A 72,089-nucleotide genomic window follows, 5' to 3' on the forward strand; every position below is an offset into this window, starting at 1 on the left:
AAGTTCTTTCTGATGGATCCTTGGTGTACCCGAAGTCCGACCTTTGCTTAAAGACCATGTCAACGCTATCTCGAAGCATGTATGAACACCGTTGTATGGGTAATGTCATGATATCTCTCTCCCCTTTTCTAAAGGGTTTTCTACGTCATATCTTGTCATGGATATCATACTTTGCTTGCTCTTGGGAAGGATATACCCTTGAAATATGTGTGTAAACACATTTTCCTTTCCATTGTTCTGTTTAATCTGGTAATCACATTTTCCTTTCCATTCTTTTGTTTAACCTTTCCAGTAAACTAACTTATCTCAGTAGAGATAATTTCCTGCTTAGGTAAGCACCTCAATGTACAACTCTGTCAGTAAAGACCCTTTTACTATTGTTGATGACATTCCGGTAACCGCCGATGGATGAGAACTTTGCCTAATGGTCCGCCTCGTTCCAACGAGCAGGAAAGTGGTTCTCTTCGTCCCTCGCCTTTGGTACCAACATTGTTGCCAACATAACTAACAGGTTATTCTCCGACATGCCTTTCTATCATGACCGCGCAAGATGTCACCGCTCCTTCTATTTTAACCCACATGGTGGGCCCATAACCCATAGTTCCACAGGATCGGAACCTGACTCTCCTGTATAACCTTTATTCCGAAGTATAATTTTCTCTTGGCTTTGTGTGTTGTCACAAGCCACCGTCCAAGAGATGATCTATTCCCGATGCTCTGGACCCCTTTCTCGCACTCTGTTCGGGTATCAATCCTTTGTCTATCTGTTTGATCCTTCTTGTTGCACCTTCATACATGCTCTCGAGGTCTTATTAAGTTTCAACTCGAGAGATACTTCTGCCACATTCCCTGAATTGTTCACCAGATAATTAACCCTATAAGGGTCAGTTCTCCTGAACTTACTTTTTACTTCTGCACTTAAATCTCAGGCCGAGATTTCTTGTAGTGGAGGAGATTTGTAACACCCCCAGTGTCATGCTACAGTAACCCTCTGTGATTAAACTAATCATTTTTCCAAACAGTGCTTCACCACCTTTGATCAATATCCCATTTGAAATTCCAGTCAATTCAAATTCAAGTGAAGTTTGAAGTTGCTCAAAAGTTGCTGGAAAAATTTTCATCATTTGTCAAAAAATCCATAACAATTATTTGTTAAGGAAGACAACATCACTTTTGTGCAAAGATGAGCATTAGCAATTATAACAGCACCAATTCAGCATTTTTAAATGCTATCCTATTTATGAAAAATACCAAATGAATTCTTCTGGTCTCCAAAATATTTGTGGCACTGTCTATAATCACCAGGGATTTAATGCGACACATCCCACATTTTTCTTAAGTGAAACAGTTGACCAAATAATTCCCTTTCTCTCTCTGTTAATAAATTAAGGCAGAATATAAAAATATAAAAAAGGCCTACCTGGCCTCTGGCCTAAGACCCAGCGCGGCCCAGCCCACCAGGTGCCCCTGTCTCCCTCCTCTGTTCACACGGGTGCCGTGGATGCCGTGCGGCCGCACATGGCCGGGATGGCCATGTGTCGGCCATCCGCTGCCATCCCGCGCGGATAAGGTCGCCAGCGACGCCCCTGCCAACCCTAGATCGCCTACTTCCCCTTCGCGCCCCCTCCCTAGTCCTCTCCGCCTCACCCCCCTCACGAGGTCCCTCCTCCCGTGCGCGCCCATGGCCGCGGCACCGTGCTGACCGCGGCCACCGCTGTCCCCGCCCCTCTCTGACGAGTCCCCAAGCGCCGTCGTGCCCGGCTACGTCTTCTCCGACAACGAACTAGAGCTCGCCGCCCCTACAGTGCCCACCCCATCGTCGTCTTCTTTCTCGGCTCACCGTCGTCTTCTTCAACTACGGTTCCCACTACAGCTCCTAAACCCACCGTCGGGCCCTCGTGCGCCCTCTCGGTGAGCTCGCCCTCCTCTTACCTCTCTCACGTATGCCGCCTCCCTCTCAAGCTTGCTCACCACGGCTGCCGAAGCTCGGCCCCACCGCCGAGCCCCTTGTCGTCGCTACTGATGTCGTCGAGCTCAACCGAGCCCCGTGTCACGCTCATGGCCTCGCGGCGGAGCCGCCCGTGCCCTTAGTTTGTCTTGCCACACCCCGCAACGTCGACTCCATCGAGCACCCGAAGCCGCCGCCGCTGCCGTCGACGAGGAGCTCACTTCCGGCCATCCCTGGGCGAGCCACCACAACCCCCTCGACGCGCCTCGACACGCTCGCCTGTTCGGCCCCTAACACGCAGCGAACATAGCCCCGTTGCGCAATCCCCATCCATGCCCGAACCCCGCCGGTGCCTCCACTCGTCGTCGGCGCAGTTTCGGCCAGCCGCGAGCCCAACCGACTTCACCACGCGACGCGGCGAGCTCTCCTCGTTCGAATGCGCCAAGTCCCGTGCCTAAAGACCCCCTGTGGCGTGATTCCGGCGAAGTCCGGCGAGCCCCGCCGCTGTTTTGGTCGCCGACGGCGAAACCCCGACGCCACTGACGTGGCGCAACCGGGCCCTACCCTTGGGTCACTGCCAGTGGGCCATGGGGGCCCCATTGACTGGGTTGACCCAGTCAACGTGCTGACTGGGCAGCCCAGTGGCACTGACATGCGGGCCGCTTTGCGAGTACTGACAGATGCATACTTAGTTTAGTTCTGATGTAAGTCTTGCGAGTACTTTGGATGAGTACCCACGGCCGCTTTGCTACCTCTTTTTCCCCCATACCTGATTGTTGCGACCAGATGGTGGAGCCCATGATCCAGACGACACCACCGACGACTCCTACTACCCCGAGGGTGCCTACTACTAAGTGGAGACTGCCGATGACCAGGAGTAGTTAGGAGGCTCCCAGGCAAGAGGCCTTGCCTCTTCGATCGTGTTGCTTTGTGCTAGCCTTCTTAAGGCAAACTTGTCTAACTTATGTCTGTACTCAGATATTGTTGCTTCCGCTGACTCTTGTGTATTCGAGCTTATGTATTCGAGCTCTCGAGGCCCCTGGCTTGTAATATAAAGCTTGTATTATTTTAATTTGTGTCTAGAGTTGTGTTGTGATATCTTCCCGTGAGTCCTTGATCTTGATCATACACATTTGCGTGTATGATTAGTGTATGATTGAATCGAGGGCGTCACAAGTTGGTATCAGAGCCGACTGCCTATAGGAATCCCCCTTCCAAATTCCTTGTCCGAAGTTGAGTCTAGTCACTGAAAAACTTTTACTAACATGGTTGTGTGCCTTACGGGCCCATGTTGCCATTTGGGTGGTATTAGGATCTTTTACTCCCCGTCTATAGTCTGGGACTCTAATCTCTCTTCTATTCGAGTTAAATGGTTTTACTAACTCGAACATTAGGATCTCGTGATCACATCCGCCCGGAGAGCCCCTTATTTCAGATGATCGCCTGCTGCATCAGAAGATTCCGAAGATACTCGACGATTTTCTCTCGAGACTTTGTGCCTATTGCCTTTGCAATTCCCTACCACCGAAATATCCTTATGGACAACTACACACACTTACCAATCTTACATTCTATCCCATTGATCTTGTTATTACAAGATGCCCTGAACTGCTCTCCTTTCCCGAGAATCCTTTGAGCTGACTGCCTTGCAGTTCCTTGTCATCTGAATACCCCTACGGATAACTTTGTGCACCTATCGAGTATCCGCTCATCCTTAGTTGATTCTTGTACTTCACAAAAGTCTTTGTAATACCATTCATTCTTGTGAAAATCCTCAACAACCTATTGTTCTTGAATTTCCTGCTTGCTTGCATTATGGTTAATACCATAAGTCTAGTAATCTTATTGTCAGCCTTCGTCATTATCATTTTGAGTCCGTTGATACAATATGTTGCGAATGCTCGCAACCCTCAATCAGGTCCTAGAATTCATCCTTCCGGTTCAGACGTCATTTTAACATGTCCTGAATCTCGATCAATCAAATCGCCATCGATTGTACCCCTAAGGCTATTCTACCTATCCATCCCTAATTAGAGCATTGCTTCTGATCCCTTGTCATGGAATTCATAATTCCTTTGCAATTGAGCTTTGAGTTAGTCAATTGTTTCTATAATCTGGTCTCCTTGCATTCTTTCTTCCTCTGGTTGGATATTGATGCTCACATCAGATCCCTTGTGGACCACCAGACCCCCCCCCTTTCGGATTTTATCCGACAACGTCCTTCATATTCGATAAGCTTGTAAGCCTTTCCTCGGATACATAATGCTTTTGGTAAATTGTATCCTCCGCTTTCTCAAGCATGCTCTACTACCAAGGACACATATTTGATTTTTCAACCAATTTATATGCACTGGAGCATTTGCTTGTATTTCAAATTTGAATTATGCACATAAAATGGCTAGAAAACCCACTTAATGTATAAAAATGTCCAAACGAACCCCGAAAAATTCCGAAAATTAACTCAACACTCCTGTTGTTCTATGTTGACACTAGAATTTTTTTGAAAGCAATAAGAGGCAATGGATATCATTTCGTCGCCAAAGGTGGCATGTTCCCTACCGAAACCACCAGGCTTGTTGAGAAGCTCTAGTTTGCGAGAAGCTTATACCCAAACCTGCCCCAAATGGGACAAAAAATTTACCATGGCATGTTGATGCCGCTCCATGATACCATGCCAAGTTTCATGAATTTCAGACGAGTTTTGGATTTACTAGAATTTAAAAACCAGATATCTCGATGTTTTGCCGGCAATCAACAGTGCCCTGGTGTTTGAAATTCATTCCCGTTTCTTGGATGGGACCTAAGCGTGCACCCAAGGACACATATTTGATTTTTCAACCAATTTATATGCATTGGAGCATGTGCATGTATTTCAAATTTGAATTATGCACATAAAATGCCTAGAAAACCCAGTTAATGTATAAAAATGTCCAAACAAACCCAGAAAAAATCCAAAACTTAACACACCACTCCTGTTGTTCTATGTTGATGCTAGAATTTTTTTGAAAGCAATAAGAGGCAACGGATATTGTTTCGTCCCCAAAGGTGTCGTGGTGTTCAAAATTCATTCCCATTTCTTGCATGGGACATAAGCATAAACCCATGGACATAAGCAGATAAAAGGTCTAGCAATTCAAACACCGTCCATTGCCGTTCTGACCCCATTATGTAATTCAAATCAAGATGGAAAATCAAGTAGATCCCACACAGTTTATTATCACCAACTGTGTGAGATGTAGTACAAAATATCCTGGAGCACCGTCGGTTTATAGTACGCCTATGGCTTACGCGAGAAGGTGCGTCGGCTACAGTCCACAATATTACTACCTCATAATCTTGAAAATATCTACCGTGTGGAAGGTTTTCATGTTTGATAGCACACGATTAGTATGTGCAGACTGTGTGCGATGTCTGATACTCCCGCTCTGCTTTAGTCCCTTGATTCAAATTTTCAGTAGCCCCGGCATTTTACTCCCGCCTTTGCATCCCTTGCAATCTCAAAAATATCTGCTCGCCCTTGATCCAAATTTTCAGTAGCCCTGCCTTGTTACTGCCGCCTAGTAAAATTTTCAGTTGCCACAGTATTTCCTCAAACACAACCTTGCCCCCCTCCAAACACACCACACACTCCCCAAAACCTCCACTCATACAGACACACACTGCAAGTGCATCTAGTGTCCCTTAGTGATTTTGGTGTATTGAAGACTTATAGGTTAAGGGACTAATGCGTTTGTGAGTGTACACAAGTCTATAAGTCTATGAGGAGTTTGATATTTACAGGAAAAGTCGACCCCTAAAAATGAATATCTTTGACTGAAGATTTTGGTATTTCTGAAGACTTTCATGAAGACTTTGAAAGTGAAGAAATTGGTGTGTCCGTGAAGACTTGATATTCATGCGAGGAATATGAAGCTTGAAGACTTTCGTTTTCATAGTTTTGTTTTTCTCTTTCTTGAGTCATAGGAAACACCGTACTGTTAAAGGGGGTCGAGGAAATACTAAGGAAAAATTTCCATGTGATGCTCAACTCAAAATCCTACATCTACCAATCCCTTCGAGTGAAGCCATTGGAAATCTCATACAGTTCAGTCAATTTCTTCAGTGACAGAGACGAAGTTCTTCTGGTCTCTGAGGAATTTGTCCTGACTGAGGAGTTAGGAATTCACCAGTGCGGATTGCCTACACAGTGAGGAACATGATAGCCCTGAGGATTTTACTACTCAAAATTCCGACCGTTGTTGTGCTATGCGCCAGCTGTCCCAAAATATCTATCCACCTAACGGTCATATCATTGAAGGGCATTTATGTCTTATCATGTCAGGCTGCTCCCTAGGCTATAAATAGCCGCCCCCTACAACCACTAGCTGGTTGGCTGCTCCGAGAGAAACTGACACTTGTCATTTGAGAGCAACCCATCCTCCAAGGACTTTGAGCGAAAATCATCAAGTGAGGAAAAACCAAAAACCAAAAACCCAAAACACAAACACCTACAAACCCCAAGTGATTGAGCATCACTGAAGAGATTGATCCTGAGTGGATCCGACGCTTGTTACCTTTGAAGACTGTGCTTCTTCCAGACGGTTAGGCGTCATGGTCTAGAGCATCCAAGAGGAATTGTGGATCGCCGAGTGACCAAGTTTGTGAAGGTTTGGAAGTCGCCTAAAGACTTACCACGAGTGATTGGACGAGGTCTGTGTGACCTTAGTTCAAGGAGAATACGGTGAGGACTGGGTGTCTTGGACTAAGTGTCCTTGACTGGGTGTCCGGGATTGTGTGTCCTCGAGTTTAAATACTCAGCCACTCCAACCAGACGTACAACTGAGACAGCAGTTGGAACTGGTCTACCAAATCATTGTCTTCATCAAGCTTACTGGTTCTATTTCCTTAACTCTTTCATTTCCTCATAACTGTGTTGTGTGCTTGTTCATATCTGTGTTTGAACACCTTGACTGGAGACTTTCTCAATTTCCTCAGTTCAATTTCTTCAGTCTGTTTGTCTTCATCCTGTGTTATCCTGTGATTACGCTTCCTGTACTCTGTGCCTGTCTTCATTTCATCATGATGACTATGCTTGTATTCTGTTATGTTTACTTTTGAGTACTTATTCCGCTGCTAGTAGTTCTTCGCTAAGGAATTTCCTCACCTGCAAATTCCTCAGTGAAGAATTTCATAAAAATCACCTATTCACCCCCCTAGTCGATATAACACACTTTCAATTGGTATCAGAGAAAGGTACTCCCTTGTTCTGTGTGATTTTGGTTTAACCGCCTAGAGTTTTAGTTATGTCGACCGCAGGTATGATGAAGGTGACATGCCCCATCTTTGACGGTCACGAGTATCCCAAGTGGAAGGCCATGATGAAGAAACGCCTCATGGTGATGAACAGCAAGTTGTGGACCGTCACTGAGATTGGCCTGACTGATCTGTGCAAGATGGCGGATGCTAATGACATTCGCAAGTATACTCTTATCAACCTCACGGCGAAGGATGTCATCTGCTCCAGTCTGTCACAAAATCAGTTCAGGAATACCATGCATCTCGATCATGCGAAGCTCATCTGGGACCGTCTCTCTGAGGTCTATGAAGGTCATCGAACCTGTCATGATCCTTGGTTTGAGGACTTCAAGGAATCTCTCAAAACGATGACATTCGAACCAGAATCATCATCTTCTGCATCATGCCTTATGGCAAAAGATGCTGAGGTAACTGAATGCAACCTATCCGAGTCCAGTGATGATGAATCTGGTGATGAATTTGGACCTAGCTATGTCAAACTTGCTTCCCTTGCTACTAAACAACAAAGAGCTTTAGAAAAAGCTCACTATATGCTAAACAAGAGCGATGATATGTTGGGTGAGGAAATGGATCAGTCAAAAGCTTTGGCTGAAAGTCTTCAGAGACTTGATACTAAGTATGACACCCTTCAAGATCAACATAACACTCTCTTGTCCGATCATGAGAAGCTTTCTTATGAATTTCTTCAAAGAAAGCAAGATCTTGAAAAGCTAAGAGTGAATTATGAAGATCTTCAGAAGGAGCGCGATTCATTACTTGCTCAACAAATCAGCGCTTCTCAGGAAGAATTTGTTCCACCATGCTTGAAGTGCATTGAACGTGAATCTGCTAATTCTTCACCTGAATGTTCAAATGCTGCTAATGTTTCAAATTCTTCACATGCCTCTGCTATCACTAATTCCTCATCTAAGGACATTGCTAGTATCACTGACGATGCAGGGCTGAATGAATTGTACACGACAGGAATGTACAAAAGCCTCAAAGGGCATCAGGCTCTTTGTGATGTGCTTAAAAAGCAGATCCTCAACAGGAACCCTAGGAAAGAGGGTATCGCCTTTGAGAGGAAACTCAATACTGATGGTACATATTGGAAGCCTGAGCAGTACCCCAAAACTACATGGGTTGCTGCAAAGGGACCTCCAGTTGATCCATCTAACTTATCTGGATTTGCATGTGAATCTCCTCATTCTGATGATGAGTCAATTGACTCCAACTATAAGCTATTCAAAAATCAGAATGGTGAAGTATTTGCTAGATATGTTGGCACTAACTGCAGGAACGGCTCCCCTATGAAGAAAATCTGGGTTCCCAAAAGATGTCTTGAAAATCTTCAGGTGAATGTCATCATGACGCCACCTGTGAAGAATAGGAACCCCAGATCGAATTCTTCATATGGACCAAATTCCTCATATGAAGCAAAGTCCTCATATGAACATCATTGTGCTAACCCGTCTGTTTCGCAGGGAAGATCTAAGGATTATGGATATATGCATTATTCTTCAAATCATTATGTGAAACGAAATGGACTGGCTTATATGTCCATAAGTCCTCGAAGAATTTCTCTGCATACTCTTATGCTTACTCTAACCCCTCTTATGTGAAACGAAATGGACTGGCTTCTATGCCATCCTTCTCGTATGGAGCTCGCAGAATGATGAGCTCTTTGCCCCCCCTTCAGATGTGGGTGGTGAAGAAAAAGAACTAATCTCTTCTGCAGGGTCAGGTCTCTAGACGCACGTAATCGTCTGAAGAATTTGCTGGAGACCTGAGCATGCCTGATAGGACGCAGGCTAATCATGAAGAAATGAACTTTCATTTCTCACGTCCTCATATTGCTTTATCAGTTCTCTTACTTGATGAAATTGATCTGATGAATTGATGTCATATTCTTCACTGATGAAGTATATGAGTTTGTAAGCTGCACTAATTCATCTGCAGGATGATCAACCCAAAGCCACTGAGTGGGTCCTCGATAGTGGACGTACAAACCACATGACTGGTGACAAGAATCTATTGATGGATGTTCCATTATCTCCATCGCATCTGAAGCATATCATCTTTGCTGACAAAGGCAAAAGTCAGGTATTGGGTCTAGGTAAGGTTGCGATTACAAAGGATCGACACATGGACAAAGTCATGCTTGTTGAGTCCTTAGGATACAACCTTATGTCTGTCTCAATGCTTTGTGATCTTGATATGGTTGTTGTCTTTGGCAAGTACCGTTGTGTTGTGGTTATGGAAGCTGACAATACCAAAGTCTTCGAATGCTTTAGGAGAGGAGACCTGTATATTGTTGATTTCTCTACAGGACCACAACCAGCCGTGTGCTTACTTGCAAAAGCTTCAGAAGGCTGGCTCTGGCATCGACGACTTGGTCATGCAGGCATGAGGAATTTGCACACGCTTGCGAAGAAGAAGCATGTCATTGGCATCGAGAATGTCAAATTCCTCAAGGATCACCTATGCGGAGCCTGTGAAGCTGGGAAGATGACCAAGGCCAAGCATCCAGCAAAGACTATCATGACCACCACTCGCCCATTTGAATTGCTTCACATGGATCTCTTTGGTCCTAATCATTATTCTGCTATTTCAAATGAAGCATCTCAATATGGCTTTGTTATTGTTGATGATTATTCTCGCTACACATGGGTACACCTTGTTACTTACAAACATGAAGTGCAGGAAGTCTTCAAACGATTTTCCTCGAGGGCTTCAACCAACTTTGGTGTGAAGATCAAGCACATCAGAAGTGACAATGGCACTGAGTTCAAGAATTCTGGTCTCGATGACTATCTTGATGAACTTGGTATTACTCATGAGTTATCTGCTCCTTACACTCCTCGGCAGAATGGCGTCGTGGAGCGCAAGAACAGGACTCTTGCTGAGATGGCTCGCACTATGCTTGATGAATAAAAACGCCTCGTCGTTTCTGGACTGAGGCAATTGATACTGCGTGCCACATCATCAACAGAGTATATCTTCACAAATTCTTCAAAAAGACTGCCTATGAACTCCTCACTGATAAGAAACCCGATGTAGGTTATTTCAAAGTCTTTGGTGCTAAATGTTGGATTAGAGATCCTCATCACAACTCAAAATTTGCACCGAAAGCACATGAAGGTTTTATGCTTGGTTACGGAAAGGACTCGCACACCTACAGAGTCTTCAACAATGTTCTTCACAAAGTTGTTGAAACTGTAGATGTGCAGTTCGATGAAACTAACGGCTCGCAAAGAGAGCACCTACCTACTGTGATAGATGAACCAGCACCTGAGGAAACTATCAAGTTCAAGGCTACTGAGGATGTCATTCCTACTGAAGAATCTGCTGGAGAATTCATTCCAGAACATGAAGAACGTCGAGCTAATGCACCTAAAGAAAATACTGAAGAAAATGGTGCTGAAGAAAACACTGATCAAATTCTTCAACGACAACCAGCTCATCCTCGCATTGCAAAAGAAGTGCAAGTTGAAAAGATCATCAATGACATCAAAGCGCCAGGTCCTCTCACACGCTCAAAAGCTTCACATTTGTCTAACTTTTGTGGGTAGTATGCTTTTGTCTCTATTACAGAGCCCACTAAGGTAGATGAAGCATTTCTGGAGCCTGAGTGGATTCAGGCCATGCAAGAGGAATTACATCAGTTCGAGCTTAACAATGTCTGGGAACTGGTCAAATGTCCAGATCCTCGCAAGCACAATATCATCGGCACAAAGTGGATCTACCGCAACAAGCAAGATGAAAATGGCCTTGTGGTGAGGAATAAGGCACGGCTTGTAGCTCAAGGCTACACACAGGTTGAAGGAATTGATTCTGATGAAACTTTTGCACTTGTTGCTAGACTTGAGGCTATTCGCATATTACTTGCTTATGCTAACCATCATGATATCACTTTATATCAAATGGATGTGAAAAGTGCATTCCTCAATGGTAAGCTTGAGGAAGAAGTATATGTTGCTCAACCCCCAGGTTTTGAAGATCCAAAGAATCCTGACAAAGTCTTCAGACTCAACAAGGCCCTCTATGGCCTCGAGCAGGCCCCACGGGCTTGGTATGATACCTTGAAGGAACTCTTCATGAAGAAAGGCTTCAAACCCGGTTCACTCGACCCTACTCTTTTCACTAAATCTTATGATGGTGAATTGTTTGTGTGCCAAGTATATGTTGATGATATTATCTTTGGCTATACTGACCAACGTTATATTGATGAATTTGCCTATATGATGAGTGAAGAATATCAAATGTCTAGGATGGGAGAGTTGAAATTCTTCTTAGGTCTTCAAATTCGTCAACAACACAATGGCATATTCATATCTCAGGAGAAATACCTCAAGGATGTACTGAGGAAATTCGGCATGCAAGATTGCAAAGGCATCAAAATTCCTATGCCCACAAATGGCCATCTGTGCACTGATGAAAATGGTATTGACTTCGATCATAAGGTATACCGCTCCATGATAGGTTTCTTATTATACTTATGTGCATCTAGGCCAGATATAATGCTTAGTGTTTGCATGTGTGCCCGATTTCAAGCTGCACCGAAGGAATCACACCATAAGGCTGTGAAGCATATTCTTCGATATCTAGCTCACACACCAACACTTGGATTATGGTACCCCAAGGGCTCGGCTTTTGATCTTGTTGGATATTCTGACTCTGACTATGCTGGTGATCATGTGGATCGCAAGTCAACATCTGGTACATGTCATTTCCTCGGACGATCTTTGGTCTGTTGGTCCTCGAAGAAACAGAACTGCGTATCACTATCTACTGCTGAAGCTGAGTACATTGCCGCTGGTTCTTGCTGTGCCCAACTGCTATGGATGAAGCAAACTCTCAAGGACTATGGCGTCAACATGAAGAATGTGCCTCTCTTCTGTGACAATGAGAGTGCCATCAAGATTGCTCACAACCCATTTCAGCACTCGAAGACAAAGCACATTCAGATTCGTCATCATTTTCTTCGTGATCATGTGTTGAAGGGCGACATTTCTATTGAGCATGTGAAGACTGAAGAACAGCTAGCCGATATCTTCACAAAGCCCTTGGATGAGAAGAGATTTAGCAAGTTGCGGTGTGAGCTAAATATCCTAGAATCTTCGAATGTTCTTTGAAAAGGACACTCATCCTAACACTTATGCAAAATTGATGACTTAGATGTGCAACACATGAAGAAACGTTTTTCTTCAATCAATGAAGAATAACACTCTTAGTGTGAAGAAATTAACGAAGAATTTGATTCTCAGAACCCTACGATAATTGTACGCGGTGTCTAAAATCATCATTCTTATACGATGGGTCACGCCACCACCAAAAGTTGAAATTCCTCAAGTTATTCATATTCTTCAACTTTGCATAGTCTTCACTGGTTCCATCGTTTTTCTTCATTGGCTATATATATGAGTTTATGTCCTCTATAGCATTCACTTATTGCTATTTCTTCAAGTTGGTTTTCTGCTAAGTGAATGTGATCGGACCCTTCCCCTCTATGTTATACTCAACCCAATCTGTTCACAAATTCTTCATGTGCGTTCTATTTGAAACTCGTTCAAAATCTTCACTGTGTCCTTGACAGCTGAACAAAGTGCGAACGAAACTTTAAAACCTATCTTATCAAAAATTTCGGTTTTGCCGCTCAAACCGTTCCGCATCCCACGATACACTTATCCACTCACCCACGATCTAACACGATCTCCACCTCTCACTACGTGGGTGACACATGTCATGCGAATGAGAAGGGTTAGGGGCACGTTCGTCCAATTTCTTCGGGCGAGCAGTTTTTCACCGTGGCTATAAATACCCCTCCTTCACTTCTTTTACTCCGCTCGACCTCTCTCTCCAGCTCGAGCTTCTCAAACCCTAGCACCGTCGCTACTTCATCACCGCCGGTGAGGAAGAGCTTCACTGCCTCGACCTTGTCGCCGACGTACTCGCGCCGACCGCGGACATCTTCACTCCGCCATCGCCGTAGCTGTCTTCCTCCGCCAAGTTAGGGCGTGGAAGATCTGCACAGACGAACTTCACATCTCCTCACTCCAGTTCGTCGTGTTCTTCGTCCAGGGTAATTAAAAGTTACTTTTACTGCCCTCGTTGATTCGAATGATTATCTACAAAATCTTCAAAAGTGTTTTTCTTCATATCTTCACACACTGAACACCTCACAAGTCATCCGTTCTTGATTCATTTCTCTAAGCATCATTTTTCTTCAAGATTCCTCAATTGTGTGGATCTTCGATCTATACAACTCTGGAACCTAAGACAAAGAACGCTTAGTGAAAATCTTCAAGACTCATCTGGTCAAATTCCTCAAACTTGTTCATTTTGAAAAACCTTCTGAGAACGCATATGACCTCTCCAAATTCCTCGCAACTATACTCTGTTCACAGGTACACATGTCAGCTGCTGAATCACTAGGTTCTCATCAACTTAACTCATTTGCAGCGTTCCTCGAAGAAAAGTTGCATACTTCTTCAGAGAATTCGATTGTTCAAATTCCTCAACTGAAGAAAATGGCTGATGGTAAAAGGCCACAGAAGGGAGGAAAGAGGCCTGAGGTAAATACAGCGTTTGAAATCCCTGATGACATATATGCTGGGTACTGCACACCTACTGAGGACACCAAGAATGAGCGCAAAGTGCGCATTCAGAAGATAGAGAGGAGATGGGCAAGAGAATGGAGGGAGTACAGATATGTCACTCCTAGGTATATGAAGAAATTCGCACTCAATCCTCCATGCCCAAGAGCACCACTGGCACCTGGCCAAATTGCTGATCCCACCAGCCTCAAGCGCGGTGAGGACTATCCTGATGAATGGGCCAAGTGCCAAGGCAAGTTGGCTAAGCAAGCCAAAGAAGTAGTGAGGAAATTCAATGAAGACTCTGCTGCTGCTGCTGCCTCTGCTGAGGTCCTTGCTGTCAAGCCAAAGAAGGCTATGTCAAAGAAGCCTGCGCGCAAGCCAAGTGCTTCCTCAGTAATGCCCTCACAGCCAGAATCATCAAAGCCCTCAGGGCCAATTCCTCATGCTTCTCATGTTCCTCCAAAGTCCTCAGCTCCTCCGCCAAAGCCTTCAGTTGTTCCGACCAAATCCTCAGCACCTATGCATCTCGCTTCGTGCCAAAGGACTGCCGGCATCTCCATTGCCTCAGGTGTCTCAGCTAGTTCCTCAGCTGCACCAAGTTCCTCAGCTGGCCCCTCACTGCTGAAGACAAAGGCCACTGCTGGATGAGGTCCACGCCCAAGTCCTCAAAAGAAGCAAGTCGCTTTCCAAGTGTCGTCTGATGAAGACGAAGCTGATGATGATGAACTTGCAGAAATCATCAGAGACAGGCAAGTCAGGGCCGCTAGAGCCAAAGGATCGGAGGTGTCACTGCTTTTGGATCCCAAGCTGATCCTCGACTACATTGATGATTGGCACAAGGACCCCAACACTCCCTTGCCTGACTTCAAGCTGACTCCTGGCCAGAGTCACATGCTGACCCACTTCATTCAAGAAGAAAAGTGGAAATTTGAGAAGGCCAGGCAGATCAAGAAAGCGCAGTACAAGAAAGAGCGCTATATGAAGAAAAACGTTGTCTCTATGACAACTGAAGAACTTGTCACTATTCAGACTGAGATTAAGAAACTCAGTGATGACTTTGACGCATATCGCGCTGATTGACTTGGAGCCAAGGTTTGTTTTGTGAAACTTGCGGATAACTTCACTTCCAATGTTGCAGCCCCAACGCAACAGGAAATTCCTCAGGCTGAAGCATCTGCTCAGCCTACTGAAGAAAATGCTAGCACCGCTGATAACAATCAGGCTGCTGAAGATAATGTGAGTTTCAGGGCTGATGACTGCATTCCAGCCATTGAAGAAATTGCCAGGGCACCCACTAGTGGTGTGCCTGAAGAAACTGAAGACCTCAGGGCAACTGCATCAGTTGTGCCTGAAGAAAATCAACCAGATTCCTCAGCTGCTCCTGCACCAACTTCAACTCCAATCCTTCCATCTGCATCAGATGTGAAGAAGACCAAGGCTGTAGAGCGTGCTGCAGTGAAGAAAAGGAAAGCATCAGCTGCTTTAGATTCTTCGGCTCCGAAGAAAATGAAGCCTATGACAAGCTCATTTGCAAATACGATTGATGTTGTTCCCATCTCAACCAGGCCATAAAAGGACCTCGTTCCTTTTGATAAAGAATATGTGATCCCTAGAGGATCTGATAAAGAAACTCCTTCTGCTGCTTCGTCTGAACCATTGGATGAAGAAATTGAAGTGGATGCGATCCCTTCAACACCTATCATCTCCTCGCCTATGCCTCAGTTCACAGCTGAAGAGGCTGGCGTTGAAGAAATGGAAGATGAGGATGTGGACATTGGCTGCTCCACACCCTTAATCAGTGATGAATTCTGGGAAAGTCAGCATCCAAACTCTCCAATGTTCACCCCTCTACAGCAAATTCCTTAGTCCCCCACACAAACTGTTCACATGGGCTCTGAAGAAACTCATCCCACTGCATCTGTCCATGAGGAAATTCCAGCCACTAGCACTGAAGAAACTGCTGCTGCTAAACAACCAACGACGCAGACTGCCACTAAGGAGGAACCAGAAATTCCTCAGCCTGAAGAACCTGCGATTGAGATTTCTGAGGTCGTGATGCAACTCACTGACACTCCTCTGCCGAAGCCAAAGGATCCATTCTCACGCAAGCAAAAGTTCAAGGCTGATGATTTCTTCGGCGAGCACGTATTCTTCGAAGACTACAACCCATATGACTCTGCTCGCATTAGGAAGAGGCGTTTCTGGACTGCCAGTCAAGCCAATTTCTATTCCTCAGTGCTGTTCAACAAGGAGAAGATTTTCTACCATGATCATATTCCTCACATGGATATGGAATCTCTGCCGTGCTTCGCACCAGTCCTGAGTGTTCTTCACGACGCTGGACTGCTCAACTTTTGCTCTGACATCTGCGATTGGAATGAAGAACTGATTCTTCAATTCTATGCAACACTGCACATCACCGGAGATGCTGAAGATGTGAATTCATGGGTGCTAGACTGGATGTCTGAAAACACTCACTACACTGCACCAGCCTCTAAATTGCTTCGTGCTCTACCACTTAGTCCTCCCCTTGAAGAAGCTCGCTGCATCTACAGTGAACCTGAGCTCACACATCATTACATGTAGGTGCTTATGAAACCTTTGAAGCCAGGTCAAGCACCAAGAACCAAATTCCTCGTGAAGGAATTGATGTACGTGCCCAGAACTGTCTATCGTATTCTTACGAGGACAATCAGTCCTATCAAAGGCCATGACTCATATAATGAGGAAATTGTTGGCATCATGAAGAATCTGGTATTCAACATCATTCATGGCATTCCTGTCAATTATCATGATTTCTTCATGAGGACTACGGCCAATGTTGCACTGTCTCTGTTTGAGCTGAAGCCCTATGCACCTTGGATCATGAGATTCCTCAGGACAAGGTCTTCACTCAACTACAAAGCTGATTTCCAGAATCACCTTAGCTACTTGCCCCCAATTGAAGTCCTCAAGCAGACATATTCCTCGGTTGATGGAAAGGGCAAGGCACCAGCTGTAGTAGATGAAGGCATTCGTCCATTGGATGGTCAGTTTCGCAAAGCTGCATCTTATTCCACCAATGATGACTCTGCCACACATGACTCTGCCAATGCACCTAAGTCCACTCCTCAAGCCACTGCTCCGCGCGTGATGACTGACCGTGAACTTCTGCTTAGTCTTCACCAGAAGGTGGATCGAAATCACAAAATGGGTTAAGCGTCAGTTTGGTTCACTTCTTCACAACATGACTGCCACACACAATGCAGTGAAGAAAAACCACTACTACCTCCATCAAGTCTTCGGTCGCACCTGGGCAATCCTGTCACATCTATATGGTGAAGAAGATCTGAAGAACATGGGTCTCAAAGAAGATTTTGACTGGTCTGCACCTCCACCGAAGAAATTCAAGAAGGTCCAAGTTCCTTCTCTGGTGGCCAGCTCATTTTCTTCATCACGCGACACTGATGAACATGAAGATTTGGACGACACTGCGGCAGGCCCTACATCAACAAACGACCCCAACAACGCTGGCGCTCCTTCATCAACATGATTATCTTCAGGGGCGTTAGTCCTCATTTTCGATCCTTTTGGTCATTCGATGACAAAGGGGGAGAAATATGAGTTAGTCTTCAAGCGGGTCTACTATATGGCATTTTTTTGCTAAGTTACAACTCTCGTTCTTCTGAAACTTTATTGGATCCAGTGGTAATCTTAAACCCGATGGTGCTCTGATACTTTTGATGCACTATGCTTTGATACTTTTGATGCACTATTCTGCATGCTTATTCCTCGTTAAATATTATTGCACGCATGCTGAGTTTCATCAGGCACCATATTTCATCATGCATTTCAAATTCTTCATATTATATGTTAAATGCGTGTATGAATTACAAGATATAAGGGGAGATCTCCATGATTCAACTCTTCAAGTGTGCATTGCTTCAAAAGCAAATTCCTCACTATGCACATCTTCAGGGGGAGTTCTTCTATATCTTGCAATCAAATTCCTCAATATCAGTAGTTACACTTCATATGTTTATCCCCGTTGAAAACTTAACCTATATTGTCATCAATCACCAAAAAGGGGGAGATTGTAAGTGCATCTAGTGCCCCTTAGTGATTTTAGTGTATTGAAGACTTATAGGTTAAGGGACTAATGAGTTTGTGAGTGTACACATGTTTATAAGTCTATGAGGAGTTTGATATTTACAGGAAAAGTCGACCCCCAAAAATGAATATCTTCGACTGAAGATTTTGGTATTTCTGAAGACTTTCATGAAGACTTTAAAAGTGAAGAAATTGGTGTGTCCGTGAAGACTTGATATTCATGCGAAGAATATGAAGCTTGAAGACTTTCGTTTTCATAGTTTTGTTTTTCTCTTTCTTGAGTCATAGGAAACACCGTACTGTTAAAGGGGGTCGAGGAAATACTAAGGAAAAATTTCCATGTGATGCTCAACTCAAAATCCTACATCTACCAATCCCTTCGAGTGAAGCCATTGGAAATCTCATACAGTTCAGTCAATTTCTTCAGTGACAGAGACGAAGTTCTTCTGGTCTCTGAGGAATTTGTCCTGACTGAGGAGTTAGGAATTCGCTAGTGCGGATTGCCTACACAGTGAGGAACATGATAGCCCTGAGGATTTTACTACTCAAAATTCCGACCGTTGCTGTGCTATGCGCCAGCTGTCCCAAAATATCTATCCACCTAACGGTCATATCATTGAAGGGCATTTATGTCTTATCATGTCAGGCTGCTCCCTAGGCTATAAATAGCCACCCCCTACAACCACTAGCTGGTTGGCTGCTCCGAGAGAAACTAACACTTGTCATTTGAGAGCAACCCATCCTCCAAGGACTTTGAGCGAAAATCATCAAGTGAGGAAAAACCAAAAACCCAAAACCCAAACACCTAAAAACCCCAAGTGATTGAGCATCACTGAAGAGATTGATCCTGAGTGGATCCGACACTTGCTACCTTTCAAGACTATGCTTCTTCCAGACGGTTAGGCGTCATGGTCTAGAGCATCCAAGAGGAATTATGGATCGCCGAGTGACCAAGTTTGTGAAGGTTTGGAAGTCGCCTGAAGACTTACCACGAGTGATTGGACGAGGTCTGTGTGACCTTAGTTCAAGGAGAATACGGTGAGTACTGGGTGTCTTGGACTAAGTGTCCTTGACTAGGTGTCCGAGACTGTGTGTCCTCGAGTTTAAATACTCAGCCGCTCCAACCAAACGTACAACTGAGACAGCAGTTGGAACTGGTCTACCAAATCATTGTCTTCATCAAGCTTACTGGTTCTATTTCCTCAACTCTTTCATTTCCTCATAACTGTGTTGTGTGCTTGTTCATATCTGTGTTTGAAGACCTTGACTGAAGACTTTCTCAATTTCCTCAGTTCAATTTCTTCAGTCTGTTTGTCTTCATCCTGTGTTATTTTGTGATTACGCTTCCTGTACTCTGTGCCTGTCTTCATTTCATCATGATGACTATGCTTGTATTCTGTTATGTTTACTTTTGAGTACTTATTCCGCTCCTAGTAGTTCTTCGCTAAGGAATTTCCTCACCGACAAATTCCTCAGTGAAGAATTTCATAAAAATCGCCTATTCACCCCCCAGTCGATATAACGCACTTTCACACACCACCCCCGAAAGCATTGGTAGGTCGCCGCTATCGCCGGTGCCTCCATCCTCAACCTCTGCCTATGTGCCCGGGAGCTCGAGGAGCCAATGGCCAAAAAGAGGTTTATCACGGCCTTTTTGCTCGACGCCGCGCGAGGTGGCCACCGAGGTGTCCCCGTCGTCCTCCGCGGGCTCGATTCGCCATCGCCGGTCCCCCGACCCTCCCGCCGCAGCGCCCCTACGCCAGTTCGAGGACTTCCCCGTCCTCCCTTGGACCCGAGAGCCAACGAGGTCCTACCTCGGGGTCCAACAGCGGCGGTGGGGACGTGGGTCGACGAGATTACAGATCGGGAGACCCACACCCGCTGGTGGCTCGGTAGCTTCCACACGGTCGAGCTCGCGGCCATGGAGTACGACCGCTGGCAGGTCCCCTACCACGACGCAGCGGCTAGGCTCAATTTGCCCTTCGGCACACGTCCGGTCGACCTTGTTCCGCCGGAGCCAGGGTGGTGAGCTCGTCTATGGCGCGGGAGGACCGCGAGGTGTGGGAGCGCCTCGAGGCTGAGGCCGCCGATGAGGCCTGCATGCAAGAGCTCCGCTGGCAGCACCCGAAGCTCGTGGAGGCGGAGCGGGCGATCTTTGCCGGTGTGGAGGGCGGCGAGGTAATCGCTCTCTCCTCCGATGACGAGGTCGAAGGCGGCGAGGACGGCGGCGCGGAGGGTGGCGAGGTTATCGCGCTGTCCTCCGATGACGAGCTCGAAGGCGGCGGCGACGGTGGCGCGGAGGGCGTCGAGGTGGGCCCCGAGGACGAGGAGATCGACGTCGACGAGTGGAGGAGTGCCTTCCCCAACGACCCCGACGACGGCACCGGCCCGGACCCGGCTCGCGGCACACCGTACATGACGAGGAAGGATTGGCTCAACCTCTACTTCGACCGGAAGTAGTTTAGCTTAGTTTAAATTTATGTTTTATATTTGGTTATGCAAAACTATCTATGTTTATGTTTGAATGCATGCTACTTTCGGTTGAACCTGCTTTGAACTTGATCAAATGGAAGTTTACAACCTTAAGTTTAGGGGATCGACTAGAAAAGGCCAAAAATTGCTGGAGTATATATATATACACTAAGGGTTTTAGTCCTTTAACTTTTTAAGGATATGACTTGTTTATTTCAGTTCTTCACAATGTGCTGCTCTATATGTGCAACTAGAATAGTGTGGATCTCGTGTAGATGGAATAAGTTTCTCGTCGCCTAGCCCCCGCCCCGATGATGCTTCTAGTGTCACCGGAGGGCGTGTGGAGGTTTGTCTCGGGTGAATCTCGTGGGATTCGGTCCATGTTTGTATTCGGTGGATCCGCTTGGATCCGATCTTTGTTCGTCTATGTTCATGTGTCTACATGTTGGATCCTTCCAATCTATGTTTCTTTTCATTGGCGACGATTGTTGTTCTGGTGCGCTGGTCCTCTAGGTCTTAGCATGACGACTTCCCGATTGTTTATTGCAACAAGGTTTGCCCCGACTCCAGTGATGGAGGCGTGATGACGACGGTGTGCCTACGACACGCTCTAGTGCTTGTAGTCGTCGCTGGGTGGTCTATGGACCCCGGATGTAATTTTTACTTCTGGTGTTTTTTGTACTACCTTGATAGTTAATGAACAGATTGGATGTTTTTTCCTGCAAAAAAGATACATTAATCCAACTCAAATCAAAATGCACAAAAATCCCAAAATAATGTTGGGGACCAGTTCGTGGACAAGGATGCATGGAGCCGGCCATCCAACACCATCTGCATACATCCAGGCCCAATTTTTTAAGTCCGCACGTTTAAATAGCTGCATGTATAGTCTAGAATAGTTCAAATGCTCAAATATTACACTCCAACATTGTTGTCCCCCTTAACCGCCAAGAAATGCTCAATCAGATCTTCCTTCAGTTGCTCGTGAGTTGCTCAATGTCGATTTTGTCGATGCATTTGAACAAAACTCTTCGACCGTGGTTGGATTCTGGTCTAGAAGTTCGATAGGATCACCCATGTTCTCAAATAAGAGCTGTCGCAACATTCTCACCCTCATCCTCCACGATCATGTTGTGCATGATCAGACAACATGTCATCACCTCCCACAAGGTCTTCAGATCCCATTGTTTAGTAGGTCTGCGGACAAATGCGAAACATGCCCACAGAACTCCAAATGCCCTCTCAACATTCTTTCTAGCCGCTTCTAGTCTTTGGACAAAGTGAGACTTTTTCTGGCAATTGTGTTAGAGATGGTGTTGACAAAGGTAGCCCATGGAGGATAGATATATACCATCAACCAGATAGTAGCCCATGTTGTACTCATGCCCATTGACAGTATAGTGCCACGGATGAGATTTTGATTCGGTCAGCCTAGCAAACAATGGTGATCGCTACAACACATTGTTGTCATTGTGAGGCCCGGGAATGCCAAAGAAAGCGTGCAAAATCCAAAGATCATGTGATGCAACTGCTTCAAGAATGATGGTGGGCTTCTTAACATGACCCTGATATTGCCCCTGTAAAGCTTTCGAGTAGTTCTTCCATTCCTAATGCATACAGTTAAGAGATACGAGCAAACCTGGCCACCCTCTTACTTACGAGATTGCTAAGATCCTCTCGGTGTCTACCATAGTTGGCTCTCTTAGGTACAGAGGTCCAAACACCTCGACCATGGCAGTTGCAAACCTGACCATGTCATCTCCATATGTGCTCTCAAACACCCGCAAGTACATGTCCCACGAATCAGTGGCAGTGCCATATGCAAGCATTCGTAGTGCGGCCTTGCACTTTTGGTAACCAGAGAACTCAATCATTCCCACGTTCCCTCTTCATTATGAAGTAGTCATCAAAGGACCAGATGCCATGGTAGAGACGATCAAAGATGCGCATTCGAAAGCACCGGCAAAAAATGTCGGCAAAGAGGGCACCAGGGGGCAAAGAAGTCATTCATCAATGTCAAATGGCTGCACGCCCTGTTGCGATTGAGCACTCGATGACCCTTGATCGATCCCTTGCAATTAAGAACACGCTCCTCCGCACGCTCCGCATCCGTAAGCACTGTCTTCATCATTGTTGTCTTACCCGTGTAGTCCTCCTCGTCGAATGAGCCGTTGGATGACTCAACATAATGCTCATATATGTACTCCACATCCGAATGCATTGCTTCAAATAAGAAGGGATAAAAAATAGCTCAGACAATTCACCGAACAATTGCCAGGCATGGTGAGTATTGTAGGAGCGGATGGTACCTACACAGCGGTCGGAGGGGAGGTGTGGAACGGTGGCGGAGGAGAAGCGAATGAAGCCCGGGTGTACCGTTGGAGGTGATGGGCTCGTTGGGTTCTGGCAGGGGTGTGGCGCGGCGGCCGTGGTGGTGGAGCGGCGGCAAAGGCAAGAGAGAGAAGCTGACGGAGAGAAAATGGGAGGATGGAGGCGCGGGGTCGTGGGGTTGGGTTGGCCGGAGGCGTTGGAGTCCTACGTGCTGAAGGAAATATGCCCTAGAGGCAATAATAAAGTTATTATTTATTTTCTTATATCATGATAAATGTTTATTATTCATGCTAGAATTGTATTAACCGGAAACATGATACATGTGTGAATACATAGACAAACAGAGTGTCACTAGTATGCCTCTACTTGACTAACTCGTTGATCAAAGATGGTTATGTTTCCTAGCCATAGACAAAGAGTTGTAATTTGATTAATGGGATCACATCATTAGGAGAATGATGTGATTGACTTGACCCATTCCGTTAGCTTAGCACTTGATCGTTTAGTTTGTTGCTATTGCTTTCTTCATGAATTATACATGTTCCTATGACTATGAGATTATGCAACTCCCGTTTACCAGAGGAACACTTTGTGTGCTACCAAACGTCACAACGTAACTGGGTGATTATAAAGGTGCTCTACGGGTGTCTCTGAAGGTACTTGTTGGTTGTCGTATTTCGAGATTAGGATTTGTCACTCCAATTGTCGAAGAGGTATCTTTGGGCCCACTCAGTAATGCACATCACTTAAACCTTGCAAGCATTGCAACTAATGAGTTAGTTGCGGGATGATGTGTTACGGAACGAGTAAAAAGACTTGTCGGTAATGAGATTGAACTAGGTATTGAGATACCGACGATCGAATCTCGGGCAAGTAACATACCGATGACAAAGGGAACAACATATGTTCTTATGCGGTTTGACCGATAAAGATCTTCGTAGAATATGTAGGAGCCAATATGAGCATCCAGGTTCCGCTATTGGTTATTGACCGGAGACGTGTCTCGGTCATGTCTACATAGTTCTCGAACCTGTAGGGTCCGCACGCTTAAAGTTCGATGACGGTTATATTATGAGTTTATGTGTTTTGATGTACCGAAGGTAGTTCGAAGTCCCGGATATGATCACAAACATGATGAGGAGTCTCGAAATGGTCAAGACATGAAGATTGATATATTGGATGACTATATTCGGACACCGGAATGGTTCTGGGAGTTATTGGATATATACCAGAGTACACAGGGGTTACTAGAACCCCCCCGGAGGTTAATGGGCCTCATGGGCCCAATTGGTGAAAGAGGAGAGGCGGCCAAGGGGCAGCCACGCGCCCCTCCCCTCCCAAGTCCGAATTGGACTAGGAAGGGGGCGGCGCTCCCCCTTTTCTTTCTCCCTCTTTCTCCTTCCCTCTCCTCTCCTACTCCAACATGAAAAGGGGGGAGTCCTACTCCCGGTGGGAGTAGGACTCCTCATGGGGCGCTCCAAGGGTGACCGACCCCCTCCCCCTCCTCTACCCCTTTATATACGGGGAGGGAGGCACCCCCTAGAGACACAACAATTGATCCCTTGGATCTCTTAGCCGTGTGCGGTGCCCCCCTCCACCATAATCCACCTCAGTCATATCGTAGCGGTGCTTAGGCGAAGCCCTGCGTCAGTAGAACATCATCATCGTCACCACGCCGTCGTGCTGATGGAACTCTCCCTCAAAGCTCGGCTGGATCGGAGTTCGAGGGACGTCATCGAGTTGAACTTGTGCAGAACTCGGAGGTGCCATGTGTTCGGTGCTTGATCGGCCGGATCGTGAAGACGTACGACTACATCAACCACGATGTGCTAACGCTTTTGCTTTCGGTCTACGAGGGTACGTGGACAACACTCTCCCCTCTCGTTGCTATGCATCACCATGATCTTGCATGTGCATAGGATTTTTTTAAAAATTACTACGTTCCCCAACAGTGGCATCCGAGCCTGGTTTTATGTGTTGATGTTATATGCACGAGTAGAACACAGGTGAGTTGTGGGCGATACAAGTCATACTTCTTACCAGCATGTCATACTTTGGTTCGGCGGTATTGTTGGATGAAGCGGCCCGGACCGACATTACACGTACGCTTATGCGAGACTGGTTCTCCCGACGTGCTTTGCACACAGGTGGCTGGCGGGTGTCAGTTTCTGCAACTTTAGTTGAACCGAGTGTGGCTACACCCGGTCCTTGAGAAGGTTAAAACAACACTAACTTGACGAACTATCGTTGTGGTTTTGATGCGTAGGTAAGAACAGTTCTTGCTCAGCCCGTAGCAGCCACATAAAACTTGCAACAACAAAGTAGAGGACGTCTAACTTGTTTTTGCAGGGCGTGTTGTGATGTGATATGGTCAAGGCATGATGTTATTTTTTTGTTGTATGAGATGATCATTTTTTGTAACCGAGTTATTGGCAACTGGCAGGAGCCATATGGTTGTCGCTTTATTGTATGCAATGCAATCGCCCTGTAATGCTTTACTTTATCACTAAGCGGTAGCGATAGTCGTAGAAGCATAAGTTGGCGAGACGACAACGATGCTACGATGGAGATCAAAGTGTCACGCCGGTGACAATGGTGATCATGACGGTGCTTCGGAGATGAAGATCACAAGCCCAAGATGATGATGGCCATATCATATCACTTATATTGATTGCATGTGATGTTTATCTTTTATGCATCTTATCTTGCTTTGGTTGACGGTAGCATTATAAGATGATCTCTCACTAAATTATCAAGGTATAAGTGTTCTTCCTGAGTATGCACCGTTGCGAAAGTTCTTCGTGCTGAGACACCACGTGATGATCGGGTGTGATAGGCTCTACGTTCAAATACAACGGGTGCAAAACAGTTGCACACGCGGAATACTTAGGTTAAACTTGACGAGCCTAGCGTATGCAGATATGGCCTCGGAACACTGAGACCCAAAGGTCGAGCGTGAATCATATAGTAGATATGATCAACATAGTGATGTTCACCATTGAAACTACTCCATCTCACATGATGATCGGACATGGTTTAGTTGATTTGGATCACGTGATCACTTAGAGGATTAGAGGGATGTCTATCTAAGTGGGAGTTCTTAAGTAATATGATTAATTAAATTTAAATTTATCATGAACTTAGTACCTGATAGTTTTTTGCTTGTCTATGTTGATTGTAGATAGATGGCTCGTGTTGTTGTTTCGTTGAATTTTAATGCGTTCCTTGAGAAAGCAAAGTTGAAAGATGATGGTAGCAATTACACGGACTTGGTCCGTAACTTGAGGATTATCCTCATTGCTGCACAGAAAAATTACGTCCTGGAAGCACCACTGGGTGCCAGGCCTGCTGCAGATGCTGCTGATAATGTTAAGAACGTTTGGCAGAGTAAAGCTGATGACTACTCGATAGTTCAGTGTGCCATGCTTTACGGCTTAGAACCGGGACTTCAACGATGTTTTGAACGTCATGGAGCATATGAGATGTTCCAGGAGTTGAAGTTAATATTTCAAGCAAATGCCCAGATTGAGAGATACGAAGTCTCCAATAAGTTCTATAGCTGCAAGATGGAGGAGAATAGTTCTGTCAGTGAACATATACTCCAAATGTCTAGGTATCATAATCACTTGACTCAACTGGGAGTTAATCTTCCTGTTGATAGTGTCATTGACAGAATTCTTCAATTACTGCCACCAAGCTACAAAAACTTCGTGATGAACTATAATATGCAAGGGATGAATAAGACAATTCCCGAGCTCTTCGCAATGCTAAAGGCTGCAGAGGTAGAAATCAAAAAGGAGCATCAAGTGTTGATGGTCAACAAGACCATTAGTTTCATGAAAAAGGGTAAAGGGAAGAATAAGGGGAACTTCAAGAAGAATGGCAAACAAGTTGCTACTCAAGAGAAGAAACCCAAGTCTGGACCTAAACCTGAAACTGAGTGCTTCTACTGCAAACAGACTGGTCACTGGAAGTGGAACTGCCCCAAGTATTTGGCGGATAAGAAGGATGGCAAGGTGAACAAAGGTATATGTGATATACATGTTATTGATGGGTACCTTACTAATGCTCGCAGTAGCACCTGGGTATTTGATACTGGTTCTGTTGCTAATATTTGCAACTCGAAACAGGGACTACAGATTAAGCGAAGATTGGCTAAGGACGAGGTGACGATGCGCGTGGGAAATGGTTCCAAAGTCGATGTGATCGCAGTCGGCACGCTACCTCTACATATACCTTCGGGATTAGTTTTAGACCTGAATAATTATTATTTGGTGCCAGCATTAAGCATGAACATTATATCTGGATCTTGTTTGATGCGAGACGGTTATTCATTTAAATCAGAGAATAATGATTGTTCTATTTATATGAGTAATATCTTTTATGGTCATGTACCCTTGAAGAGTGGTCTATTCTTATCGAATCTCGATAGTAGTGATACACATATTCATAATATTGAAGCCAAAAGATGCAGAGTTGATAATGATAGTGCAACTTATTTGTGGCACTGCCGTTTAAGTCATATTGGTGTAAAGCGCATGAAGAAGCTCCATACTGATGGACTTTTGGAACCACTTGACTGTGAATCACTTGGTACTTGCGAACCGTGCCTCATGGGCAAGATGACTAAAACGCCGTTCTCCGGAACTATGGAGCGAGCAACAGATTTGTTGGAAATCATACATACAGATGTATGTGGTCTGATGAATGTTGAGGCTCGCGACGGATATCATTATTTTCTCACCTTCACAGATGATTTAAGCAGATATGGGTGTATCTACTTAATGAAACATAAGTTTAAAACATTTGAAAAGTTCAAAGAATTTCAGAGTGAAGTTGAAAATCATCGTAACAAGAAAATAAAGTTTCTACGATCTGATCGTGGAGAAGAATATTTGAGTTACGAGCTTGGTCTTCATTTGAAACAATGCGGAATAGTTTCGCAACTCACGCCACCCGGAACACCACAACGTAATGGTGTGTCCGAATGTCGTAATCGTACTTTACTAGATATGGTGCGATATATGATGTCTCTTACTGATTTATCGCTATCATTTTGGGGTTATGCTTTAGAGACGGCTGCATTCACGTTAAATAGGGCACCATCGAAATCCGTTGAGACGACGCCTTATGAACTATGGTTTGGCAAGAAACCAAAGATGTCGTTTCTTAAAGTTTGGGGCTGCGATGCTTATGTGAAAAAACTTCAACCTGATAAGCTCGAACCCAAATCGGAGAAATGTGTCTTCATAGGATACCCAAAGGAAATTGTTGGGTACACCTTCTATCACAGATCTGAAGGCAAAACATTTGTTGCTAAATTTGGATCCTTTCTAGAGAAGGAGTTTCTCTCGAAAGAAGTGAGTGGGAGGAAAGTAGAACTTGATGAGGTAACTGTACCTGCTCCCTTATTGGAAAGTAGTTCATCACAGAAACCGGTTCCTGTGACACCTACACCAATTAGTGAGAAAGTTAATGATGATGATCATGAAACTTCAGATCAAGTTGTTACTAAACCGCGTGGGTCAACCAGAGTAAGATCCGCACCAGAGTGGTGTAGTAATCCTGTCCTGGAGGTTATGTTGCTAGACCATGACGAACCTACGAACTATGAAGAAGCGATGGTGAGCCCAGATTCCGCAAAATGGCTCGAGGCCATGAAATCTGAGATGGGATCCATGTATGAGAACAAAGTGTGGACTTTGGTTGACTTGCCCGTTGATCGGCAAGCCATTGAAAATAAATGGATCTTCAAGAAGAAGACTGACGCTGATGGTAATGTTACTGTCTATAAAGCTAGACTTGTTGCAAAAGGTTTTCGACAAGTTCAAGGGATTGACTACGATGAGACTTTCTCACCCGTAGCGATGCTTAAGTCTGTCCGAATCATGTTAGCAATTGTTGCATTTTATGATTATGAAATTTGGCAAATGGATGTCAAAACTGCATTCCTGAATGGATTTCTGGGAGAATAGTTGTATATGATGCAACCGGAAGGTTTTGTCGATCCAAAGGGAGCTAACAAAGTGTGCAAGCTCCAGCGATCCATTTATGGACTGGTGCAAGCCTCTCGGAGTTGGAATAAACGTTTTGATAGTGTGATCAAAGCATATGGTTTTATACAGACTTTTGGAGAAGACTGTATTTACAAGAAAGTGAGTGGGAGCTCTGTAGCATTTCTGATATTATATGTGGATGACATATTGTTGATTAGAAATGATATAGAATTTCTGGATAGCATAAAAGGATATTTGAATAATAGTTTTTCAATGTAACACCTCGGTGAAGCTGCTTATATATTGGGCATCAAGATCTATAGAGATAGATCAAGACGCTTAATTGGACTTACACAAAGCACATACCTTGACAAAGTTTTGAAGAAGTTCAAAATGGATCAAGCAAAGAAAGGGTTCTTGCCTGTGTTACAAGGTATGAAGTTGAGTAAGACTCAATGCCCGACCACTGCAGAAGATAGAGAGAAAATGAAAGATGTTCCCTATGCTTCAGCCATAGGCTCTATCATGTATGCAATGCTGTGTACCAGACCTGATGTGTGCCTTGCTATTAGTTTAGCAGGGAGGTACGAAAGTAATCCAGGAGTGGATCACTGGACAGCGGTCAAAAACATCCTGAAATACCTGAAAAGGACGAAGGATGTGTTTCTCGTTTATGCAGGTGACAGAGAGCTCGTCGTAAATGGTTACGTCGATGCAAGCTTTGACACTGATCCAGACGATTCTAAATCGCAAAGCGAATACGTATTTTTATTAAATGGTGGAGTTGTCAGTTGGTGCAGTTCTAAACAAAGCGTCGTAGCGGGGTCTACATGTGAAGCGGAGTACATAGCTGCTCTGGAAGCAGCAAATGAAGGAGTTCATATCCGATCTAGGTGTCATACCTAGTGCATCGGGTCCAATGAAAATCTTTTGTGACAATACTGGTGCAATTGCTTTGGCAAAGGAATCCAGATTTCACAAGAGAACCAAGCACATCAAGAGGTGCTTCAACTCCATCCGGGATCAAGTCCAGGTGGGAGACATGGAGATTTGCAAGATACATACGGATCTGAATGTTGCTGACCCGTTGACTAAGCCTCTTCCACGAGCAAAACATGATCAACACCAAGGCTCCATGGGTGTTAGAATCATTACTGTGTAATCTAGATTATTGACTCTAGTGCAAGTGGGAGACTGAAGGAAATATGCCCTAGAGGCAATAATAAAGTTATTATTTATTTCCTTATATCATGATAAATGTTTATTATTGATGCTAGAATTGTATTAACCGGAAACATGATACATGTGTGAATACATAGACAAACAGAGTGTCACTAGTATGCCTCTACTTGACTAGCTCGTTGATCAAAGATGGTTATGTTTCCTAGCCATAGACAAAGAGTTGTCATTTGATTAACGGGATCACATCATTAGGAGAATGATGTGATTGACTTGACTCATTTCGTTAGCTTAGCACTTGATCGTTTAGTTTGTTGCTATTGATTTCTTCATGACTTATACATGTTCCTATGACTATGAGATTATGCAACTCCTGTTTACCGGAGGAACACTTTGTGTGCTACCAAATGTCACAACGTAACTGGGTGATTATAAAGGTGCTCTACAGGTGTCTCCAAAGGTACTTGTTGGGTTGGCGTATTTCGAGATTAGGATTTGTCACTCCGATTGTCGGAGAGGTATCTCTGGGCCCACTCGGTAATGCACATCACTTAAGCCTCAAGCATTGCAACTAATGAGTTAGTTGCGGGATGATGTGTTACGGAACCAGTAAAGAGACTTGCCGGTAACGAGATTTAACTAGGTATTGAGATACCGACGATCGAATCTCGGGCAAGTAACATACCAATGACACAGGGAACAATGTATGTTGTTATGCGGTTTGACCGATAAAGATCTTCGTAGAATATGTAGGAGCCAATATGAGCATCCAAGTTCCGCTATTGGTTATTGACCGGAGACGTGTCTTGGTCATGTCTACATAGTTCTCGAACCCGTAGGGTCCACACGCTTAAAGTTCGATGACAGTTATATTATGAGTTTATGTGTTTTGATGTACCGAAGGTAGTTCGGAGTCCCGGATGTGATCACGGACATGACGAGGAGTCTCGAAACGGTCGAGACATGAAGATTGATATATTGGACGACTATATTCGGACACCGGAATGGTTCCGGGGGTTATCGGATATATACCGGAGTACCGGGGGGTTACCGGAACCCCCCCGGAGGATTAATGGGCCTCATGGGCCCAATTGGTGAAAGAGAAGAGTCGGCCAAGGGGCAGGCGCGCGCCCCTCCCCTCCCAAGTCCGAATTGGACTAGGAAGTGGGGCGGCGCCCCCCCTTTTCTTTCTCCCTCTTTCTCCTTCCCTCTCCTCTCCTACTCCAACATGAAAAGGGGGGAGTCCTACTCCCATCGGGAGTAGGACTCCTCATGGGGCATGCCAAGGGTGGCCGGCCCCTCCCCCTCCTCTACTCCTTTATATACGGGGAGGGAGGCACCCCTAGAGGCACAACAATTGATCCCTTGGATCTCTTAGCCGTGTGCGGTGCCCCCCTCCACCATAATCCACCTCGGTCATATCATAGCGGTGTTTAGGCGAAGCCCTGCGTCGGTAGAACATCATCATCGTCACCACACCGTCGTGCTGATGGAACTCTCCCTCAAAGCTCGGCTGGATCGGAGTTCGAGGGACGTCATCAAGTTGAATGTGTGCAGAATTCGGAGGTGTCGTGCGTTCGGTGCTTGATCGGTCGGATCGTGAAGACGTATGACTACATCAATCGCGTTGTGCTAATGCTTCCGCTTTCGGTCTATGAGGGTATGTGGACAACACTCTCCCCTCTCGTTGCTATACATCACCATGATCTTGCGTGTGCGTAGGATTTTTTTTGAAATTACTACGTTCCCCAACACGTGGTTGCTGTCCGGACTCCCGCAAAGCTCTCGGTTTATCTCAAGCTTGTCGAAAAAAGTACGTCTGGACCGCTCGACGGACTGATACATGCCCGCGTTGGACGGCTAAACACGTCTGAACCGACGGTTGCGGGCGGTTTGATGGTTCGCTTTGGAGATGCCCTAAAAGCATCGCCTTCTCTTCTCTTTCGTGCATAGATCAACCGATATATCGTGACATACTAGGTATTTTACATATCACACGTTTTGTACGAGACACGACTATAGCGCGTCATTACTTCTCACGCCAAACAATAGCAACCGCTCGATGCGACAATCCCGTAATCACGCCTCACCCCTCTTTGTACATATATTCATCGAACCGTCGTCTTCCATCTCTCGCCACAATCCTTCTCCTCGTTAGTGTTATTTTCGCCTTTCGCCCCCTCCACCTTATCTTCGACGACTTCAAGATCGATTGTCACTTCCAGTTGGCGGAGTGCCGCCGTGATGCCACGGCGGCACCGCCCCGCTGTGGCTCGCACTTCCACCCCCATGGTTGCATCTTATGCCCCCTCTTTTTTGGGAAAGAAAAACAAAATTTTGACCTTTCTTATTGTTGATTGATGTGCAGGATGGTCGAAAATCTAGCGAAAATTGCCAAATCGGCCAGAGCGAGAGGCGTGGCAATCGTCGGAGCGCCCGCTCCAAGCAACCTTCCACCCCCATGGTTTGCATCTTGTGCCCCTTGTTTTTGAGGAAAGAAATTCACATTTTTGCCCCTTGTTATTGTTGATTGATGGTTTGGTGTGCAGGAGGGGCTAAAACCTAGGAAAAATTGCCAAATCGGCCAGAGCGAGGGGCGTGGCAACCATCGGGCCGCCCGATCCAAGCAAGCGACGGCCGAGATCTCCCCAGGGTGCTGCGTGCACTGCCCCGCGGCGGCGGCGGCTCCGGCTCGGACGCAAGGCCGCCCAAAAACGGAGCAGGATCGCCCCCGACGCGTCCGTGGGCAAAATTGGCAGGCCGCGCCCGCGCCGAAGTGGCCCAAACCCCCCCATAAATCGCCCGCCGATTCCAAACACCGCTCCACTCCACCACCCCCTCGCAAGGCCGAGCCACAGAGAGCCGCACCGAAATCGCGTCCCGTCGTGCAAAGGGAGCGGGGGGTTGGGAGCGGGACAAATCTCCCTCGTCACCTCCTCCACCACCACCGTCCACCGCCACCCCCCTCTCGCCCCCTCCAGCCTCGCCCCTCGCGTGGGAGGGACGCCGTGTCCTCCTGCCCCCACCGCGCCGCGCGGGGAAACCCTAGCGGCTGCAGATCTCCGGGCAGGCGCCCCGATCCGGGCGCCCCGCGCCCCGATTCGGCCCTCCCGGCGCCTCAAATGGCGGCGGACGGGGCGGACAGCGACCTTGAGGAGCAACTCAAGGATGTCGGCGCCCGCCTGCAGGAGGCGCCCGACGACTCCGACGGCCTGCTCAAGCTCCTCTACGTGAGCCTTCTCTCTCAACTTTGTGTGTTTATCTTATTTGGTTTTCTGTGTCCGTTACGGCTGCCTGTAGGGTTTGTCGTCGTGGTTGTATCTATGGCTTTCGGATGATTGTAATAAGCTTTATGTTTACCTAGTCGCTGCTTCTCTTGATTTTGTCTAATTCTTGGTCCTGGCATAAAAGGAGAGTGTTTTCAGTCATTGGTAGAGCGTCATCTATTGTTGGGTACTGATATGTACATGATTATGTATCTATTGTTAGATAGAGGTGTTAGCTTCCTTGAAATACACCCTGCTCTTCAGAATTGGAGTAACTGCCGAGTCTGATTATGTCAGCGGCCATTATAGCTTAAACTTGCTCATGTGATTTAACAAGTTGATCTTTTTCTATATGCAGGACGTCGAGAAATATCTGTTGAGAGTGGAGCAATCACCTGCAGCAAGCACATTTGCTGCTGTTCGCCCAGCAATGGATGCCCTGATCAAGAACGAACTTTTGACTCACCCTAATGCCGAGGTCAAACTTGCTATCGCATCTTGTATATCTGAGGTTACAAGGATCACTGCACCCGAGGCTCCGTATGATGACAATATTATGAGGGTACTGTGTCTTTCCTGATTATAAGATTTATTTATTCTCTACCCTGTATCCTGACCTGTGCTGTCTACTTTGTCAGGATTTGTTTTCCATAATTGTGGGGACTTTTCAGAATTTAGATGATATTGAGAGCCCGTCCTTTGCAAGGAGGATTTCAATTCTCGAGACTGTGGCAAAGGTCCGGTCGTGCGTGGTCATGTTAGACCTTGAGTTGGATGATCTGATTCTGCAGATGTTTAACCATTTTTTCACAACTGTGACGTAAGAAGCCACTTCTCGTTATTCACCTTAAGTTTATCTATTACTACTTCTTGCTAGTTTCTGGGTATGTTTACTAAGTTTTGCTAAGCTATGTTGCTATTCTCCTGACATGTCTAAGGTGTTATTTTACTTGCCTAAAATGTTTTTTCTTTTCTTGTTATGTGTTCTTAATGGACAAATTCTTAGATAATATGCTGTACCTGCTATGTACCCTTTTTCTTAACAATCTAGCAGAATTATCAGATCCTGGTATCTTATTCAATGTTTTTGCTAAAAGAAGATTATAACTTTATTTATTTAAACTCATTAAACTCACACCAAGCTGCCAATATTATAGCGGTTGTTGCTTTGCAAGTTGCTAGCATTGCCTTTTTATGTTGGAAAATGCTGCATTCCCCTTCCTGGTAATTGTAATAGTTGTTAAAAGAGATGCACTTTCTTTTACATTGATATGTTTGTTCAATTAAATTAACATGATGATGGTACGTGAGACATTATCATTTTAGATGTACCCACCGTATTTTTCTGGACTGATTCTAATGGAAATTACCTTTTGTCATCCTGTGTTCAGATCAAACCAACCAGAAATTGTCATATCATCTATGGTAACAACAATGAAACTTGTAATAGATGAGAGTGAAGAAATACAGACAGCGCTTGCATCGTATCTTCTTCAAAAGGCTAGAAATGAGGAGAGGGTATATCATTTCAACTTTCTTCATGCCGATAATATGGATTTACCTTGCCCAAGCAAGGAGGGAGGTTCACATATACTAATTTTTTTTGTTTTTTGTTCCCAGGAAACGTCTCCAGCATCTTTTGAACTTGCAGAGAAGGTGATCAGCTCATGTGAAGATGGGAAGCTAAAACCAATATTCCTGCAGTTACTTCAAGTTCAAGGCACTCCCTTGGATGACTACAGCAAAATTGTCACGCTGGTTTGTGAAGGTGATAAGGTTGTCAGGGAAGACAACAATGTTGATCCTTCTGGAAAGGACACGGTCAGTAATATTACTTGCATGTCGTAACTATTATTATAGGTGTAAATCATCATGCTTATAATAATATCTTAGTATGTTGTCTGATGTGTCTGTAATTCATAAATGCTCTCAGTTCTCTTGAATAGACTGAGAGGGGTCACATGGATGATGAAACTGTGATTTGTTTTAGCATGTACGATGAATTTAACAGCCTGATCTGAGTAATACTTAACAAATAGTTCATTTGATCCCTGAAAAGGATAATATGTTGGCTGTATGGTGTTTGTGTGGATGCACCTGTTCATACCTTTGAGTTTTCACATTCAGGTGGATGATGGCAAACTTTCGGAAAGGACTATTTCTGATGAACTGCCTCAGGTATGTTTCTATATCCATGGAAGGGGATCCCTTGTTGAAATGATTGATAGTACAGCAACACATCTCTATTTCCAGGAATCTTCAAAACTGGAGCAAGATGGTACTCCGACTACTGCTATTAGTAGTGGTGCAACTCTGGTTGATCATGGTGAGGCTAATCAAGGACCATTTTCTCCAAAAGGACAAGCGTCCCCAAAGGGATCAGCGTCTCCAAAGGGATCAGCGTCTCCAAAGGGACCAGTGTCTCCAAAAGGACCGGTGTCACCAAAAGGACCAGCGTCACCAAAAGGGAAGCCTGAACAGCCTGAAGACACAAAAGATGCTGATCAGTTGAAATCTGCTAATGATGGTGTAGAACCTGTTGATGCAAAGCCCAAGAAGCCATCTGATCTTGATTCAGACAAAGACCTGAAGCTCAAACCCTGCAAGTCTGTGGCTACTCCACACTCTAATGTTGATGTTGACAAAGAAGCTCATGTAGTATCTGGAGAGTTATCTGCAGACAAGAAGGTAGTCAATGGAGTGGCTGATAATGTACCAAAGCGTGCTGATACCACACCCGATGTAGTTAAGCCAAAACGAGGCCGACCTCCTGGACCAAAGTCATCAGAGAAAAAGGCTGCTAGAAATAACCAATCTTCAGATTTAGATTTGAAGAAGACTGAGGAGGCTATGGATTCAACTGGGAAGTTAACAAAGCGATCAGCTAAGGATGATATCAAAGCTTCCACAAAAAAGACTGGTGAAGGAGAATCATCAAAGAAGCAGCAAAAACCCAGTTTGAAACAGCACAAGGAAGAAGTCCTCTCTGAGGAGGACACCACCAAGGATATGACTCTAAAGGTTATTTTCTTACCAGTTGTTGATTTTTGTACACATATTCATGGCGTCTGCTGTTTACAGTTCTTTGCCTGCATTATCCGATCTTTATAAATTTCTGTGAATTTATATTTTTGTGTATCCTGCAACTTTAATTTCATGTATGTTCCTCAAAACTGTCCTTTACTAATATAATTAAATTACCTGTACTTAAGTTAATGCTAGTATATCATATCAGTAATTTGTTGTGGTTCAATGGCTGATATGGTATGCTCTCTTTGCTGGAAGTTCTAATCTAGAGCTCAGTGGCATGAGAAATCAGCAATTCATATGACCCTTCAACTTGAATTTAGTAAATGTGATATCATACTTTAGTTGTTCATAACAGTCTGATTCATATACCAATTGTTTCATTGCAATACAGGAAATGGTCTCTCCGAAGTCTCTGACCAAGGGGTCAGGTAGAACCAAGGGTCAAAGTGGGGAGAATAATGTGGTGAAGAGGAAGCGTGAACAAGATACTGAAGAGGTATTCATTCTTAGTCACATGTGCAAATGGAACTATCATAATCCACCGCAATTCCAAACACAGCTTATGTTTGTTTTATCCAAATGATATGATACTTAAACCTTTTACGCTCTTGTTAGACTCCTCGCTCAAGGAAGGACAAAGGTCTGGATGGAAGTCTAGTTGGTTCAAGGATCAAAGTATGGTGGCCAGACGATGAGATGTAAGTGGGGGTGAATATTGCATGCGTCTGGAATGTAGCCTGTCCTTAAGATGATCAATTCCTGGATTCTCCAATTGTAGAAGGCTTAGTCGTTGTTACTAGTACACTGTTAACCTAAATGAAATAGTTGTAGAGATACTACATGCCATTATTAGCTCAGTTCTTATGACTACAGTATGCCTTGTTATGTTGAACACTTCTAAATCTACAGCATAGATGCTTCGACTTCCTTTCATCAAATGACACACATAAATTAATATTCTCGTTCAGATTTTGGAAAGTCTGTTTGCTGTTTAAACTTGAGCCATCTCGGCTCGTTGTTGATGGATCTACCTGGCTGATGCATTTTGGTGCCCTGCTATTTTGCTATTCATTTTAGATTAGGTTTTGAAAGCCTTTATTTATATTTGCAGGTTTTACAAGGGTGTTGTTGACTCATTTGATACCCATTCCAAAAGGCACAAGGTCAGTACACTGTTTTATCTCCCTGCAGTGGCTATTTGGTTTACATGGAGCACTAATTTTGATTCAAAGTCCATTGTTCAATTTCTTTTTTCCTTTTCTCTTTTGGCTCTCGTGCTTTTTGGAGCATAGGTTGCATATGATGATGGAGATGTAGAGGTACTGCTGCTTAGGGATGAAAAATGGGATTTCATCAGTGAGGTATGCACATGTTATTCACCTCATGATAATGTTAGGACAATGTTTTATTCCCTTGTTTCTGAGTAACTGTTATTTTTGCAGGAAGAAGGCAAAACTCCTGATGTACCATCTGAGTAAGTAAAATCATTTTCATCATTCTTGTATACCTGCAGCTTCCAAATTGCCTGTCTAATTTGCCAGTAGCTAAATTGATTCATGCAATCCTATTGTATTGAGAACCAATATGCACAAGTGCACCTAAAGCGGCTAATAACTCAAACCTGACAGGGTCACTATTGTAGGCGTTGATGTCACTATGTTGAGAATACTGCTCATATGCATAATTTCATTAAATCTAACCAAGCTTCGCGGGCATGGTGCAAGTTCTTATATTCACTTATATAGAACCTGATTCCTGTCTATCGTGTCTATCAATGCTGAGCATTTGTTATTCTGTGTTGATTTGATAGTATCACTCCAGTGCTAGCGGACTTCGCGAAGTCGACTAACAATACAGTGTATAGTGGATGCGGTACTGGCAGCATGATAATCAGATTACAAATCTTCCATTGTGGAATTGCTATCGATTTGAGTAAAATCTTAAATAATCAGGGAAAGTTTTGTCCTTGGCCAATTGAAACCACAAACCTAGCTCACCTTACTAACGGCCAGTGGCCCCAGTTCTGAGCACTGTTAATTTTGATGTGTTTGACCAAAGCTAGATATGTTGTTGTGCACTGCCCTAATCCCAAGGAGGTCATTTGTTAAATTCGTGTTACTGATTTCTCCAAGCAGGCGCCGTGGCCGAAAAGGGAGAGGAATCACGCTGCTGCCAGTGAAGGAAGAAAAAATAGAAACACCTAAAAGGTTAGTAATGGACACATATAGAAGAAGCCTTATTTCTGAGACTTGTTTGTGTAGAGCTCATCTGAGACATGTTTTTCTCATGGTGGCAGTGACGGAGTGGAGCTTCCAAAGAAAAGGGGCCGTCCGAAAGGTTGGCGCCCCAACAATGGTGGCACACCGTCTACAACTCCCAGCAAATCAAAGGGGAAAACTGCTGTCAAGGATGCCAAGGGGACACCTAAAACTGCCGTTGAGATTAAGAAAGAAGGCAAGGAGAAAGCCACTGGATCAGCTAACAAGACGAAGGATGATTTAGCTAAAGACAGCAGCAACCAGAAGCTGAAGGAGGTTGGGAGCAAATCTGGCGATGGATCTGTGAAGGGTAGGCCTGGGCGGAAACCAAAAAGCGCTGCCACTAGTACTCCAGTGGTGGGTAGTGGATCTGGATCTGTTCAAGAGAAGCGGAAGGAGAAGGAGGAGAAGGAAGAGGCTGAGGCATCTGAAATGGAGCAGGAGGCATCTGGCAAGGGGGCGTCTTCAACTGGAAAGAAGCGCAGAAGGAAGGCTTAGGCTTGAACCAACCAACCAACCAACCGTGAACTTCCCCTGTAAATGGGTTCGCTCTCATCATGGCACCGTTGTATGGATTGTAAACTCCTTGGTCGTCTTTGTTTTTTACCTTACCTATTGAATTTGTCTGTCTGCTGACTGGGCACCATTGTCATTGTCCGTGTCTGTTGTAGTTAGGGGGCTGTGGCTGTGGCAGGAAACATCTGCAGTAGCTGTAATGTTTAGTCGTGACTTTGTGTTGTGGGATGCATGATGTGATGCTGCAGAGCCTCAAGGGAACATCTAGTTTGTGTCGGATGTTGTTGTAGCCAGCTTATTCATGTTCTATTTATATAGGCTATATATTTGGTCATCGACTCGCGCTTTTTTCTGGCAGATGTGCCGGTTTCTTTTCTTTGTCTATCCTTTGTGTGCATTGCTTGCAGGGTTGACCGTCCTGACCGGAGCACAACCAACGGCATGTTGTTTTGGATTGGAGAGATGATGCTTGTACCATCATCAATTCATCAGTGGTACTCCTTGTTTATACTTACCTTTCTTATGTTTTGCAGTGCCTTGCTAATGACAGTGGTTCACGTCCATGTCACGCGTGCATGCTCTCCAGCATTTCTTTGCTGCCTATCTCTCTATCTTCAGAGACTTTCAGAGCCGACGGATGTTGGTGGGCAAGTGCACGTTTTGCACTTTGAGCATCGCCCACTGACTTGCACGGATGTCTCTACAACGTGATTCAACAAGGCAGGACCTTCCTGCCTTGCAAGTATGATCTCCTCCCCTCCTGCGCACCTGTCAAATTTTTATCAGAGTAGAGACTACTCTTTCCTCGTGTACCCAGTCGATGTACAAGCGATGAAGTAGTACTACTACTATAGACTTAGTCGTCCCTTCTCACGTGACTTCCGGGTCAACAATTCCACCATCGAAACATATCCAAAGTCCACTAGTGGTCAACTCACACGTGTAAAAGGTACTCTCTTTGTTCGGAATTACTTGTTTCGGATATGAATGTATCTATAACTAAAATACGTCTAGATACATTCATTTCTACGACAAATAATTCCGAACAAAAGGAATACTAACTGTAACATCATCTCATCGCTTTTTGAATTCCATTGGCCACCAAGAATTTGGAACGCGTCGAGGGTTGCTTGCAGTGGTTCAGGTCTCCTAATCGTTCAAGCAGACAAAATAGAATTAGAAACAGAAGAATCAAGTGGATTAGGCTGCATCTGCATCCCTGCAAATAACGAGTTAGTGGGATTAGGCCGCAGCCCTCGTTTAACCTATGCCTGCGTGGTGGTCGTTTTATAAATCCTAAATACATATAAGTGCGCGTGCGCCTGCTTGTTGTCTCGAGCGGCCATGGCTCGAGCCGTCCGATCGCGTGCGATCGCACGCCCACGCCCGCCAGGTGGTACCTAATCGGTTTCTCCCCCGCCCGCTTATTCCGCACACCTGGCCCGGTCATGCTGACGCGCGCGGTGCACACCCATCCGGTGAGCCCACCTTGTCATTGACTGTGTAGGCATAGGAGTTGGTGACCGTAGGCAAAGTAGTGGGGGCAATGGGCAGTTTCGAATTTCGTGCCATTTCCTCCTCACTCCAGCATCGTCCTCGTCTCATTCCTTTTCCCTCTCCCCTCCCCTCCCGATTCGCCAGGCTCGGTGCTGGATCTCGCCCGTCGGCGCCGTTGAAAGGTGCGTAGGAGGCGGAGGCGTAGCAGTGGGAGGCACCCGGTGCTCGTCGCCGATTGAGGTACGCTCGCTGCTCAACCGCTCGCTCCTTCTCCCGCGGTACCGTATAGATGAAGGCCGCGGCCGTAGTTCTCTTGCTGCGCCCGTAGTGCTCCCGCCGCGCTCGTTGCAGGAGAGGCCACGCCCGTAGCGCTCTTGCGGCGCCCATAGCAGGGACAGACGGTGCTCATATTGCTCCCGCCGCGCTGGTAGCCGTAGAGGCCGCGACCGCAGTGCTCTCGGCGCGTCTGTAGCGGGGGAGGCCACGCCCTCTAGACTCGCTCGCCGCGTGTGGGCCGCGCGCCGTTGTGTTGTCGCCGCGCCCGTAGCCGCAGAGGCCACGACCGCTGCGCTCTCGCCGCGTCTGTAGCGGGGGAGGCTGCGCCCGCTGCGCTCTCGCCCCGTTTGTAGCGGGGGAGGCCGCGCCCGCTGCACTCTCGCTCCGTCTATAGTGGGGGAGGCCGCGACCGCTAGAGTCGCTCGCCGTGCCTGTAGCGAGGGAGGCCGCGCCAGCAGCAGATCTAGTGTCCGTGTTCCTTTTGCACAAGTGAATTGAAACCCTAGGTACCGTTGCATTTTTAGGTGGTCCTTTAATTGGTAGATTTTTTCACCATGGCCATTGAATGCGTTTGATTTTCATGCCCAGTTGCTCAATGAATTGTTTGCAGTTGGCAATTACACTATAGTAGTTGCACAGGGAATGTTTTCATTACCCAGTTGCACAGGGAATGTTTTCATTACCCAGTTGCACAACGAGTATCTTGTAGTTGGCAGTTGCACAAATAGAAGTTGCACAACGAGTTGTGCTTTTACTTGACATTTGTCCAGATACCCAATTGGCAGTTCCAGGTGCATCAGTTGTACACATCAGTTGCACACATCAACTGCCATAAACACATTTTTAGCAGTTATAGGTACAATAGTTGCACATATTCAGTATCTATGTTCTGCAGGTTTTATACTTGGCATTGGACCAGTTCCTAGCTGGCAGATCTAGATTCAATAGTTGCATTTTCACTCGGCATTACCATATCTCAGTTGGCAGAATCAGGGTCAATGTTTGGAGAAACCAGGGTCCAGTTGGCACAAGATTTTTCTGAAATGTCTTAGTGGTGGGATCCTGGTTTTTGTGCATTTGTTTAACAAGTTTTTGTTAGTGCTTTAAGTTACATTTTGTGTGTGTGTGTGCAATTATAATGATTTTGTGGGGACCTGTTTTTTTGCAGTGACAATGGTTGAAGAGGGAGATGCCGGTGGAACTGGGGAAGAGGTTGTTTTCTACAAGCTCAAAAACGGAGCAAATATGATCGAATATATGTGCTTGTTTTCTTTTCTCTTTTTCCTTTTCTGTTTTTGATTTTTGGGTTTTGTTCTGGTTTTTGTTCTTTTGAGCCATGCAGAGGATTGCATCAAAGTATACATGGCGGAACAGGAAAAGGCCTGCTCAGCGGGGTGTTGGTACCGACCCCGATGATGGTGATGAAGTAGGGGTAAGTTTTTAGCGAAGACTTTAACATTTCCCCGATTTTATTCCTATAAATTTTGAATACGTAATGAACAATTTTGAGTTTATGTAAAAGAAATTCAATATTTTTTGCTTTTGTTTTTCTGTGTTTTTTTCATGATTTTCTAACATGAGGCATCATTGTTTTTTTTGTAGGTGGAGGACGCTACTGCATCCCGTGCTGCAAAGCGAGCCAGAACAAAAGGAAAAGGCAAGTCCTCTGATGGAGGTGGCCCACCCTCTGCAGAAGCTAATGAGGTACCTTTTTTGTACATCTTTCTTTTTCAGTTGCACAGATTGTTGGTACTAGTTGGCACCTCTGCTATTTAGTGTTGCATATGAAATGCATACACTTGTTAACTGTGTTTAACCAGCATTTTTTCCGCCTTACATTTTTGTGGTGCAATTTTGAAAGTGTTGTATACTACCATGTCAAATCTAAAAAGTGCTGTTTAGTGTTTTAGTCTTTCTTTTATGATAGATTTTGGGATCTCCTTACCTACCTTTGTCAAATTTGAAAGTTGGCACCAATTTGAGCACACAGCTGCACCCAATCATGATACATTTTTGGACAGGTTTGTAATTTCAGAGTGTGCACATGTCAGTTGCACAATAAGGGATAATAGTTGCACAACAATCAACCTGTGGTTGCACAACAATCAACTATGTGAAATTTGCTTCCTTTTTTAGGTATGCTCAGTTGTAGACGTATGTACACTAGTTGCACAATTTGTCCATATTCATTCCCTTTTTTTGTCTCAGGTTGGTGAAGTTGGAGTTGAAGGGAACGAAGGAAATGTTCCTCGGCGGCGTTCACAAGCTGGAAGGATTAGGGTATCACCAGGGAGGTTTGTGAAGGTGAACAACGATCTGGCACCTGTTCAGAGGTCTTTCTTATATGAGAAGATGTTAGGAGGTTTGGTAAACCTCGCAAAAACACTGCCTTCCGACTTGACGAAGTTCCTAGTCCAGTCATACGACCCATCCAGTTCAGCTTTGGTATTCCCAGGCAGGGGAACTATTCCAGTAGATGCTACTAGTGTGCACAGGAACTTTGGTTTACCAAACAGAGGGCCGCGACTCAAATACATTGTTGAAAAGGAGTCTGTGAAGGCTTTCAATGAGATGTTCAACCACACTGGGCCACCCAAACACCCCACGGTTACCGAATTCACCAAGACAATGAAAGCTATGAAGGGTATAACTGATAACAAGTTCCTCACCGGATGGCTTGCAGTTGCTTTCAGCACCTTTTTAGCTCCCACCACTAGTCTTTCTCTGAGCCCACGTTGCTATAGCGCTGTGCTAGAACCTGATGGTCTGTTGAAGAGCAATGTGTGCTTATTTGTTGCTGACCACATAAATGAAGCATTCCACAACATGGGTGAGGACAAGCAAACAGTCTGCTATTGCCTGTATCATTTGATGGTGAGCTCTAATTAAGTTTTGTATCTGTTAGACATACCTTTCTACATGTTTTTTGTGCTTTTATCACCAATGTTCTTATATGTTTTATTTCCCCTTTTTTGTTTTGTCTTTTGGGGATGGTGCGTGTACAGATTCTATACATTGACGCACTCAAGGTTGATGTGCGAATAAGCCACTGTGAAGTTCGAGCCAATGCCTATGATAAGAATCTAATCAACAAGATAATGAAAAAGGACTTGATTTCGCCTGGCGTCTTTGGGAAACTTCAAGTGAGTTGGACATTCTGCTCAAAGTCTGTAATTGCACATGATTTCTTTTTCACATAGCCTGTAAGTAGTTTCACAAGTCTATATTGATAGTTGGCAGCCATACTAAAGAGATTTGCACACATGCTTGTTTCATGTTCCCTGTTTACAGTACCACCTTTTCAGTTTTGTCCTTTCCATAGTAATTTTAGTATGTTTTTTTTGCTTCTGAGGGGCATGTGGTAGTTGCGCAAGTCTATGTTGATAGTTGGCGCACAGACTTTATGAACAGTTGCACGCATGATTGTTTCATATTTTCCTTTAAAGCCCCACTTCTCATTGTGACTTAACATAGTAATTTTAGTTACTTTTTTTGCTTCTAGGGCATGTGATAGTTGCGCAAGTCTATGTTGATAGTTGGCACACAGACTTGTGGCAGTTGCACACATGATCAATTCATTTCCCCCTTTTTACAGTCCCATTTTTCATTGGGACTTCACATAGTAATTTCACATACTTTGATTGCTTCTAGGGCATGTGGTAGTTGCTCATATGTAGTCTTTTTCCCTTTTAGATTAGACAATAACTTTGTTATTTGTTGAAGTTATTGTTGTAAAATGATCCTTTATTTATGTGAACAACTCAAGTAGCAGTATAAAAGCAAAGAGGATTCAACACTCTTCGGAGGATTACTGCAGGCAGAAGCATTTGTGGCGTCAAAGGTTCCAATGAGTTACAATCCCCATGTGAGTTATCATTGTTGCTGACCCACTTTTTTTATTAGAACAAAAATCATGGTTTTCTATTTTTATTTTATGTGTTACTTGTACTAATCATCTTTTGTTGTTTTTTCTTTTCCGTGCCCAATGCATGCATGAGTTGCACAGAGTTATTATGTCACCTTTTTTTTTTCTAATTGAATCAAACTTATGATTTCACTTACATATATTCCACAACTCCCAGCTACAAATTATGCTTGTTTTTTACTTCCTGCTAACTTACCCCTCTTCAGTTGCACACTTTCAGCATCTCAGTCGCACACTTTCAGCATCTCAGTTGCACACTACTTTGATATACTTGCACCAAACTTAGGGCTGCAGTTGCAGACAAATATACTTTCATTATCTCAATTTTTTCCTTTTTAAATTTTAAATTTTGTTTTTTTCTAATGTTTTGCAGAAGAAGTTCAAGTTAGCAAGTATGGTTCATGACCTATGTAAAGGAATATCAGACAATCTTGGCAACTTCATCGAAGGTTTTGCCAAGCTTGATGAAGAGGAACCAGATTTGTCTCCTCTCAAGGGTCCGTTAAGTGATCAAACAAAGGCTCAAAGCTCACACACTAGGCGACGGAAGCGTCAATCTACTGCCAAGCAAACAGAAGAGGTGGAGGGAAGTGAAGAAGAAGAATTTGCAAAGGAAATTGAGTTAGAGGAAGAAGATGTTGACCCGGGGTTTGGCAATGATTCTGAAGAAAGTGATGAGTCCGAAGAAGAAGAGGAGGATCAAGAGGGAAGGTATGATGAAGAACGTGACGATGATAGTGACAACGATGATGCTGATGATGACAGTGACGATAACGCAGACAACAACAAAGACAAAGAAAAATCCGGCAATGATGATGTGGAAGAGGAAGAGGAAAAAGATGAGGGAAGGGATGATGAAGAACGTGATGATGACAGTGACAACGATGATGCTGATGATGACAATGACGATAATGCTGACAACAACGAAGACAAAGAAGAATCCGGTAATGATGATGTGGAAGAGGAAGAGGGAAAAGATGAAACAGGCAAGGGGGAAGGTGAGGATGTCGAGAAGGTTGACAGAGATGAGCAAGGAAAGGATGGGGGCAGTGATGATGACAGTAAGGAAACACACGACGATGACAGGGGGGCCTTTGATGGAGGTGGTGACAGTGGGAAGGATGATGATGAAGATGGTATGGGTGGCGGTGACAGCAGTTCAAAGAGGGCAAACACTTTCAAAGATGGAGGAAACAGCAGCAGCAACTCAATTGATGATAGTGTAACTCTACAGTTTTTCATCCAAAAGGACATGCGTCAGAAGGGTGAAGATCCATAATCAGTTGGAACCAAAGCAGCTGTGCCAGAGGAAAGTGTCTCATTGTTTGACTTGTGTAGATCAGAGCCAGCAATCCCCAACATATTTGATATCCATTTGCTGGAAACTCATGCAATCTTTGACATGAAAGAGAAGGATAATACCTTTCAAGAAATCATAAACGATGGACTACAAAGCACTGAGAAAGAAATGGAAGAGGCAGGAAAGGGTTTGGACTGGATTGGCTCAAAATCCATGCTTGAAAAGATAATGAAGGAAGGTGCTGCATTTGAAGATGCTTCATCGTCAGGTGGTAGCAAGAGGATGGAAACATCCCCACCGCGCCCACCCACTGTCCCAAAGCGCAATAAGCTCGTCACACTTAGCAAGAACCTAGTGTTGGGTCAACCAAAAGATAAGATTCCTGGTATGGGAGAAAAAAAATCAAAGAACGGAAATAAATCAAAGGGAAAGGAGGTGCCAACTCTAGAGCCCAAGAAGACAAGCACAGTTATACAGGTGCCAACCGTTGCACATGTAGGTGCCAAGCGCATCTCTACAACATGCCAACTCCCTGGCAAAAAAAGCAACAAACAATGTCTTTTGCCAAGGATACAAAGTTTGCAGAAATGGGAATAGAGGTGCTAAGCCATGCGGTTAAGAGTGCATCGAACAGTCAAGAGAAAGCTGTCAGTATGCCGTGTAGGAAGTCGGCAACCCCAACAGCTGATGTGGCAACTCCAGCTTCAAGTGGGCCAACTGTTTGTCCAAATAGGCCAACTACAGCATCAACTGTGCACAGTACATCAACAATTAAGGAAAGTGAAACCACCACTATGCCAACAGCAAGAGGAAGTGAGGCATCTAGAGTTGTGTCTGTCCTACCCCCATCAGTCACCATAGAACCCTAGGTTGTCAGTGTGCCAATCCCAGAAACTACATTGCCAACTCAAGCAGTCACTGTGCCAACCACAACAGTCAGTGGGATAACTCCAACCCCAACCCATTCAGTCATGATGGAACCCTCAGCTGTCAGTAATGTTGTGCAGGCTCAGAAACAACATTTGCCTACTTTTCATGCTCTTGATCAACATGACACCCTTACAGAAGAGCAAGTTTACAACCTTGTTTCTAGGTGTATACCGCCAAGACCGCTGCCAAGCATAATTGCATGAACCAAGTCAGCAGGTGATGCACCCAAGGATGTCAAAGGAGAGAACAACAGTGTGCATCCCATTCGTAGAGCATCGTCAGGAAGATCATATCACGGCGATGGGTTCTGCGATGCTCCACCATTTGACTTGGGTTTGGATCTTGATGATGACTCCCCAGTTGCCACAGTGGACGAGCCTAACAAATCACAAGTAACACCACAAGAGGCAGGGTTATCTAAGAGCAGCAAGTTAGATGATTGGGATTCGGCAACTGTGAGAGAAGTTTATGCTACTGCAGATAAGGTGGTCACTGGGAATGCACCACTTCATATCATCCTTTCGGATTCTCCAGATGAGTTTCCCACCCCAGATGTGACAGGTGTTCTAGGGGGTGCAAGTGGGTCCGGCAGTACCACATCTGGCCCACCAGTGCAAAAACGCACAAGGAGGATAGTCAAGCCAGCTGCTGTCGAGAGGTCTCCATACATCGACTACAATAAAACAAAGACATTCACTTGCAATGAACAAGTGAACAGGCTTTATGCGACAGTCCTCTATTATGTAAGGAATCTACCTGGAGCAAACGTCGTAGAAACAAGGTAAAAGTGATACATTTTTTTGGTAAATCTGCATCCCCTCTTCTCTCTTTAGTTGGCCAATCAGTCTTTTTTACGGTTGCATCTTCATGTCTATTGATTATTGCACAAAAATGGTAATACAGTTGGACATCTTTTTATTGTTGTCATAGACATATGTAATAGTAGCACTACAACATCACTTGCAGTTCCATTCAATATCTTTGTGTTTTTCAACTTTTCTTGTTAGCACATCACTTGCACAACATACCTTTTGTACTTGCAGTTCCATTCAACATCACTTGCACAACAAATAGTTATACAGTTGGCACATCAGGCATGCACACCTTAACATCAGTTACTCATTTTTTCATTCACTTTTTTCACGCGTTGCCGGCAACCAGTTAATCCTGATTTTTGTTCTTTTTCTTTGCCCTCGTATTTGTTTTCCGAACAGCCCTGAAATCATTAAATATGATGGGTACTTTGTGAGCCTAAAGGAGTTGTCTGACTCAATGAAGCCTACCAAATGGTGTTGTCGAAGCTGCTCTTATCCAAATCAGGGCTACCCTACCTAAGGACTCAAAGAAGGTGATCATGCCACTGAGGGTTGCAGTAAGTTGAATGAGAACTGCTGTTCATGTTTCGCACAACATCCCATTTATCCCTTCCTTTTTACAATGTGTTTCCTAAGACTCATACCTTCAAATGCAGACATGCTTGCAGCAAGGAATATACAACGCTGCTGAGATACATTCTAAATTTGAGAAGATTAATCACCTAGACCGTCAAGATATGGTCAGTTTTTTCTGGCCACACAACTTTGTGTTTTTCAACTTTTCTTGTTGCATAGCTCTTGGTTTTTTCACTGGTCAGCTCTTGACAACTTTTTACCCTTCTTTTTTCCCTGTGCTGTCAAATATGTGCAGGTGATGCTCCCTGTGCTCGAGTTCACTGATCCCAATGATCAAGAAGGAGGCAGACACTACTGGGTGTTTAACATCAACTTAAGGGATCATCGTTTCGAGATGCTAGATTCTTGGAGGAAGCTCGACAACCCTGACTTAATGCACTGTGCTTCAACTATAGCAGGGGCGGTGAGGTGTTTATGGAAGCAACACTACCCAAAGCATAACATCAGTCACTTTCAGGTCATTGACATTGATGTACCCAAGCAACCCGGGAAGTAAGTCATGCATGCACACCATTTTACCTCTTTTCGTTTTTTGTAGTTTGGCTTGTGATCATGGACCTCAGATTTTTGTTTTTTGGCACCAACCACACCATCTAGTTGCACAAAGTATTCATACAGTTGCACACATATCAATGGGTAGTTGCAAAATTTTTTTGAGCTAGTTGCATGATGCAAAGAGCATCTATAATGTATGCTTGGCCACCTTCCTGTTCTTGGATTTTGAAACAACATCATTTTAGGGGGAGAAAATTGCATGGTCAAGAACACGGTTTTGCAAAAGCAAGGCTGCTAGTTTTCTTTTTACGAGTATGGCCCCAATTCACGTCAAATAACAAATGTGTTTTTTCTTTTCTTTTTTCTTTGCACAACAATGAATGTGGTGTGTTCATGTTGTTCAATACTAGCATTTGGAATGGGAGACAATTGCCAAACTATGAACCAAAAGAGTTCTTAAGCATGAGGAGGATAATGACCTACAAGATGGTTGACTCTCCTCTCAACAAAGCCCCATGGAAGGACATTCTTCGATACAATGTCTAAGTTTTGTTTTTGCTCCTTTCTTTTATCCGCTACCATAGGTCTGCATGATAGTTGCACAATGGTACCAATTCAGTTGCACATCTAATACAAGTTCAGTTGCACAATTTTACCTGGGTTTTCCCCCCAGGTTGCACATTCTGTTCCTTGAAGTATTTTTTGTGGCTGTTTTTTTAACCTAAGAATGATGCAATTTTATTCATTTTCCTTTTTTCTTTTTTACATGGGCATAGTACTTGGAGATGTTACAGTTGCACATCCAAGGAAGATACTTGCACAGTGATACTAATTAACTTGCACAGTCCCATTCGGTTCTGGTAAACCATCAAACAATCAATCACTAAAGGACAACACACATAGTAATATTTCTTTTTGCACTATGTTGCATGCTTAAATGTCTAAATTTGCCAACAGAGGCATACATAGGTAAATAGGTAGGAGGGTAGCCTAACATAATAGCAAAGTGATAGTATACAACACTTTTTTTAACATGAAATACAAATGGGCCAGATGCTAAGTTTAAACAACATAAAGAAGAAGTTTTCAAAGCAGTTTTTTGTTGCTGGATCTTCATAGCTCCATCCATGTCCTAACAGTGCAAAGCCAGAACTATTTTTTTGATGGTCCCCCCATTCATCTATTACTTATATGTCACTTAGTTGTCATGCCAACTTCATAGAGCAGCTAGCGGCATTGTGCTTATCTGAGTTGCAGTAGCTGCACCTGTTTTTCTTTTTCGGGTGTAGTTCAAGAGCTGAATGATAGCGTCTAGTCCTTGCCCTCCCTTTTGTAGTTGACTTTGGCAGATCCCTAGGAGTTGTAACCTCATTGTCATTGCTCGTAGGTGACATCTGCTCAGTGCAGTTAGTATGGCCTTGTGTAGGATCGAAAGTATGTCTAGAGGGGGGGGGGTGATTAGACTACTTGACCAAATAAAATCTAGCCTTTTCCCAATTTTAGTTCTAGACAGATTTTAGCAACTTAGCACAAGTCAAGCAATCAACCTACACATGCAATTCTAAGAGTATAGCAGTGGAAAGTAAAACAATTGCATATGAAGGTAAAGGGAGGAGTTTGGAGTGCGCAAACGCAATTGGATACACGGAGATTTTTGGCATGGTTCCGATAGGTGGTGCTATCGTACACCCACGTTGATGGAGACTTCAACCCACGAAGGGTAATGGTTGCGCGAGTCCACGGAGGGCTCCACCCACGAAGGGTCCACGAAGAAGCAACATGTCTATCCCACCATGGCCGTAGCCCATGAAGGACTTGCCTCACTCGGGTAGATCTTCACGAAGTAGGCGATCTCCTTGCCCTTACAAACTCCTTGGTTCAACTCCACAATCTTGACGGAGGCTCCCAAGTGACACCTAACCAATCTAGGAGACACCACTCTCCAAGAGGTAACAAATGGTGTGTTGATGATGAACTCCTTGCTCTTGTGCTTCAAATGATTGTCTCCCCAACACTCAACTCTCTCTCACAGGATTTGGATTTGGTAGAAAGAAGATTTGAGTGGAAAGCAACTTGGCGAAGGCTAGAGATCAAGATTTGTGGTTGGAATGGAATATCTTGACCTCAACACAAGTGTAGGTGGTTCTCTCTTCGAAAATGTATGTTGGAAGTGTAGGCATGTTCTGATGGCTGTCTCCATGAATGAAGAGTGGGTGGAGGGGTATAAATAGCCTCCACACAAAATCTAACCGTTACACACAAATCACCAAAATGTGAACATTAGGATTCTCGGTGGGACCGACATGTTAACTCGGTGGGACCGATTTTGTTAGGGTTAGGGCATAACGTAATCTCGGTGAGACCGATTACACAAACTCGGTGAGACCGATTTTGGTAATGGACTAACAGAGAGTTGGCCAGGCAATCTCGGTGGGACCGATTTGCTCATCTCGGTTGGACCGAAATGTTACAAAAGGGAAACAGAGAGTTTGCATTGCAATCTCGGTGGGACCGATCGCTCATCTCGGTTTGACCGAAACGTTACGAAGGGAAATAGAGAGATTACAATCCCATCTCGGTGAGACCGAGATCCCTATCGGTGAGACCGAAAAGACTAGGGTGTCTGGCAGTGGCTATGTCAACTGAACTCGGTGGCGCCGGATAGAAAGTTTCTGTGGGGCCGAGTTTGACTTTTGGTTTGGGACATATGTGGATGTGAGAAAGTAGTTGAGGGCTTTTGGAGCATATCACTAAGCACTTTGAGCAAGCAAGCCATTAGGCAACACCTTATCCCCTCTTAATAGTATTGGCTTTTCTTATGGACTCAATGTGATCTTGGATCACTTAAAATGAAAAGATGTAGAGTCCCGAGCCTTGAGCTTGAGCCAATCCTTTGTCCTTAGAATTTTGAGGGATCCACTTTTCTCATCCATGCCATGATAATCATTGAGCTTTCTTGAAATGTTTATCTTTAAGTAGCATTAGCTCAATGAGTTATATGTTGTTAGGAATTACCAAAACCACCCAGGGATAGTTGCACTTTCAATCTCACACTTTTTGGTAATTGATGACAATATATAGATCAAAGCTTCGACAAATGATAAATAAGATTGAAAAACATCATCGCTTTGAGAAGTATGTGATAAGCAAGAGCTCCCCCTAAATTTGTGCATTATTTAAAATTTGCTTGTGGATGCAAATGCACAATCGATTAGGATCATGGGTTAATCTTCCATGTCACATACATCTTGGTGGAGCGCTCAAAATGATAGAGATTAAAAGCATGCACTCATCTCCAAGCAAGTGAATGATCATGTAAGGAATATAAAGGATATCATCATTCAACCAAACATTAATGTAGCATATGATCAAACACATGATCAAAAAGTATCTCACAAGGACATAAAGTATCTCACACAAGCACTCAGAAGTTCAACCAAAATAGCAAGAGAGATAATAAGAACGACACTCTCTCTCGAAGCCTATGATCTATACATTTTTCTCCCCCTTTGGCAACAAGTTACCAAAAAGTTCAAAAATGCATAGTGCTAAACGACTCTCAGGCTTGATCTTCGGGAGGTGGTGTAGAGAGAACTCCAAGGACGAAGGCTTCCGATGAAGTAGTTGGAGCTGATGGAGTGGGTGCTGGAGGTGGCATTGGAGCTGTAGCTGCTGGTGCTGACACTGAAGTTCGTGTATCTGTGACTGGTACTGCAGCAGACCTAGGACCTCGTGGCACACGCTTGAAAGCATCAGTAGTTGACTTGCCCTTCTTCTCCTCTTCTTCCTCCTGAAGCTGCTCAACTGCAGTCTGAATCTCAGTCACCTTCAGATCAAGATCATAGAATTTTGTTTCCACAATCCTCTCTAGGCTCTCCTGATTCTGAGTCAGGGTGGCCAGGCCCTTCTCAATCCTCATTGTAGTTTGAATCAGATATCCAAGCTGATCTTGCTTGCTCTTCAGGAATACTTGAGATGCCTCTTTAGCAGTTGGCATCCTTGCAGCTTTCTCTGCCCTTGCCTTCTCTCTCTTCTCATGTGCTTGCACAGATGATGGATCTTCCTCAGTGATTACAACAGTATTGTCTTCAAAATCAGGGTAGATGGGCAGGTGCTCCTTATCCAAAAGATATTTGCCTGTGCCCATCTTTAAGTTGATGAGATCCTGAATTTGTGGGGCATACCCACAACTCCTCTTCTGATCAGCTGCTATCCTTTTGATTGTCTCCACAATCAGACTCATGACTTTGAATTTTTGAGGCACGCCAAACAAATGCAAGAAGTTGATGGCATGTCTTCTGATCATCTTGTGATCACCTGACTCGGGGAGCAATGTGTGTCTGAGGATCCAATTTATAGTAGGCAGACCAGACAACAAGTAGTGGACAGATCCAAACTTGTGAGTATCCAAAGCAGCATCTGGGATCTTTTTGTACATGTTGGCCATTGTGTTGTGGTCTTTCTTATTCTCAGCATAAACATCCAAGTCATCCTCATGTTCAGCAGGGGCATTGATCAGCTTAGCCCATTCATCAACAGTGGATTGGTACCTGGTACCCTCAAACATCCAAACAATCTTTCCATATGGATAGAAATGGGCAGTGGAGTAGAACCGCATGATCAACTCATCATTCCACTTGGTGAGCTTCTGGGCCACAAAGGCATCAACTCCACATGCCCTGAAGTTGTCATATACACCTGGATAGTGATCTTCATTCTCCTTGATGTATTCCCAATCCACCCATTTCATGTCACATACAATGGGCTTCTTGTCGAGCAACACTGTCTCATAAAAATCTTGCTGTTCCTTGGTGTGAAACCTGTAGTCCACAGCAGTTCTCCTCCTGACAGCATATGGGTCAGACTGTCTCCATAACCTCAATCCTACATCCTTCATGATTTTCATGTTTTCTGCCACATGATGTGTACCATTGTGGTCAGGGATCTTGGGCTTCAGCTTCCTCAACACAATTGAGTCATCTTCTTCTTCAGCAGCTTCAGGAACTTGGGCCTTGTTTTTCTCCTCAGCAGGAATGTTTCTAGTGCTTCTCTTGGGTTTAGGCTTCTGAGCTGGAGCAGTAGCCTTGGGAGCAGCTTTGGGCTTAGATGGAGTAGCCCCTGATCTGATTGCATCTCCCATGAGCTTTTGTGCCTTAGGAGCTGGTGCAGCATCCTCTTCCTCTTCCTCTTCTTCTCCTGGATCTCTCATTATGGATGATCTGCCAAGCACTCTGGCAATGGTCTTCTTGACCCTTTCCTTCCTTTTCTTTCCTTCTCCAGCAGCCTCTTCAGTTGGCTTGGAGGTTTCAACAGTTGATGCTCTGGTCTTAGACATAGGAACTCTCTTTGCTGCTGCCTTCTTATGCATCCATGGCTTGACTGTGGCAGCTGAGCCATACTCCTTTTTCAGCACCTTTTTCTTTGAAGTGGCCTATCCTCAATAGCCACATAATCTTCATCTTATGAATCAGAAGTTTTCTTCTTCCTTGTCCTAGTAGCTGCATTTGGCAAGTTACTTGGTGTGCTCCTGCTACCCTCACCAGAAGTGCTAGAGGGACTAGTGCCCTCACTCAGTTGAACCTTCTCCTCAGACTTGTTCTAGCTATCACTTTGATCAGACATCTTGCAGGCAAACTGTCAGCAGACCCTGTTAATAGATTATAGATGAGGTAGAGAAGATGAGCATCACAAAGTACATGAGTTTTGCAAAATAATTGAGTCAAAAAGTTTAGTTTTAGTTCTGTGCAGAAGTGATCTCGGAGCTACCGAATTGACAAACTTGGTGATACTGAAGCAACACTTGGAACCTAAACTAGTGAACTCGGTAGGGCCGAGTCATAGTTCAGTGGAACCGAGATTGCTAGGGTTCACAGAGTCCTGAACTCAGTCACACCGATTTGCGCGTTTCGGTCAGACCGAGGAGTGATGAAGCTATGTACCTAGGGTAGGGTCATGGACCTGTCCTAACTGCCCTACCCAAGGACATCTCTAGAAGAAATCACCTTTCAATCGACTTGAAGGTGTTCCACTCGACAGACTCGAAGTCACTCGACCAAGAAGCGATCACTCGACCAAGATCCAACCACTCGACGGCCGGGAGACCTAAAGTCACCCCGCACGCTAACGGTCGGTCATTAAATAGCTTTTATGGTCATCATAGCACTTTATTACTAGCGTTACCAGTAATGCCCTGCCTTAATGTACATTGAATCCTTCATAACGTGGGCTGGCCGGGGTCCTGGCGCACTCTATATAAGCCACCCCCCTCCTCCGAGACAAGGGTTCGCACCTCTGTAACTCATACTCACATAATCCAGTCGACCGCCTCCGGGCTCCGAGACATAGGGCTTTTACTTCTTCCGAGAAGGGCCTGAACTCGTAAACCTTGCATCCTTACAACTTCTCCATAGCTAAGATCTCGCATCTCCATACTTACCCCCCTACATTACTGTCAGACTTAGAACCACGACAGTTGGCGCCCACCGTGGGGCAAGTGTTTTAGCGTTTTGTTGGAGGAGTTGCGATCTTTTCCGACCCGAATCATCATGGTTTTTGACGGAGTTTTGGTGGAGGGCCGCGAGATCCGCCTCGGCGCACTCACGTTCATCGCCGACGACTCCGCCTGGCTTCAGGAAGCTCCGCTCGACGTGGATGCACTCCCTGTCCGCGGGGCAACGCACTTTAGCGCGTGCGTCCGCGGCGTTCTCCTGCGGCAACCGTCGACCCCCTACCGGTCGGCTCCTGTGTTGTCCTCCCTCCCCATTTCCCGCCGGCGCAAGCACTCCGGTCGGTCGAGACTTCAGCGGTGGGTGAGACACGCGGTGGCCCGTCAGTCGGCCATCCATCAAGTCGCGGCGATCGAGCCCGACGAATCCCTCTACGGCCTGTTCGACTGGCTCCGAAGAGACTGCATCCGAGTGCGACAGCAGCGATCCGGTGGCAGAGGTTCTGATGGTCGACAGACCGCCCAGTCCCCCCGGTTTTACCCGCACCGACGGAGGCGCGGGAGGAGGCGACCCGTCGCGTCCCCACGAGGAGTATCTTCCCGAGACTCTCACGTCGCTGCAGAGAGAAGAACTTCGCCGCCGGAATGTGGATGCGCTGCACACTCCTATCGTTGGAGAAACCCCCAAGGCTCGTGCCTTGGAGGACGCATGCCTGGCAAACTTGGTCGAGCGCACTCGACTGGAGAACCTCCAGTGAGCACTCGACGAGCGGGCACGACAACGGGTTCCCGAATCCATTCGACGTCAGCTCTTCCCGCCCCCGCAGGTATATCGGACTCCGATTCAGAATTTAGCAGCTGCGGCCCGTATAGCGGAGCGATTCAGCCTTCCCAGTCGGAGGCTGGCAGAGGCTTGCTGCAGATCAGAGCGTTACTCCGGGCAGCAGGAGATCAGAATTCCGCTGTTTCGCAGTCGCGGAACAGAATTCACAGCAGATCTATTGCTGCGTACACAGTCCAGTCGTCTCACAGCCCGAGATCACCCCCGAGGCGTGAGGGACGTGGAGACCGGCGTGACCAGTATGGGAACCATGAGCAGTATGATCACCGAGTCGATCGTGACGGTCGACATCGAGTGCCCACGCCTCCCCCGAGGAGCGGGTCGTATGTGCCTCGCCAGCAGGATGACAGGCGCCCTCATAGTGGTGGGCGAAGGATTCCAGTCGACCCCAGAGGGCCAGGCTTTGACGCGAGATCCATCCTCGTCCAAGGACTGGTCAACAGGAACAGGGCTCACCGAGAAGGCCACGACAGAGATGCGCCTGCCAGCAGCAGAGTACATGTTTCGGGGCCAGAGTGCTTTAGTAGAGCCATCAGGGCTGCTGTGATTCCTCCCAATTTTAGGTTGGCGACTGGAGTCAGTAAGTTCACTGGCGAGTCCAAGCCCGATACTTGGCTTGAGGACTACCAAGTGGCCGTCCAGATTGGCGGCGACAATGATGAAGTGGCCATGAAACACCTGCCTCTCATGTTGGAGGGCTCGGCCAAAGCGTGGCTAAACCAGTTAGCACCTAGCAGCATTTACACTTGGGAAGATCTCTCCCGAGTATTCGTCACCACATTTGAAGGCACATGCAAGCGACCGACAGGACTGATGGAACTGCGGTCCTGTGTGCAAAAGCCGAATGAAACTTTGAGGGATTACATCCAGAGATGGATCACGTTACATCACTCGGTGGAGAATGTGCCTGACCACCAAGCAGTTTGTGCTTTCAAGGAAGGCGTCAAGTACAGAGAACTGAATTTGAAATTCGGTCGAACCGGAGATATGTCCCTGAATCGGATGATGGAGATTGCCACCAAGTACGCTAACGGCGAAGATGAGGATCGACTCAGGAGTGGCAAGCTCAAGTCAGTCGCCCAAGAAACCGGAGTCAATTCCAGTCGGAAATAGAAGCGGAAAGCCGAGCCAGTGGCTCCCGGGGAAGCCTTAGCTTTGGCCCAAGGAAAGTCTAAAGGGAAACCTAAAGGGCCTTGGAACCCCAAAAAGGTTAAAGACCAGGAGGGAAATGATGTGTTGGACTTACCGTGTCTCGTCCACACGAAGAAAGATGAAGAGGGTAATTTTATTTACCCAAAACATACCACTCGGCAGTGTCGACTCTTGATCCAACAGTTCCAGGGCAAGCAGCCCAAGGGTAAGGAAAAGGAGTCAGACAAGGTCGAGGACAAAGAGGACAGTGATGACGGATACCCTCAAGTCAATTCCACCCTGATGATTTTTGCTGATGTTGAGAGCAAAAGTCGACTGAAAGTTATTAACCAAGAGGTGAATATGGTCGCTCCGACGACACCTAGTTACCTGAAATGGTCTCAGACTGCCATAACATTCGACCAGTCCGACCACCCAACGCACATCGCCACCCCTGGGAGGCAAGCTTTGGTGGTCGACCCAGTTGTTGAAGGCACTTGACTGACCAAAGTCCTGATGGATGGTGGCAGTGGTTTGAACATATTATACGCTGAGACGTTGAAGGGGATGGGCATTCCGATGTCCAGACTCAGTGCCAGCAATATGAGTTTCCATGGAGTCATTCCTGGGAAGAAGGCTGAATCACTCGACCAGATTGCTCTTGATGTGGTTTTTGGTGATTCCAAGAATTACCGCAAAGAAAAATTGACATTTGAAGTTGTAGACTTCCAGAGTGCCTATCACGCTATTTTGGGCAGGCCGGCTTATGCACGCTTCATGGCCCGACCATGTTACGTGTATCTCAAATTGAAGATGCCTGGCCCCAAAGGTGTGATCACCATTACGGGCAATCGGAAGAAAGCGGAAGAATGTTTTCAGAAGGGTTCGAAGATCGCCGACGCACAGATGGCAGTGGTGGAGTTGTAGGAATACCAGAAGACTGCAGACCCGAGTGATCTGTTGCGAGCCAAGAAGCCCGCTACAGAGTCAGCTTTCCAGTTGACTGGCGACACGAAGACAGCTCACATCCACCCAACCGACCCCAGCGCCGCCCCGACTCATATCTCAACAACACTTGACTCCAAATAGGAAGAAGCGCTCATCCAGTTCCTCCGTGAGAACTGGGACATCTTCGCGTGGAAGCCTTCTGACATGCCAGGTGTTCCCAGGGAGCTGGCTGAGCATCGCCTGAGAGTCGACTCAAAAGTAAAACCTTTCAAGGAACATCTTCGACGGTCCGCAGTCCAAAAGAGAAAAGCTATTGGCGAAGAGGTGGCTCGGCTCTTAGCAGCGGAGTTCATCCAAGAAATCTACCACTCCGAGTGGCTTGCCAACGTTGTCATGGTCCCCAAGAAGGACAAGTCACTTCGCATGTGCATTGACTTTAAACATATCAATCGGGCCTGCCCGAAAGATCATTTTCCTCTCCCCCGCATCGACCAGATAGTCGACTCGACTGCGGGATGTGAGCGACTGTCTTTCTTAGACACCTATTCCAGGTACCATCAGATCCGTCTGTATGGACCTGACAAGATCAAGACAACTTTCATCACTCCATTCGGGTGCTTCTGTTATGTTACCATGCCGTTCGGCCTCAAGAATGCCGGAGCCACATTCATGAGGATGATTCAGAAGTGTTTACTCACTAAAATCAGTCGGAACGTGGAAGCATACATGGATGATATTGTGGTCAAGTCACAGAAGGGTTCTGACCTGCTGACTGACCTTGCTGAAACCTTTGCCAACCTCAGGAGGTATGATATCAAGCTTAATCCATCAAAGTGTACATTTGGAGTCCCTGGTGGAAAGTTACTCGGCTTTCTCATTTCCGAACGGGGAATCGACGCCAATCCAGAAAAAGTTGGCACTATACTTCGAATGAAAAGCCCTGTGCGAGTGCACGACGTCTAGAAGCTTACTGGTTGTTTGGCCGCCCTAAGTCGATTCATATCTCGTCTCGGTGAAAAGGCATTACCTCTTTACCGATTGATGAAGAAGTCCGACAAGTTCGAGTGGACTCCCGAAGCTGATGTAGCGTTTGCAGAGATCAAAGCTCTGCTCTCCACCCAGCCGGTGCTTGCTGCCCCAATCAGCAAAGAGCCTTTGCTGCTTTACATTGCAGCCACAGGACAAGTCGTCAGTACGGTACTTATGGTCGAGTGGGAAGAAGAAGGGAAAATCTTCAAAGTTCAGCGCCCAGTATATTATATTTCTGAAGTCTTGACCCCATCGAAGCAAAGATATCCTCACTATCAGAAGCTTGTATATGGGATTTATATGACCACCAAGAAAGTTGCTCACTACTTCTCTGATCATTCCATTATAGTCGTCAGCGACGCTCCATTATCAGAGATCCTACATAACAGGGATGCAACTGGTCGAGTGGTAAAATGGGCGATTGAACTCCTTCCCCTTGATATCATGTTTGAGGCAAAGAAAGCTATCAAGTCCCAAGCAATCGCAGATTTCGTCACCGAGTGGATTGAACAGCAGCTGCCGACTCAGATTCACTCGGAGCATTGGACTATGTTTTTCGATGGCTCCAAGATGCTGAGTGGTTCCGGTGCCAGAGTGGTGTTGGTCTCCCCCAGAGGAGATAAACTCAGATATGTTCTTCAAATCCATTTTGATTCCTCCAATAACGAGGCAGAATATGAAGCACTTTTATATGGGTTGCGCATGGCCATCTCACTCGGCGTCCGTCGCCTCATGGTCTATGGCGACTCAGATTTGGTGGTTAATCAGGTGATGAAGGAGTGGGATGTCAGAAGTCCAGCCATGACTGGTTATTGCAATGCAGTGAGAAAGCTGGAGAAGAAATTCGAGGGGTTAGAGCTTCATCACATACCCCGACTAAAAAATCAAGCAGCTGATGATCGGGCAAAAATAGGTTCCAAAAGAGAAGCCATTCCCAGCAATGTGTTTTTGGAACACATCCACACACCATCAGTCCAGGAGGATCCCTTCACGGAAGAGGCCCCGCAGCCAAAAAGCGCCACGGATCCGACTGAAGTTGAAGTTCCAGCTGTGGTCGATCTGATAATGGAAGTGCTGGCTATCACTCCCTTCTGGACAGAACCGTACATCGCGTACATCCTAAGGAAAGAACTCCCAGAAGACGAGGAAGAGGCTCGGCAGATCGTCCGTCGATCCAAGGCCTTTACAATCATAAAGGGACAGTTATATAGGGAAAGCGCGACTGGGGTTGGCCAGAAGTGTATCACACCAGAAGAAGGTCAGATGATCCTTAACGATATCCACTCGGGGACCTGTGGTCATCATGCGTCCTCTCGGACCATTGTGGCTAAAGCATACCGAGCGGGGTTCTACTGGCCAAGGGCCAATGAGATGGCTAAAGAGATAGTCGACAAATGTGAAGGGTGTCAGTATTACTCCAATATGCCGCACAAGCCCGCGTCAGCACTGAAAACCATTCCACTCGTCTGGCCCTTTTCTGTTTGGGGGCTGGACATGGTTGGGCCACTGAGAACAGGCAGGAGCGGCTTCACTCATGTGCTGGTAGCAGTCGACAAGTTCACCAAATGGATTGAAGCTAAGCCTATCAAGAATCTCGATGCTTGCACCGCTATCAGTTTCATCAGAGAGTTGATATTCAGATATGGAGTTCCGCACAGTATCATCACGGACAATGGGTCAAACTTCGATTTCGACAAGTTCAGGGCCTTTTGCGCCTCTCAGGGCACTCGGGTCGACTATGCTTCGGTCGCTCACCCCCAGTCGAATGGACAAGCAGAAAAGGGCAAATGGCCTAATTCTCAAAGGACTGAAACCCTGATTGATGCACGATCTCAAGCACGCAGCAGGTGCATGGGTCGATGAGCTCCCATCAGTCCTTTGGGGATTGAGGACAACCCCGAATCGATCGACCGGAAGAACCCCATTCTTTCTGGTCTACGGAGCCGAGGCAGTCTTACCGAGTGACCTGCTTCACAACGCTCCCAGAGTCGAGCTCTACTCAGAAGATGAAGCAGAACAAGCCTGGCAGGACGCAGTCAACCTCCTAGAAGAAGAAAGAGAAATGGCCCTGATTCGATCGACCATCTATCAGCAAGACTTGCGTCGATTCCATGCCAGAAACGTGAAGAGCCGAGCCTTCCAAGAAGGAGACCTAGTCCTTCGAGTGGATCAGCAGAAACCACACAAGCTTGCTCCTACTTGGGAAGGCCCCTTCATAGTCACCAGAGTCCTCCACAATGGAGCATACCACCTCTACAATGTCGATCGCCAGATTGATGAGCCACGAGCCTGGAATGCGGAGCTACTCCGCCCCTTTTATACTTGAATTCTCACTCGGATGAGATGTAATAAGAAAAACTCCTGTAGTTTATTTATCAAAAGACAAGAGCGTTATAATTTTCCCAATGATCATTATTGTTTTTGTTTGCGTAAGAAATCCCCCAGTGGGTGGCTTAGCCGCGAATCCGCTTCGCCTAAGTTTGAAAAAATCCTACCGAGTGGAGAGCAATCCTCCCACTCGGGGGCTTAGCTGCAGTCCTGTACTCGCCTAAGTTCTCTCACTTGAGGACTTAGCTGCAGTCAGGCACTCACCTAAGTTTGAAAAATCCTACCGAGCGGAGAGCAATCCTCCCACTCGGGGGCTTAGCTGCAGTCCAGTACTCGCCTAAGTTCTATCACTTGAGGACTTAGCTGCAGTCAGGCACTCGCCTAAGTTTGAAAAAATCCTACCAAGTGGAGAGCGATCCTCTCACTCGGGGGCTTAGTTGCAGTCCAGTACTCGCCTAAGTTCTCTCACTTGAGGACTTAGCTACAGTCAGGCGCTCGCCTAAGTTTGAAAAAATCCTACCGAGCAGAGAGCAATCCTCCCACTCGGGGGCTTAGCTGCAGTCCAGTACTCGCCTAAGTTCCCTCACTTGAGGACTTAGCTACAGTCAGGCACTCGCCTAAGTTTGAAAAAATTCTACCGAGTGGAGAGCAACCCTCCCACTCGGGGGCTTAGCTGCAGTCCAGTACTCGCCTAAGTTCCCTCACTTGAGGACTTAGCTGCAGTCAGGCACTCGCCTAAGTTTGAAAAAATCCTACCGAGTGGAGAGCAGTCCTCCCACTCGGGGGCTTACCTGCAGTCCAGTACTCGCCTAAGTTCCCTCACTTGAGGACTTAGCTGCAGTCAGGCACTCGCCTAAGTTTGAAAAAATCCTACCGAGTGGAGAGCAGTCCTCCCACTTAGGGCTTAGCTGCAGTCCAGTACTCGCCTAAGTTCCCTCACTTGAGGACTTAGCTGCAGTCAGGCACTCGCCTAAGTTTGAAAAAATCCTACCGAGTGGAGAGCAGTCCTCCCACTTAGGGCTTAGCTGCAGTCCAGTACTCGCCTAAATTCTCTCACTTGAGGACTTAGCTGCAGTCAAGCACTCGCCTAAGTTTGAAAAAATCCTATCAAGTGGAGAGCAGTCCTCCCACTCGGGGGCTTAGCTGCGGTCCAGTACTCGCCTAAGTTCTCTCACTTGAGGACTTAGCTGCAGTTAGGCACTCACCTAAGTTTGAAAAAATCCTACCGAGTGGAGAGCGATCCTCTCACTCGGGGGCTTAGCTGCAGTCCAGTACTCGCCTAAGTTCTCCCAAACACATCTCAATCCTCAAGGACGACGAGGGGCAGGTCGACTGCCACCTTCTCCTGGAGAGCTTCGCCACAAATACAATGCGCGATTCATCCCGCTCTACAGTAACGAAGTACGGGTCGACTGCCACCTTCTCCTGGAGAGCTTCGCCACAAATACAATGTGCGCTCTGTCCCACTCTGCAGTAACAGGGTATGGGTCGACCGCCGCCCGCCCCTGGGGAGCTTTGCCACAAATACAATGTGCGCTCCGTCCCACTCTGCAGTAACAGGGTGTGGGTCGACCGCCGCCCGCCCCTGGGGAGCTTCGCCACAAATACAAGACATGGGTCGACTGCTTCCCCCTCCTTCAGAGCTACGCTGCGAATACAGAAAGTTGTCTCGAATAAAGATTGGGTTCACTCGGTAGGAGATTCATAAAGATATTCAACGGTAAACCAAGTTCAGATAAAATTCTAAAGGTTCTGGATCACAGATCGAGGTACTCGGGCATGCAACTCGAAAAAGTTTAATGGTTACAAAAACCACTCGGCATTCCGAGGCAAATTTAAGGTAGGACACAAGAGTTTGTTCACTCCGCGGGAGGAGGGCTGGGAGGCTCAATGAACTCATCCAGGTCGACGCCATCGGCAATCCGAGTGGCGGCAGCTATGAAGGTCTCCATAAAAGTTCAGAAGTCGTGCTTCTGGGTGTTTGCGACCTTGATTGCGGCCAGCTTGTCTTGTCGCACCTCCTTGCATTGGACACGAACCAAGGACAGAGCCACATCAGCGCCACAACAAGCAGAATACTTCTTCCACTCCTGCACTCGGTCAGGGATTCTGTTAAGTCGAGCCATCAGAGACTCAAGATCGTTTTGCAGCGTAGCCTCTAGCCAGAGTGCCGGGTCGATCCGTGACATGGCGACCTTCAGTCGAGCCAAGTAGTCCACGGCACCGTCGATGCGAGATTCCAGTCGGAGCAGATTCATGGCAATTTCATCTTTCACTGGAGAGTTGATTGAATCCAAACCTGGTTCGATCCTCCCAGTCTCTTCTTCAAAGTTCTGGCAAAACTCTGCATTCACGATCCAAGGATAAGTCAATCTTCATACACTGAGTCGACACAAAAAAAAATCAGTCGGAACTAAATGTGCACCTTCAAGCTTGATATACAACTTCTTGGCAAGGCTCCTCAGGTAGCTCTCCAGATCGTCCCTCCCGCGAGCGATGCCTTCCATCTTTTTGCTCAGGTTGAGGTTTTCCTTCTTCCAGCGTGCGCACTCCCTGTTGGCTTCATTCAGAGCAGTCTTCAGCCTGGTATTCTCTTCTTCCAACTGGCCGACTGAAGCCGGCTTCTGTCCGGCCAGAGCGGTCCTGTCGTCAGCCTCCTTCTGGGCAACAGCCAAATCCTGATCTTTTTTCGCCAAAGCTTCCCTTAGTTTTTCTGCAAAGAAATGGTGATTGATTCAGAAATAGTAGAAGGATGCTCGAGCTGAAAACTGACCAGTTGACAAACTTGTCTTACCAGCGGCGCCGTCTCTGACCGTCTGCAGTTCTGTCCTGGCCAGCTCCAAGTCAAGTTTCAGTTGAATCTGCTGCCTCTCCAAATCAGTGAAGCGAGCTCCAAGATCACAAGATTTCTGAAATCAAAGGGGAGAAATTATTCCATAGCAAAAACGACAAATACTAAGACTATGGTCGACTGCCCGCAGTCCACCACAGTCTCGGGGACTACACCCAGTGGGTGCACTTTGCGTGCCCCCACCGGTTCTGATTCCACTCGACCGGCCCGCCGGAGTCGAGTTCAAAAAAAAGAGAGACAAAGTAGAACTCAGACCACAGTCGACTGCGAGCAGTCGACCGCGGTCTCGGGGACTACACCCAGTGGGTGCACTTTGCGTGCCCCCACCGGTTCTGATCCCACTCGACCGGATCGAGCGGAAGAAACAAACTACCAGTTCGGTTTTACTCGACAAAATACAAAGACTACGGTCGATTGCCAGCAGTCCGCCGTAGCCTCAGGGACTACACCCAGTGGGTGCACTCAGCGTGCCCCCACTAGTCCAAAAAATTCAATCGACACACCCAGTGGGTGTACAGATGAAAAGATTTTCGGAAAGAATATTCAGATAGCATATCCTAAGAGAACAAGCGGCGACCAACTAACCTGAACATTGCTCTGGAGAGCCGAGCTGGCATCATAGGCGGCTTGGCTGGCGTCCCGCACCGTCTTCATCTTCTCCATCATAATGCCCGCCTGGCGTATGGCTTCCCTAGCAGCATTCACCTCGTCCTCCGGGACATGATGGGTTGCAAAAAGTGAAGGCGGGTCGACAGGGGCCTGAGCAGTCGAAGAAGAAGGCAAGGCACTCGACAGGGGCTCCGTGAAGGTAACAGAACCCCGATTGACGTCACTAGTGTCCTGAACGACTGGTTCCGCCCTCGGCATCGACTGTAGTGCCTCACTTACAGGAGCTCGCCTACTCTTCCTCATCAAAGACCTCTCGGACTCTTCATCATCATCAGGGAGGTCAATAATGTTGGGAGCTGTACAAAGTTCAAATTGCCAAAATCACGTCACCCAATCATGCACGATGCAGTTGAATCGACCAAAGAAAGATAGTATGGCAGAAATCATACCCGGATTAGAAGTGACCGCATCCTCCATCACCTCGTCATCATCCCTGTAAGCTGAGGTCCCGGAAGTGGCAGCGCTAACAATTCCAAAGTTCGTCCAGTTAAAACAAGAAAAACAAACAGCGTAGAGCGTCGAGTGAATACAAGGAGAGACACTCACACGGAGGCGACAGGGATATCGATCTTGATCTTTGGCAGCGCCTTCCGAGTCTTCGGCTCTGCAACTTTGGGGTGCTTTGGCGCCTTCTCAGTCGGGGTTGGTGAAGAGACCCGAGGACGCTTCGAAGACTGACCAGCCTGAGCAGTTGCCTTGTCGCAGGCACTCGGCCATTCTTGGTCAAGCTTGGATCGTCTCTCTATGCGAGGAGGCGACTCGACTTCTTCCCCATCACTTGAGTCGTCACTTCCACCATCCCCTTCACCATCAGAAGTCCACTCGCCACTTTCGCCACCACTCGCCTCGCCTTCCAGAGCTTTCTCTTGCTCCCCGTTGGGCATCGAATACATTTCAATAATGGACTGAAAGAAAGCAGGGAGAACAAAGTCAGTCGACGCAATACAGACAGTTGCGCGAGTGAATTCAGATAAAAAGCAAAAACTCAGAATCAGACCTGCTCTGGTGCACGCGACTGGTCGAATGGGGGAACTCTCCTGGCTCCTCTGGGATTGTCCTTGTTCCCGGTAATGCTCGACAACCACTTCTCCAGTGTGTCATCATCGACCTCCTCCGGGTGGATCCGAGTGGAGTCTTCTAGACCCGAATACATCCACATCGGGTGGTCTCGGGCTTGGAGAGGCTGGATGCGCCGCTGAAGAAAGACCTCCAAGGGATCCATACCAGTGACCCCGTCACGAATGAGCTGGACCACTCGGTTGACCAACACCTTCACGTGCACCTTCTCCTCCGGGAGCACCTTCAAAGGGGAGGGTTTTTCCACTCGGTCCATGGTAAAGGGAGGGAGGCCAGTCGATTGCCCTGGCATCGACTGGTCTTTGCAGTAGAACCAGGTCGACTGCCATCCGCGAACTGAATCGGGAAGAATCATGGCCGGAAAGGAGCTTTTTCCCCTCGTCTGGATGCCAAGACCCCCACACATCTGGATCACTTGGGTCCTCTCGTCACTCAGATTAGCCTTTTTCACTGTCTGGGAGCGACAAGTGAAAATATGCTTGAAAAGACCCCAGTGAGGTCGACAACCCAAGAAGTTCTCACACAAGGAAATGAACGCGGCAAGATAAACAATTGAGTTGGGGGTAAAATGGTGGAGTTGAGCCCCAAAGAAGTTCAGAAACCCTCGGAAGAAAGGATGAGGAGGCAAGGAAAACCCACGGTCGACGTGGGTGGCAAGAAGAACGCGCTCACCCTCCCGGGGTTGCGGCTCGGATTCCTTCCCCGGAAGCCGCGCCGAGTCATAGGGGATCAGCCCTCCCTCGGCCAGGTCATCGAGGTCTTCTTGGGAGATCCTCGAGTGGATCCAGTCGCCCTGGATCCAACCCCTTGGCAGGCCAGTCCGCGAGGAAGATCCGCCCCGGCTCGTCGCCTTACCCTTTGACCTCGCCGTCGCCTTCTTTGCCCGCTCTAGAGCCGCTGTCTTCTCCTTCACCATTGTCGCCGACGAGTCGCGTGTGGCGCGGTGGCACTGGAGCGAGAGCGAGCGCAGAGGAGAGGCGTGAGGAGGAGAAGAGATAATGGGGCGCACTGTTCGGGAGACTCCGGTCCAACGCCTTATATGAGGCCACTTCCGAGTGGCTGACAGGTAGGCCTAGATGGCTCTGTCAAATCCCGTAACGACCGCACGAGCGATACGTGGCGAAAAAGGTGGCGCGGGGATCGAGGCGGCTCCGCTCTATCTCGTCCAATTACTGCGGCCTCCCCCGTCCCGCGCGCTTCCCAAAATTCGGATCCCACTAAATCTGCGGGCAGCAAATAACTTGTCAGACCAAAGATCTCCTCCGCACCGTCACTTGGAGCCTTACAAGTAAAGAAACTCACTCGACGAAGAATTAAGAATGGATCAAGGCGCCTGAAAAGGAAGTTGCTGCCATCACTCGAGTCCATTGATCTAGAGCAAGATATGCTCACGGCATGAAAAATGAGTCGGAGGGATCCTCAACTCCTTCCCCACTCAAACCTCGATCCATTCGGGGGCTAATGATGAAGCTATGTACCTAGGGTAGGGTCATGGACCTGTCCTAACTGCCCTACCCAAGGACATCTCTAGAATAAATCACCTTTCAATCGACTTGAAGGTGTTCCACTCGACAGACTCGAAGTCACTCGACCAAGAAGCGATCACTCGACCAAGATCCAACCACTCGACGGCCGGGAGACCTAAAGTCACCCCGCACGCTAATGGTCAGTCATTAAATAGCTTTTATGGCCATCATAGCACTTTATTACTAGCGTTACCAGTAATGCCCTGCCTTAATGTACATTGAATCCTTCATAACGTGGGCTGGCCGGGGTCCTGGTGCACTCTATATAAGCCACCCCCCTCCTCCGAGACAAGGGTTCGCACCTCTGTAACTCATACTCACATAATCCAGTCGACCGCCTCCGGGCTCCGAGACATAGGGCTTTTACTTCTTCCGAGAAGGGCCTGAACTCGTAAACCTTGCGTCCTTACAACTTCTCCATAGCTAAGATCTCGCCTCTCCATACTTACCCCCCTACATTACTGTCAGACTTAGAACCACGACAAGGAGCGCATGTGCAATGGCCAAGGCCGAATCGGTGAGACCAATTTCTACAGTTTGGTCGGTCCGAGATAAGTTCTGCGAAGAGCTAACTAGACCTAAGGAAGTTTTAGCTGGATGAATGAATCTCAATTGTGGCAAGAAACATGGCAAAGCAATGTGCTACGAATCGGAGTTAAGGAATAGCACAAAGATCAAGTTCATACCCTACTCCAGCGGTGAACTTGCTACGGCGGCAACGGCGGGGCAGATTGCCGTTGACGGCGGCGGAGACCAGCGGCGGGAGGTCGCTGACAGAGAGAGGATGATCCGGAGACCCGAGGAGGCAGAGTAGGTTATGCGTGGGCGAAGGGTTTTGGAAAAATTTCCAAAATTTGGCCCGTCAGTATATATAACTTGACCCTGTCGGTGTGACCGAGTGGAACAACTCGGTGGCACCGAGATGCAAAACTGTGAGCAGTTACTGCAACTCGGTGTGACCGAAAAGTTCTAATTGGTTGCACCGAGATTGAAAACCTAGATCAACTAAGTGATCTTGGTAGGACCAAAAAGGATGAATCGGTCAGCCCGAAATGAACAAAGAGGTTTTGGAAGTTTAAGTCTATGACGAATCGAGAACTCTGAGTGCTCCTCACACAGAGTGGTTCGAATCTGAGTTGGTCAAACTTTGTGATGTAGCATGAATAGAGTTTGAGACGAGAAAAGCATAGATAGCTAGAGGAAGTCCCTAGGCATTCTTGTCCATCCATTTGGCAAAAGAGAAAAAGGCCAAACAATCAAAGCAACAAATGGATGTCCTCGAATCAGTAAAATATGCAACCAACATGCTCACACAATAAGATGGCAAAAGAAATATGTGACAAAGCATGCACAAACACTCTAGCATCTATCAAGCAATTGGCGATGACTAGGTCATCTATATATATATATGAGTATATTGACTTAGGAGTCAAATGAGAACATTTTATCATATGTCATACTCATCGTTTAAGAACAAGTGGGGTTACCACTTTTACATAGAGCATTATTGTACTCACACCATTAGAGTTGCTTTAACTCAATTGATTAGAGTAAAGCTCCCCTAGATGTGATATCCCTCCCTAAGAGGGATCAACTAACCTTGGGTTTTGTCGATGATGACTTCATGTAGGTGTTGAAGATGTGGATTCTCAATGTTGATGTAGATCATTCGGAGCAATCCTTTGGAGTGAGTTGCACTTTCAATACCTACACGGGTTAGTCCCACAAGGAACAAACAAGGATATCCATAGACATAGAGTGATGTGTACACAAGATGATGTCCATGGAAGCATTAGGTTACCTTGTTCCTTGTCTTACCAACAAGAGGGTTTGTGACTCCTTGAACTAGTGCAAGATATGAAGGTTGTTTGCACTTGTCCTTGCCAAAATGATAAGAGTGAAGTAGGTTGGCGGAGTCCCCCTCAAGAACTCTCTAGTTCTTGTTCTTCGGGATCCGCACCATCTTGATGGGAATCCTTGGGGTTGTAGTCGTACTTGAAGTAGAACTTGATGTAGTCTTGGGAATCCATTTCACCAAGGCTTTGGGTGCTTCCTCGAACACATCAATCTCCTCTTGAAGCTTGTCCTTGCCTTTTTGCTTGTGGTCTTGTGGTGGAAGATCATCTTGAGATTGTGTTCCTTTGAAAGAAGTAGGATCATACTTCTCTTGTTGAGGAACAAACTTCATCTTGGGGTATTGATCTTCTTCCCACTCAACTCGATTGGCATTGAACTTTCGTTCAAAACCAACACCTTGGTTCTTTCGGTGTCTTCCTAGCTTGCATACAATTTCCTCAAATTGCTTACTTCCGGCAAGGCTCTTGTAAACACCTTTCTCTATAATTCCCTTCAATAAGCTATTTTCTTGCTTAAGTGTAACTTGTCTAAGAGAATCATTAGTGGAATCAAGAGAGCTACTAGAAGCAACAACATTGGATTTAGCATGATTGTTGTTACTACTAGATGAAGAATCTTTCTTGTTCTTGTTACTAGATTTAACTTGTGGCATGTAAGTAGACAAGAGTAAATGCTTGGCAATGTAAGAAGAACTTTTCTTGCGAAGATCATCATTGTTTGCCTTTAAAAACTCATGTTCTTGCTCAAGGTTGAGCTTTTCAAAGCGTAGCTTATCATGAGTCTTTAAAAGTTCTCGATGATCTTCCAAGGTAGTTTCATGAGCTAACTTAAGAGTGTTTAGTTCTTTAGTTAGACGCTCAATCTCCTTCTTATCATCGTCATTTGTTTTATCTTGATTATCATGATTAATAGCAAGCTCATCATAGTTTTCATAACTAGAGTTGTCAACAAGTAAATCATCATCTCCTAGCAAATCATCTTCATCACTACTCGGGGTGTGTTACCTTTGGACCTTTAGCCATGAAGCATCTCCCAATTCCTTCATTTGGAGAATCAAATATGTCGTAGGAGTTGGTTGTCACAAGTGCTAGTCCGGCAACACCCTCATCTTGAGTATATTCGGAGTCAGAGTGATAACTTCTTTCGGAGTGATTGTCGGAGTCAGAACCGGATACCCATTCACCAACATGAGCTTGATGTCTTCTTTTTGTGTAGCTCCTTGATGACTTGTCCTTCCTTTCTGAGTCCTTGCTTCTCCGAGAGGGTCTTCGTTCATAACGATCATCTCTACTCCTTCTCTCTCTTGATGGTGATTCTTCTCTTCTACTCCTTCTTTTGGGAGAATCTTCTCTTCTTTTGTAGGTGGCCATACATTCATTGGAGTAGTGTCCGGGTCTTCCACAATTGTAGCAATTACGCTCATGACTAGAAGATCTTTTGTCATTGTAGGACCTTGACTTGGAACTTCTTTCCTTGCTTCTACTCTTGTAGAACTTGTTGAAGTTCTTCACCATTGGACTCAATTCTTCATTGAAGGTTTGATTCTCACTTGATGATGTGGGAGCATCACACGAGGCTTTGTAAGCACTACTTGACTTGTTGTGAAGCTCTTCCTTATCCTTGAGTGACATCTCATGAGCAAAAATTCTTCCAATAACTTCCGTTGGCTTGAGATCTTTGTAATTGGGCATCATCTGGATCAATGTGCACATGGTATCATATTTTCCATCCAAGGCTCTTAGGATCTTCTTGATGATGAATCTATCGGTCATCTCTTCACTTCCTAAGCCGGCAATCTCATTTGTGATGAGAGCAAGCCTAGAGTACATTTCAGCGATGCCTTCACCATCCTTCATTTTGAACTTGTCAAGCTGACTTTGAAGCACATCCAATTTGGATTCCTTGACAGATTCGGTACCTTCGTGCATATCAATCAAAGTATCCCAAATTTCCTTTGCATTCTCAAGATGGCTGATTTTCTTGAATTCTTCGGGGCATAATCCGTTGAAGAGAATATCACAAGCTTGAGCATTGTATTGTAGCATCTTCAATTCTTCCGCGGTAGCTTCACGGTTTGGTTCTCTCCCATCGAAGAATTCACCCTGCAAGCCAATACACACAATAGCCCAAATGGCGGGGTTATGTCCAAGAATATGTATTTTCATCTTATGCTTCCGACTAGCAAAATTTGTACCATCAAAGTAAGGACCTCTACAGTGGTAATTTCCCTCGCTAGACGCCATACTCTCCTAGGTTGTGAAACCAAGGCTATGACCACCAAAAGCTATGGAAATCAAAGCAAACGGAGACCAAAGCTCTGATACCACTTGTAGGATCAAAAGTATGTCTAGGGGGGTGATTAGACTACTTGACCAAATAAAATCTAGCCTTTTCCCAATTCTAGTTCTAGGCAGATTTTAGCAACTTAGCACAAGTCAAGCAATCAACCTACACATGCAATTCTAAGAGTATAGTAGCGGAAAGTAAAACAATTGCATACGAAGGTAAAGGGAGGAGTTTGGAGTACGCAAACGCAATTGGAGACACGGAGATTT

General features: G+C 45.9%; 1 protein-coding gene and 1 pseudogene across 1 annotated transcript; both read left to right on the plus strand.

The window, feature by feature from the left end:
- Positions 1-32,117: 32,117 nt before the first annotated feature.
- On the plus strand, positions 32,118-39,292 carry LOC125513625 (sister chromatid cohesion protein PDS5 homolog C-like). The gene is made up of 16 exons (XM_048678788.1): positions 32,118-32,180; positions 32,257-32,352; positions 32,438-33,118; positions 33,513-33,716; positions 33,793-33,974; positions 34,546-34,672; positions 34,775-34,975; positions 35,282-35,332; positions 35,408-36,175; positions 36,576-36,680; positions 36,800-36,882; positions 37,296-37,347; positions 37,477-37,545; positions 37,627-37,658; positions 38,320-38,391; positions 38,481-39,292. Exons 1-16 carry the CDS (start codon positions 32,133-32,135, stop codon positions 38,938-38,940), a joined length of 3,231 nt encoding a protein of 1,076 aa, XP_048534745.1. The 5' UTR covers positions 32,118-32,132; the 3' UTR covers positions 38,941-39,292.
- Positions 39,293-41,904: 2,612 nt separating this feature from the next.
- LOC125516798 lies at positions 41,905-48,833 on the plus strand (annotated as a pseudogene).
- The last annotated feature ends 23,256 nt before the right edge of the window (positions 48,834-72,089 follow it).

This window comes from Triticum urartu, chromosome 6 (assembly GCF_003073215.2).
Source record: "Triticum urartu cultivar G1812 chromosome 6, Tu2.1, whole genome shotgun sequence".
In the NCBI taxonomy this organism is placed as follows: Eukaryota; Viridiplantae; Streptophyta; class Magnoliopsida; order Poales; family Poaceae; genus Triticum; species Triticum urartu.

What these genes read in the sequence shown, in the direction of transcription:
- LOC125513625 (XM_048678788.1), top strand. Translation starts at nt 32,133, where the DNA reads ATGCCACGGCGGCACCGCCCCGCTGTGGCTCGCACTTCCACCCCCATG. An exon ending in TGGTGGCCAGACGATGAGAT is followed by an intron (nt 36,883 to 37,295) that starts GTAAGTGGGGGT and finishes TTATATTTGCAG; the next exon opens with GTTTTACAAGGGTGTTGTTG. An exon ending in ACTCCTGATGTACCATCTGA is followed by an intron (nt 37,659 to 38,319) that starts GTAAGTAAAATC and finishes TTCTCCAAGCAG; the next exon opens with GCGCCGTGGCCGAAAAGGGA.